General features: G+C 45.2%; 2 protein-coding genes and 1 long non-coding RNA gene across 3 annotated transcripts; 2 read left to right on the top strand and 1 right to left on the bottom strand.

The window, feature by feature from the left end:
• The first annotated feature begins 19,148 nt into the window (after positions 1-19,148).
• LOC141022431 (uncharacterized) lies at positions 19,149-19,960 on the top strand. The gene is made up of 3 exons (XR_012183736.1): positions 19,149-19,394; positions 19,474-19,694; positions 19,774-19,960. It is a non-coding gene; the product is annotated as an uncharacterized lncRNA (long non-coding RNA).
• Positions 19,961-29,083: 9,123 nt separating this feature from the next.
• LOC109768184 (uncharacterized) lies at positions 29,084-30,221 on the top strand. Its single transcript, XM_020326921.4, has one exon. It carries the CDS (start codon positions 29,143-29,145, stop codon positions 29,731-29,733), a length of 591 nt encoding a protein of 196 aa, XP_020182510.1. The 5' UTR covers positions 29,084-29,142; the 3' UTR covers positions 29,734-30,221.
• A 784-nt stretch (positions 30,222-31,005) lies between these two features.
• LOC109768183 (GTPase LSG1-2) lies at positions 31,006-35,032 on the bottom strand. The gene is made up of 7 exons (XM_020326920.4): positions 34,666-35,032; positions 34,478-34,567; positions 34,294-34,380; positions 33,518-33,611; positions 33,063-33,119; positions 32,377-32,456; positions 31,006-32,285 (listed from the first exon to the last, which is right to left on the bottom strand). Exons 1-7 carry the CDS (start codon positions 34,950-34,952, stop codon positions 31,154-31,156), a joined length of 1,827 nt encoding a protein of 608 aa, XP_020182509.1. The 5' UTR covers positions 34,953-35,032; the 3' UTR covers positions 31,006-31,153.
• Positions 35,033-72,089: the final 37,057 nt, after the last annotated feature.

Raw genomic sequence — 72,089 nt, 5'->3', positions numbered from 1 at the left:
CGACGCAGGGCTTCGCCTAAGCACTGCTACGATATTATCTACGTGTAATATGGTGGAGGGGGGCACCGCACACGGCTAAAAGATCGTTGATCAATTGTGTGTTTAGAGGTGCCCCCCTGCCCCCGTATATAAAGGTGCAAGGGGGGGTTCGGCCGGCCTAAGGGAGAGGCGCGCCAGGAGGAGTCCTACTCCTACCGGGAGTAGGACTCCCCCCCCGTTTCCATGTTGGACTAGGAGAGAAAGGGGGAAGAGGTGGAGGGGAGGAAGGAAGGGGGGCGCCGCCCCTCTCCTTGTCCTATTCGGACTGGGGGGGAGGGGCGCGCAGCCCTGCCCTGGCCTCCTCTCCTCTCTTCCACCTAGGCCCACTAAGGTCCATTAAGTTACCGGGGGGTTCCGGTAACCTCCCGGTACTCCGGAAAAATCCCGATTTCACCCGGAACACTTCCGATGTCCAAACATAGGCTTCCAATATATCAATCTTTATGTCTCGACCATTTAGAGACTCCTCGTCATGTCCGTGATCACATCCGGGACTCCGAACAACCTTCGGTACATCAAAACATATAAACTCATAATATAACTGTCATCGTAACGTTAAGCATGCGGACCCTACGGGTTCGAGAACTATGTAGACATGACCGAGACACCTCTCCGGTCAATAACCAATAGCGGAACCTGGATGCTCATATTGGTTCCCACATATTCTACGAAGATCTTTATCGGTCAGACCGCATAACAACATACGTTGTTCCCTTTGTCATCGGTATGTTACTTGCCCGAGATTCGATCGCCGGTATCTCGATACCTAGTTCAATCTCGTTACCGGCAAGTCTCTTTACTCGTTCCGTAATACATCATCCCGCAACTAACTCGTTAGTTACAATGCTTGCAAGGCTTATAGTGATGTGTATTACTGAGTGGGCCCAGAGATACCTCTCCGACAATCGGAGTGACAAATCCTAATCTTGAAATACGCCAACCCAACAAGTACCTTTGGAGACACCTGTAGAGCACCTTTATAATCACCCAGTTACGTTGTGACGTTTGGTAGCACACAAAGTGTTCCTCCGGTAAACGGGAGTTGCATAATCTCATAGTCATAGGAACGTGTATAAGTCATGAAGAAAGCAATAGCAACATACTAAACGATCGAGTGCTAAGCTAACGGAATGGGTCAAGTCAATCACATCATTCTCCTAATGATGTGATCCCGTTAATCAAATGACAACTCATGTCTATGGCTAGGAAACATAACCATCTTTGATCAACGAGCTAGTCAAGTAGAGGCATACTAGTGACACTCTGTTTGTATATGTATTCACACATGTATCAAGTTTCCGGTTGATACAGTTCTAGCATGAATAATAAACATTTATCATGATATAAGGAAAATAAATAATAACTTTATTATTGCCTCTAGGGCATATTTCCTTCAGTCTCCCACTTGCACTAGAGTCAATAATCTAGTTCACATCGCCATGTGATTTAACATCAATAGTTCACATCACCATGTGATTAACATCCATAGTTCACATCGTCATGTGACCAACACCCAAAGGGTTTACTAGAGTCAGTAATCTAGTTCACATCGCTATGTGATTAACACCCAAAGAGTACTAAGGTGTGATCATGTTTTGCTTGTGAGATAATTTTAGACAACGGGTCTGTCACATTCAGATCCGTAAGTATTTTGCAAATTTCTATGTCTACAATGCTCTGCACGGAGCTACTCTAGCTAATTGCTCCCACTTTCAATATGTATCTAGACCGAGACTTAGAGTCATCTAGATTAGTGTCAAAACTTGCATCGACGTAACCCTTTACGACGAACCTTTTGTCACTTCCATAATCGAGAAACATATCCTTATTCCACTAAGGATAATTTTGACCGCTGTCCAGTGTTCTACTCCTAGATCACTATTGTACTCCCTTGCCAAAATCAGTGTAGGGTATACAATGACCTGGTACACAGCATGGCATACTTTATAGAACCTATGGCCGAGGCATAGGGAATGACTTTCATTCTCTTTCTATCTTCTGCCGTGGTCGGGCTTTGAGTCTTACTCAATTTCACACCTTGTAACACAGGAAAGAAACTCTTTCTTTGACTGTTCCATTTTGAACCACTTCAAAATCTTGTTAAGGTATGTACTCATTGAAAAACTTATCAAGCGTCTTGATCTATCTCTATAGATCTTGATGCTCAATATGTAAGCAGCTTCACCGAGGTCTTTCTTTGAAAAACTCCTTTCAAACACTCCTTTATGCTTTGCAGAATAATTCTACATTATTTCTGATCAACAATATGTCATTCACATATACTTATCAGAAATGCTGTAGTGCTCCCACTCACTTTCTTGTAAATACAGGCTTCTCCGCAAGTCTGTATAAAACTATATCCTTTGATCAACTTATCAAAGCGTATATTCCAACTCCGAGATGCTTGCACCTGTCCACAGATGGATCGCTGGAGCTTGCATATTTTGTTAGCACCTTTAGGATTGACAAAACCTTCTGGTTGCATCATATACAACTCTTCTTTAATAAATCCATTAAGGAATGCAGTTTTGTTTATCCATTTGCCAGATTTCATAAAATGCGGCAATTGCTAACATGATTCAGAAAGACTTAAGCATAGATACGAGTGAGAAACTCTCATCGTAGTCAACACCTTAAACCTGTTGAAAACCTTTTGCGACAATTCTAGCTTTGTAGATAGTAACACTACTATCAGCGTCCGTCTTCCTCTTGAAGATCCATTTAATCTCAATGGCTCGCCGATCATTGGGCAAGTCAATCAAAGTCCATACTTTGTTCTCATACATGGATCTCATCTCAGATTTCATGGCCTCAAGCCATTTTGCGGAATCTGGGCTCACCATCGCTTCTTCATAGTTCGTAGGTTCGTCATGGTCTAGTAACATAACCTCCAGAACAGGATTACCGTACCACTCTGGTGCGGATCTTACTCTGGTTGACCTACGAGGTTCAGTAATAACTTGATCTGAAGTTCCATGATCATCATCATTAACTTCCTCACTAATTGGTATAGGCGTCACAGAAACTGGTTTCTGCGATGAACTACTTTCCAATAAGGGAGCAGGTACAATTACCTCATCAAGTTCTACTTTCCTCCCACTCACTTCTTTCGAGAGAAACTCTTTCTCTAGAAAGGATTCATACTTAGCAACGAATGTCTTGCCTTCGGATCTGTGATAGAAGGTGTACCCAACTGTCTCCTTTGGGTATCCTATGAAGACACATTTCTCCAATTTGGGTTTGAGCTTATCGGGATGAAACTTTTTCACATAAGCATCGCAACCCCAAACTTTAAGAAATGACAACTTTGGTTTCTTGCCAAACCACAGTTCATAAGATGTCGTCTCAACGGATTTAGATGGTACCCTATTTAACGTGAATGTAGCTGTCTCTAATGCATAACCCCAAAACGATAGTGGTAGATCGGTAAGAGACATCATATATTGCACCATATCTAATAAAGTACGGTTACGATGTTCGGACACACCATTACACTGTGGTGTTCCAGGTGGCGTGAGTAGTGAAACTATTTCACACTGTTTTTACTGAAGGCCAAACTCGTAACTCAAATACTCTTCTCCACGATCAGATCGTAGAAACTTTATTTTCTTGTTACGATGATTTTCCACTTCACTCTGAAATTATATGAACTTTTCAAATGTTTCAGACTTCTGTTTCATTAAGTAGATATACCCATATCTGCTCAAATCATCTGTGAAGGTCAGAAATTAATGATACCTGCTACGAGCCTCAATATTCATCGGACCACATACATCTGTATGTATGACTTCCAACAAATCTGTTGCTCTCTACATAGTTCCGGAGAACGGCGTTTTAGTCATCTTGCCCATGAGGCATGGTTCGCAAGCATCAAGTGATTCATAATCAAGTGATTCCAAAATCCCATCAGTATGGAGTTTCTTCATGCGCTTTACACCAATATGACCTAAACGGCAGTGCCACAAATAAGTTGCACTATCACTATTAACTTTGCATCTTTTGGCTTCATTATTATGAATATGTGTATCACTACGATCGAGATCCAACAAACCATTTTATTGGGTGTATGACCATAGAAGGTTTTATTCATGTAAACAGAACAACAATTATTCTCTAATTTAAATGAATAACCGTATTGCAACAAACATGATCAAATCATATTCATGCTCAACGCAAACACCAAATAACACTTATTTAGTTTCAACACTAATCCCGAAAGTATAGGGAGTGTGCGATGATGATCATATCAATCTTGGAACTACTTTCAACACACATCGTCACCTCGCCTTTTACTAGTCTCTGTTTATTCTGCAACTCCCGTTTTGAGTTACTACTCTTAGCAAATGAACCAGTATCAAATGCCGAGGGGTTGCTATAAACACTAGTAAAGTACACATTAATAACATGTATATCCAATATACCTTTGTTCACTTTGCCACCCTTCTTATCCACCAAATACTTGGGGTAGTTCCGCTTCCAGTGACCAGTCCCTTTGCAGTAGAAGCACTTAGTCTCAGGCTTAGGACCAGACTTAGGCTTCTTCACTTGAGCAGCAACTTGCTTGCCATTCTTCTTGAAGTTCCCCTTCTTCCCTTTGCCCTTTTCTTGAAACTAGTGGTCTCGTCAACCATCAACACTTGATTTTTTTCTTGATTTCTACCTTCGTCGATTTCAGCATCACGAAGAGCTCGGGAATTACTTTCGTCATCCCTTGCATACTATAGTTCATCACGAAGTTCTACTATCTTGGTGATGGTGACTAGAGAATTCTGTCAATCACTATTTTATCTGGAAGATTAACTCCCACTTGATTCAAGCGATTGTAGTACCCAGACAATCTGAGCACATGCTCACTGCTTGAGCTATTCTCCTCCATCTTTTAGCTATAGAACTTGTTGGAGACTTCATATCTCTCAACTCGGATATTTGCTTGAAATATTAACTTCAACTCCTGGAACATGTCATATGGTCCATGACGTTCAAAACGTCTTTGAAGTCCCGATTCTAAGCCGTTAAGCATGGTGCACTAAACTATCAAGTAGTCATCATATTGAGCTAGCCAAACGTTCATAACGTCTGCATCTGCTCCTGCAATAGGTCTGTCACCTAGCGGTGCATCAAGGACATAATTCTTCTGTGCAGCAATGAGGATAATCCTCAGATCACGGATCCAATCCGCATCATTGCTACTAACATCTTTCAACATAATTTTTCTCTAGGAACATATCAAAATAAACATAGGGAAGCAACAACGCGAGCTATTGATCTACAACATAATTTGCAAAATACTATCAGGACTAAGTTCATGATAAATTTAAGTTCAATTAATCATATTACTTAAGAACTCCCACTTAGATAGACATCCCTCTAATCATCTAAGTGATTACGTGATCCAAATTAACTAAACCATAACCGATCATCACGTGAAATGGAGTAGCTTTCAATGGTGAACATCACTATGTTGATCATATCTACTATATGATTCACGCTCGACCTTTCGGTCTCAGTGTTCCGAGGCCATATCTACATATGCTAGGCTCGTCAAGTTTAACCTGAGTATTCTGCGTGTGCAACTGTTTTGCACCCGTTGTATTTGAACGTAGAGCCTATCACACCCGATCATCACGTGGTGTCTCAGCACGAAGAACTTTCGCAACGGTGCATACTCAGGGAGAACACTTTTATCTTGAAATTTTAGTGAGAGATCATCTTATAATGCTACCGTCAATCAAAGCAAGATAAGATCCATAAAAGATAAACATCACATGCAATCAATATAAGTGATATGATATGGCCATCATCATCTTGTGCTTGTGATCTCCATCTCCGAAGCACCGTCATGATCACCATCGTCACCGGCGCGACACCTTGATCTCCATCGTAGCATCGTTGCCGTCTCGCCAACTATTGCTTTTACGACTATCGCTACCGCTTAGTTATAAAGTAAAACAATTACATGGCGATTGCATTGCATACAATAAAGCGACAACCATATGGCTCCTGCCAGTTGCCGATAACTTGGTTACAAAACATGATCATCTCATACAATAAAATATAGCATCATGTCTTGACCATATCACATCACAACATGCCCTGCAAAAACAAGTTAGACGTCCTCTACTTTGTTGTTGCAATTTTACGTGGCTGCTACGGGCTTAGCAAGAACCGTTCTTACCTACGCATCAAAACCACAATGATAGTTTGTGTTTTAACCTTCGCAAGGACCGGGCGTAGCCACACTCGGTTCAACTAAAGTGAGAGAGACAGACACTCGCCAGTCACCTTTAAGCAACGAGTGCTCGCAACGGTGAAACCAGTCTCGCGTAAGCGTACGCGTAATGTCGGTCCGGGCCGCTTCATCTCACAATACCGCCGAACCAAAATATGACATGCTGGTAAGCAGTATGACTTATATCGCCCACAACTCACTTGTGTTCTACTCGTGCATATAACATCAACGCATAAAATCAGGCTCTGATACCACTGTTGGGGAACGTCGTAATTTCAAAAAAATTCCTACGCACACGCAAGATCATGGTGATGCATAGCAACGAGAGGGGAGAGTGTTGTCCACGTACCCTCGTAGACCGAAAGCGGAAGCGTTAACACAACGCGGTTGATGTAGTCGTACGACTTCACGATCCGACCGATCAAGTACCGAACGCACGACACCTTCGAGTTCAGCACACGTTCCGCTCGATGACGTCCCCCGAACTCCGATCCAGCCGAGTGTTGAGGGAGAGTTTCGTCAGCACGACGGCATGGTGACGATGATGATGTTCTATCGACGCAGGGCTTCGCCTAAGCACTGCTACGATATTATCGACGTGTAATATGGTGGAGGGGGGCACCGCACACGGCTAAAAGATCGTTGATCAATTGTGTGTTTAGAGGTGCCCCCCTGCCCCCGTATATAAAGGTGCAAGGGGGGTTCGGCCGGCCTAAGGGAGAGGTGCGCCAGGAGGAGTCCTATTCCTACCGGGAGTAGGACTCCCCCCTTTTCCATGTTGGACTAGGAGAGAAAGGGGGAAGAGGTGGAGGGGAGGAAGGAAGGGGGGGCGCCGCCCCTCTCCTTGTCCTATTCGGACTGGGGGGAGGGGCGCGCGGCCCTGCCCTGGCCTCCTCTCCTCTCTTCCACCTAGGCCCACTAAGGCCCATTAAGTTACCGGGGGGTTCCGGTAACCTCCCGATACTCCGGAAAAATCCCGATTTCACCCGGAACACTTCCGATGTCCAAACATAGGCTTCCAATATATCAATATTTATGTCTCGACCATTTCGAGACTCCTCGTCATGTCCGTGATCACATCCGGGACTCCGAACAACCTTCGGTACATCAAAACATATAAACTCATAATATAACTGTCATCGTAACGTTAAGCGTGCGGACCCTACGGGTTCGAGAACTATGTAGACATGACCGAGACACCTCTCCGGTCAATAACCAATAGCGGAACCTGGATGCTCATATTGGTTCCCACATATTCTACGAAGATCTTTATCGGTCGGACCACATAACAACATATGTTGTTCCCTTTGTCATCGGTATGTTACTTGCCCGAGATTCGATCGCCGGTATCTCGATACCTAGTTCAATCTCGTTACCGGCAAGTCTCTTTACTCGTTCCGTAATACATCATCCCGCAACTAACTCATTAGTTACAATGCTTGCAAGGCTTATAGTGATGTGTATTACTGAGTGGGCCCAGAGATACCTCTCCGACAATCGGAGTGACAAATCCTAATCTTGAAATACGCCAACCCAACAAGTACCTTTGGAGACACCTGTAGAGCACCTTTATAATCACCCAGTTACGTTGTGACGTTTGGTAGCACACAAAGTGTTCCTCCGGTAAACGGGAGTTGCATAATCTCATAGTCATAGGAACATGTATAAGTCATGAAGAAAGCAATAGCAACATACTAAACGATCGAGTGCTAAGCTAATGGAATGGGTCAAGTCAATCACATCATTCTCCTAATGATGTGATCCCGTTAATCAAATGACAACTCATGTCTATGGCTAGGAAACATAACCATCTTTGATCAACGAGCTAGTCAAGTAGAGGCATACTAGTGACACTCTGTTTGTCTATGTATTCACACATGTATCAAGTTTCCGGTTGATACAGTTCTAGCATGAATAATAAACATTTATCATGATATAAGGAAATAAATAATAACTTTATTATTGCCTCTAGGGCATATTTCCTTCACATTAAGCATAGCAAAGTCATAGCAACATCAATCTAAGAACATAGTGGATACTAGGGACCAAGCCATAACAAAACTAACTCGATTACATGATGAATCTCATCCAACTCCTCACTGACCAGCGAGCCTATGAAGGAATTACTCACTCCCGGTAGGGAGCATCATGGAATTGGCGATGGAGAAGGGTTGGTGCTGACGAAGAACGAAGATCCCCCTCTCCGGAGCCCCAAACGGACTCTAGATCTGCCCTCCCGAGGAAGAATAGGGCTTGGCGGCGGCTCCGTATCGTGGATTGCGATAATTCTTTCTTTCTGATTTTTTCTGGAAAAATAGGAATTTATAGCATCGGTTTCAGGGTCTGCGGGGCCACCAGGTGGGGACAACCCATCTGGGCGCGCTAGGAGAGGGGGCGCGCCCTGGTGGGTTGTGCCCACCCACGGGCCCCTCTCTGGCACGTCTTGACTCCAGAAATTCTTATATATTATATAAAAATTCCTCGCAAAGTTTTGTTCCATTCCGAGAACTTTTTATTTCTGCACAAAAACAACACCATGGTAGTTCTGCTAAAAACAACGTCAGTCCGGGGTTAGTTCATTCAAATCATGCATATTAGAGTCCAAAACAAGAGGAAAAGCGTGAGAAAAAGTAGATATGTTGGAGACGTATCAGTAGGTTGAGGGTTAGCTAATTTTCCGGACGAGGTGAAGATACCCCGAACAAACCCCTTAAAGGATTGTTTTCGATAGTAACAAGTGACAATAAATTTCAGCACACTATATGAATGTTTCCTTACCAAACTCCACTTACCAAAGGCGCTTCACTCCCCGGCAACGGCGCCAGAAAATAGCCTTGATGACCCACAAGTATAGGGGATCAATTGTAGCTCTTTTCGATAAGTAAGAGTGTCGAACCCAACGAGGAGCAGAAGGAAATGACAAGTAGTTTTCAGTAAGGTAATGTCTGCAAGTGCTGAAATTATAAGTATCGGAGTAGTTTGATAGCAAGATAATTTGTAACGAGCAAGTAACGATAGTAGTAACAAATATGCAGCAAGGTAGCCCAATCCTTTTGAGGCAAAGGGCAGGCCAAAACGGTCTCTTATGATAAGCAAAGCGTTCTTGAGGGTACACGGGAATTTCATCTAGTCACTTTCATCATGTTGTTTCGATTTGTGTTCGCTACTTTGATAATTTGATATGTGGGTGGACCGGTGCTTAGGTGCTGTTATTACTTGAACAAACCTCCTACTTATGATTAACCCTCCCGCAAGCATCCGCAACTACGAGAAAATTATTAAGAATAAATTCTAACCATAGCATTAAACTTTTGGATCCAATCGGTCCCTTACGGAATAGTGCATAAACTGGGGTTTAAGTTTCTGTCACTCTCGCAACCCATCATATAATTGCTACTCCACAATGCATTCCCTTAAGTCCCAAATATGGTGAAGTGTCATGTAGTCGACGTTCACATGACACCACTAAGGGAATCACAACATCCATACTATCAAAATATCGAACACATATCAAATTCACATGATTACTTGCAACATGATTTCTCCCGTGACCTCAAGAACAAAAGTAACTACTCACAAATGATAAACATGCTCATGATCATAGGAGTATTAAATAGCATATTGGATCTGAACATATAATCTTCCACCAAATAAACCATATAGTAATCAACACTACTAGTCACCCACAAGCACCAATCTATAGTTCCGTAACAAGATTGAACACAAGAGATGAACTAGGGTTTGGGATGAGATGGTGTTGTTGAAGATGTTGATGGAGATTGCCCTCCCCAAGATGTGAGAGTTGTTGGTGATGATGATGATGATGATTTCCCCCTCCGGGAGGGAAGTTCCCCCGGCGGTATCGCTCCACCGGAGGGCAAAAGTGCTCCTGCCCAAGTTCCGCCTCGAGACGACAGCGCTCCATCCCGAAAGTCTCCTCCTTATTTTTTTAGGTCAGAATGACTTATATACCAGAAGATGGGCACCGGAGGGGGCCGAGGAGGGCACAACCCACCAGGGCGCACCTGGGCTGCCTGGCGCGCCCAGGTGGGTTGTGTCCACCTGGTGGGCCCCCTCTGGTAGTTATTTGCTCCAATAATTCTTATATATTCCATAAAAATCCCCGTCAAGTTTCAGCTTGTTTGGAGTTGTGCAGAATAGGTGGCCTGACGTAGCTTTTCCAGGTCCAGATTTCCAGTTGCTGGAATTCTCCCTCTTGGTGTGTACCTTGCAAATTATGAGAGAAAAGGCAGTAGAATTACTCCAAAGAGCATTATTATAGATAAAAACATTATAAATAACAGTAAGAAAACATGATGCAAAATGGACGTATCAGCTTCCAACTAGCAAAATTAGTACCATCAAAGTAAGGACCTCTACGTTGGTAATTTCCCTTGCTAGACGCCATACTCTCCTAGGTTGTGAAACCAAGGCTATGATCACCAAAGCTATGAAAATGAAGGCAAATGGAGAACAAAGCTCTGATACCACTTGTAGGATCGAAAGTATGTCTAGAGGGGGGTGATTAGACTACTTGACCAAATAAAAATCTGGCCTTTTCCTAATTTTATGTTTTGGCAGATTTTAGCAACTTAACACAAGTCAAGCAATCAACCTACACATGCAATTCTAAGAGTATAGCAGCGGAATGTAAATCATTGCATATGAAGGTAAAAGGGAGGAGTTTGGAGGAGGCAAACGCAATGTAGACACGGAGATTTTTGGCGTGGTCCTGATAGGTCGTGCTATCGTACATCCACGTTGATGGAGACTTCAACCCACGAAGGGTAACGGTTGCGCGAGTCCACGGAGGGCTCCACCCACGAAGGTTCCACGAAGAAGCAACCTTGTCTATCCCACCATAGCCATCGCCCACGAAGGACTTGCCTCACTTGGGTAGATCTTCACGAGGTAGGTGATCTCCTTGCCCTTACAAACTGCTTGGTTCAACTCCACAATCTTGACGGAAGCTCCCAAGTGACACCTAACCAATCTAGGAGACACCACTCTCCAAAAGGTAATAGATGGTGTGTTGATGATGAACTCCTTGCTCTTGTGCTTCAAATGATAGTCTCCCCAACACTCAACTCTCTCACACAGATTTGGATATGGTGGAAAGATGATTTGAGTGGAAAGCAACTTGGGGAAGGCTAGAGATCAAGATTCTTGTGGTTGGATTGGAATGTCTTGGTCTCAACACATGAGTAGGTGGTTTTCTCTCAAAAAATGAGTAGTGGAAGTGTAGGCACGTTCTGATGGCTCTCTCTTGAATGGAGAAGGGGGTGGAGGGGTATTTATAGCTTCCGCACAAAATCTAACCGTTACACACAATTTACCAAACTCGGTGGGACCGAATCGTGAAACTCGGTGAGATCGACCTGGTTCAAAATGTGAACGTTAGGCTTTTTGGTGGGACCGACATGATCAACTCGGTGGGACCGATGTGCTAGGGTTAGGGCGAAACTTCATCTCGGTGAGACCGACACATGAACTCGGTGAGGCTGATTTCAGTTATAAGCAACAAACACAGACTTGGTCAGGCAAACTCGGTGGGACCGATCGCTCATTTCGGTGAGACCGAAATGTTACGAAAAGGAAATAGAGAGTTTGCATTGCCAACTTGGTGGGACCGATCGCTCATCTCGGTTAGACCTAAACATTACGAAGGGAAACAGAGAGTTTGCAATCCCATCTCGGTGAGACCGAGATCCCTATCGGTGAGACCGAACTAATTAGGGTTTCTAGATATGGCTATGTTAAGTGAACTCGGTGGCGCTGGATAGATCAAATCGGTGGGGCCGAGTTTGACTTTAGTTTTAGGACATATGTGGAAATGAGAAAATGGTTGAGGGCTTTTGGAGCATATCACTAAGCATTTTGAGCAAGCAAGCCATTAGGCAACACCTCATCCCCTTTTAATAGTATTGGCTTTTCCTATGGACTCAATGTGATCTTGGATCACTAAAATGAAAATGTAGAGTCTTGAGCTTTTGCCAATATGTGTCCTTAGCATTTTGAGGGGTCCACATCTCTAGTCCATGCCATACCACTCATTGAACTTTCTGAAACATTAATCTTGAATGGATATTAGTTCAATGAGCTATATGTTGTTATGAATTACCAAAACCACCCGGGGATTAGTTGCACTTTCAAAAACTGTCACAACACATTCCCAGGAACTAAAATGACAGATTATGGACCTTTTTTTGGTTTGCATGGTTAAAAATAAGTAATCTTGACTCGAGATGTCATGACATATTAAACCATATATGAATTGAAAACACGTGACTATGTAGTAGAAGCTATTTGGTTGCCCACAGTGAAAAACACATAAACTCTTCTATAGCATTAGGTGTATGACATAGTTTTGCCATACATACAAAGGTCATGTCACGTGATGTTAGACTCGATGGGATGTTTCATTGGAATTGCATGCGAAAGAAACTATGGTGGTTTCAAATCTTACAAACAAAACAAACTCTATAGAAAAAATTCCTAGGGAACTGGTTTCTCCTAAATTCCTACATAATTGCATACTCCTCCGTAACTTAATATAAGACGTCTTTTGACACTATATTATAAGTTATAGAGGGAGTACTTCTTTTTTGGCATGCAAGTGACTGAGAGTTGGCTTGACTCTACAACTTGTTTCTTGGTTTCACTAGGCCTCCTGGCTGATGACTCTAGGTCTAGGAGATTGTACTAGGTTTGTTGAATATAAGGGCATCTCCAACACGGACACCCAAACCGCCCGTATACGTTCGAGCACAGCTGTCTGGGCCATACAAGCCATTCAATGCCGACCCCCATTAGTTTGCGGAGCGGTCCGGGCCGTAATTTTTGTTGGGAAACGTAGCATGCAATTTCAAAAAAATTCCTACGCTCACGCAAGATCTATCTAGGAGATGTATAGCAATGAGAGGGGGAGAGTGTGTCTACGTACCCTCGTAGACCGAAAGCGGAAGCATTTGACAACGTGTATGATGTAGTCGAACTTCTTCTAACTCCGACCGATCAAGCACCGAACGTACGGCACCTCCGAGTTCTGCACACGTTTAGCGCGATGACATCTCGCCTTCTTGATCCAGCAAGGTGTCGAGGAAGTAGATGAGTTCCGTTAGTACGACGGCATGGTGACAGTGATGGTCAAGTGATCCGCACAGGGCTTCGCCTAAGCACTATGAAGATATGACCGGAGGCGTAAACTGTGGAGGGGGGCGTCACACACGGCTAACAATTGTTGGTCTATGTTCTAGGCGCCCCCTCCCCACGTATATATAGGTGGGAGGGGGAGGGGAGCAGCCTTGGGGCGCCCCAAGTAGGAGGAATCCTACTTGGGGGCCTATTCCAATTCGCCCCCTCCTACCATATTTGCCGGAAGGGAAAAGGAAGAGAGGGGAGAGGAAAGGAAGGGGGAGGCTGACCCCCCTTTCCTTCTCCCACTTGGCTGGCGGCCTAGGAGGGGTGCGCCAGCCCCTTGTGGGCTGGTGTGCCCCTTCCCCTTTGGCCCATGTGGCCCATTAACCTCCCGGGGTGTCCGGTAACCCCTCCGGTACTCCGATAAATATCCGACACTTCAAAACACTTCCGGTGTCCGAATACTATCATCCTATATATCAATCTTTACCTTCGACCATTTCGAGACTCCTCGTCATGTCCGTGATCTGATCCGGGACTCCGAACAACATTCGGTCACCAAATCACATACCTCATATAATACTAAATCGTCATCGAACATTAAGCTTGCAGACCCTACGGGTTCGAGAACTATGTAGACATGACCGAGACACCTCTCCGATCAATAACCAACAACAGAATCTGGATGCTCAAATTGGTTCCTACATATTCTACGAAGATCTTTATCGGTCGAACCGTAATGACAACATACGTTATTCCCTTTGTCATCGGTATGTTACTTTCCCGAGATACAATCGTCGGTATCTTCATACCTAGTTCAATCTCGTTACCGGCAAGTCTCTTTACTCGTTCTGTAATACATCATCCCGCAACTAACTCAATAGTCACTTTGCTTGCAAGGCTTCTTATGATGTGTATTACCGAGAGGGCCCAGAGATACCTCTCCGATACTCGGAGTGACAAATCCTAATCTCGATCTATGCCAACCCAACAAACACCTTCGGAGATACCTGTGGAGCATCTTTATAATCACCCAGTTACGTTGTGACATTTGATAGCACACAAGGTATTCCTCTGGTATACGGGAGTTGCATAATCTCATAGTCGAAGGAATATGTATTTGACATGAAGAAAGCAATAGCAATAAAACCGAACGATCAATATGCTAAGCTAACGGATGGGTCTTGTCCATCACATTATTCTCCTAATGATGTGATCCCGTTATCAAATGACAACTCATGTCCATGGTTAGGAAACCTTAACCATCTTTGATCAACGAGCTAGTCAAGTAGAGGCTCACTAGGGACATAGTGTTTGTCTATGTATTCACACATGTATTTAGGTTTCCGATCAATACAATTCTAGCATGAATAATAAACCTTTATCATGAATAAGGAAATATAAAATAACAACTTTATTATTGCCTCTAGGGCATATTTCCTTCAATTTTCCCACAAACCGGAACAAACGAGGGGGGATTTGCGGGAGTCCGAACATGAGCCACATCGGACTCCGATACCCCCGGCCCACCCAAAACTGAGGCGGAGCATGTGCTTTTGTAGCTGGTCGCACTGTTTTCACGGCGAAATCCCCCACTCTCCTCTTTCATCCTGCCGCTCTCCACCTAGTTTCCGCCCATATTTGCTCCTGTCGACGCATGGACTCGCAGATGCTGCTGGAGACGGCGCCGACGGAGGATCCGGCAAAGCAAAGTCAAAGGTTGCGTCGCTCAAGAAGCAGAAGGGTGGCGGAGCCAGAGGTGGAGGCAGCGGTCGTGGTGGCCGTGGTGGAGGTGATGGATGCGGAGCCTACCTGCCGTCGCCGACCATGCAGATACCGCTATAGCCGGAGCATTACAAGGCTCCGTACTACTACAGCTCAAAGCAGCTCGGAGGGCAGTCCCCGGCATCCGCCGGCGGGCAAGTACCCTTCATCGTCTACGTCAACGGGGCGCCGTTGCTTTTCTCAGAGTGTTCATCGTCGCTGCTTATCCGAAGGCGGACGCGGGCTTGGAGCAGCTCGGTACCCGCACGCTGTTTGCTGGTATGCTTAAAGCGGGCGAGCCGGTGTACGACGATGCAGACAAGGAGATGTTTGAGTTCATCCATGACAAAGGCGGCGAAGGAGGTTTATACAAGGACATGCAGGTGGATGACTCGGAGCCCACCCAGTCCGGCTTGTACACCCAGTCAGGCTAGCAGCAGGGCTAAACCCGGTCCAACACATACACCCAGTTGGGCTCGCAGCAGGGCTAAACCCAGTCGGGCACGTACACCTAGCCAGGCACGCATCAGGTGTACACCCAGTACGGCATGTACACCCTGCCGGGCATAGACGCACAACAGCAAGATTGGACACCGGATAGCAGGAGCAGGAGGACGACGACGATGACGATGTTCCGAATGACTTTGCGGCCGTTCCAATGAAGAGGGGTAGGGGAGAAAGCTTCAACATGCGGGAGGACGAGTTGTTGTGCGATGCATGGTTGGCCACTAGCCTTGATCCTACCCATGGCACGGAGCAAAAGGGGGGAGATGTTTTATAGATCATTTGTGTCTGAGTATGCATTGTTTTGTAGTTCAATTGGGCGGATATGAATTGTTGACAATGTTTTATGTTGTAGCCTTCTCGTGTGTGTAGTGTTTTCTTGAAGTTGGAGAAGAAAAACTTCACCGTCATGCATTGTTGGTTAAAGTTGAATTGACAACCCGAGTGGAAACTATACATTGCCAAGACCGTCGCCCATGGCACCGAGAAAGAAACCGGTGATGCAACCGACCCAACAAAAGGAACGCCAAGAAGGTTAGAAGAGGGTTCCGAGGAAAGAAGTGAAAAGAGAAGAGGACGAAGCAAGAAGAGACGACAACCAAGATGACGGAAGGGTCAAGGAGGAGAAGGGGCGCACTATGTGATCGGACGGATTTGAATTTTATATTTACCGTACCGACGAACATTTAGGGCTTGTTCGGTTAATCCTCTCCCCAAGAGGATTGGAGGGGATTGGCAAGGATTGGTTTGTATTTTGACTTACAAGAGGTTTAAATCCCCCTCAAACCCCTTCAATCCACTCGGATTCACACGCAACCGAATAAGGCCTTAAGGGATAGTTTTGGATGACCGACCCTCGCATCCGTGTCTATGATCGACTAAGGTGTCGGTTTGACGGGTCGACGTTCGAGATGACTTACAAGCTCACAAATACGCAGGAAAAGAAATGTAGGTGTTGCGCTGATACGGCGCTCTCGATGGGGGGAAGGTTGGACTTGACACCGTACGACCGACGTTTTTTCGAAGATGATTGCCATCAGCGTGGCCACAGGTTATTGCTCTGCTGCTCTCCTTGGTGGGCCCCCTCACGCTCATCCACTGCTGAAGTGGACTTGGTCGACGCTCTGGTTATTTCAGTCCTCACTTAAATAAACCTGTAATAAACTTAGTACTCTAGCAAAAGCTGCACTTTGCTCGTACTGTACTTGTTAATTAGGAACAGCCTGGACAGAGAAACAGTCCCATGGAAAGCCTGGCACCTTTAACAACTACTCCCTCTGTAAACTAATATAAGAGTGTTTAGATTACTAAAGTAATGATCTAAACGCTCTTATATTAGTTTACGAAGGGAGTACTTGCCACATAACGAGTGACGCGCCAGCTGAGAATCTCTCGACGTGCACTGTGCACCAGCCATCTCTCCATATCGCTACAGTACCCAACTTCACCTGTTGCCACCCTTCATGTGCTACGTGTGTCTCTTTACTGTCCTCGAACACAAGTAGTACTGCCGTTTTCGTGGTCTAGAAGCCGAAAGAAGGAAAAACAGCGCACAACTCCACACTGCAAACGAGACACAACTCCAAGCAGCACGGAGGCGTCCGGAAATTGACCTTGGAACGTTCCCAGACACACGTGTCCCCATGCTGGCTCTGCACTTTCCCGGTGGATCTTTTTTAGGCTAAAAATCTGTGGCGCCGCATATACTACTCCTTGCTCGCCGTCGGTCGTTGTTTACGGCAAATTTGACAATTTTGACCTCGAAACAAAATAAATTCACAGAATGAACTGGGTGCGAAACTATTTCACACCCCTAACCCTTTTGTGTAGCGCCCGTCACGCCGGCGCCACACCCTACGGTGCAGCGCCTAGCTCCGGGGCGTTGCATCTCTGTCCACCGTGGCAGCCCACGGGCCCGCACCCAGCAGTGCAACGCCTCCGAGTTAGGCGTTGCACCTGTAATGTGCAGCGCCTAGCCGCTAGGCGCTACACGTGTAATGTGCAGCGCCTAGCGGCTAGGCGCTGCACTGTGACTTATCTGCAAACGCGCCAGCCCTCTCCTCCCCCACCCTCCCCATTGACAGTTACAGAAAAACAGGGCGGCGGCCATCTGCACTCCTCCTCTCAATCCCCTCTCCCAAATCCTTCCGATCCGATGATTTGGTCCGTGCATTTCTTCACCAATCCATCGTAGAAGGTACTCTCCTCCGATCCCCTTCTTTCTATCCATAGAAAATATTATATTTTGAAGATTTGGGGAACCCTTGTTTGAATCTTGCATGTATTAGATTTGGGCAACTTTTGTTTGAATCTTGCATATATTAGATTTGGGGAACCCTTGTTAGATTAGAATGTGGTTTGGATAGATAGGTTGACATGTTATTTATATAGTTAGGATACATAGATTGACATGTTATTTCTATGGAGAAGTTATTTGTAAGAAGTAGGCCTAGTTTAGTTTATTTGTACTAAAATTATACTCGTATTGAGAAAAATGCTTTGGATACATATGCTTTGAATCTTGCATGTAGCAGGCCTACTTTAGTTTTTTTGAATTGAAAAGATAATCGTGTTGACAAGAATGCTTTGTTGAAATTGTTAGGATGGTTTGGCTTCTCGATGATCATTGGGACAAACAACACCGGTCGTACGCTATGTCGGTGCAGCAGCGGGTAATACTGAAAGTGGCCGGTGTTATGAATTTCGTATGTTTTTTCAAACACAAATGCCCCATATGTAATGTTATGATTTGTTTGTTTGTAGGAGCTTGCACCTCTGAAGCTTCGGTGTCACGGGATCAGCCTTGGAGGGATGCGCTATGATGAGCGGTACACACCTTATGTTAGGGAGGCAGGACTTCTCCCTTTCATTGAGTTGTCCGCCGGTCGACGCCACCCAACAATGCTGCAGCACTCACCGCGCTTATTGATCATTGGAGGCCGGAGACACACACTTTCCATCTTTGGACCGGGGAGATGAGCGTGACGCTGCAGGATATTGCTATGATCACCGGTCTTCCTATCGATGGCAATCCTTTATGTATGAACACCGATTCTGAAGGGTGGCGCGCGCAGATGCAAGCCCTTATCGGTATGGTTCCTCCGGAGCCTCGGGAGCCAGAAAGGGAACATAAGAAGAAGGAAAGAGTCGCAGCGGGCGCTACTTTCACGTGGATATCATCGAACTTCGCTCATTGCCCCGATGATGCTAATGAGGACATGGTGAAGACATATGCTCGTGTCTACATGTGGTACGTGATATCGAGGACAATGTTTGCTGATGGCACAGGCAAGAATGCTCCATGGATGTGGCTGAAGGCGTTGACCGTCTTCGATAGCAAATGGAGTTGGGGTTCGTCGACACTAGCTTACTTGTATCGACAGGTATGAAGTTGTTTCCTTTTCACTTCATTGATACATTATCAATGCGCTCTTGCGGCAAATTTGACCATGTTCTTTTTTAGGTGCAGTTGGACGATGCCAGTTCTAGGCACACTGGAGGTATTGGTGGTTGTCTGCTCGCACTTTCCATATGGAGCTGGGAGCGTTTGCCGGTTGGACGACCTAAGACCGTGAAGTACGAGGATTGGGACGATAAAGACGACCCACTATGGCTCCCCACTTGGGCTTACAAGTGGGATGTGTTAAATGAGACGACGGATGATCCCTCGGTAATGTACAAGTTGTACAAGAGCGAGCTGGACGCGATCACGCCTGAGCAGGTGAACCGACCTTGCATAAGTGATTATCATGCTTGTATCTTCACTCGATATCAATTTTGCATTCAATCCCATTATGCAGGTGGAATGGGAGCCGTATGGAAAAGGAGAGAGTTTTGGTAACCCTATAGAGTTCAGGCTTAATCCGATGTGCATTAGGGATAGGGATCTCTAGCATATGCGGTGCCCACTGATATGCAACTGGGCGGTTGAGCTTCACCTGCCACATCGGGTGTTCCGCCAGTTTGGTTTGTTCCAGCCACACCCGCCGGAGTGGGAGGACACGGACAAGTTGCTACACGCGTAAGATATAATTAACCTTGAGCACTTAGCAGCTTCTCGACGGTTTCGATGATGCTAATATTCTGTTTCTAACTTGCAGGTTGGATAGGAAAAAGCAGGGGAAGATCAAGGATTGGGCCAGCCATCACAGGAAGTATGTCGTGCAGTTCGCTCTTAGTGTGGAGCAAGCAAGGGCTGGAAAATGAGCCCAGCTTCGTGAGCACTGCCCGATCGCGTTCAACAACTATCTCGCATGGTTTCTTGCAAGTACCCGCGTGGAGGTATGCCAGCTGGCGTATGCTGAGGACATTCTGGAAGAACCCACCGTTTTTGATGAGGTAGCCCAGCACCAGTACAACGCATTAGTCAGGAAAGGCAACTCGGTGATCCCTTCAGCTCCAATGATGAACTTTGTGGTTAGCCCTTTTTGCTTTTCCATTCGCACTTTTCACATCTTCGCTTGCCTAACACTTTGATACCGTTTCTGTTCATAGCGTGCCCAGATCAAGAAAGCAGCTGACGAGACCGAGACTATTCTGGAAACAACCCCGGCTGGCAAAAGCGATGGGGAAGGTGCACTTCGAGAATTCATTAAGGTTCACATCTCCGTCAAACTAGCACTTAACATTTGTTGGTACGTTCCATGTCTCATTCACTTGTACATGTTGCAGCGCCAGGGCCAAAATTTAAGGCGGCTATCAAACCTTTTCGGTTGTCGTGACCCCGAGTATGTATCACCAGAACGGTCTAGGTCGGCGACAACATCAGATCCTGCTTCGGGGCAGAGCCATGGTGAACCTTTCGAGGATGAGGATGTGGGTGTGGTCACCCAAGAGGTATGTCATGACGATATATATTCATTTGTTGATGCATTGCTAACTATATCCTCACACACGGTCTTTCCATATCTTTTGTTGATGCATAGGTTGCTGATGATATGACCTTGGGGACGTACTAGGCTCGGTCTGCATACGAGTTAAAGCCTAGGAGGGGAATCAACAAGTACACCCCTGAAGACTTCACCCAAAGAGGCAAAAGGACGGTCGGCACCTCGCGGATGGTGGCTTTGGATGACTATTTGGATGACGATGTCGAACCGGAGGCGGAGCCGGAGCCGGAGCGGGTTCCTCTTCCTAGGAAGGTGAAGAAGATAAGCGTCAAGAGGGGGGGAGGAGCCAGCAAGCGTGGAAAGCACTAGTCATCTTAGTTTTTTTATAATGTTGAACTTCGAGTGCAATTTGTTATGTCGTTGAACTTGGAGTGGTCGTACCTTTTATGTCGTTGAACTTGTAGTGGTGGTACCTTTTATGTCGTTGAACTTGGAACTTATTGTGATGGTCCTTTCTAAGAAATGATGTCTGTGGTGAACCCTTTTTGAACCTGAATGTTTGTTATACGAATTGTTGAATTGTGGCTGCAAATGACCCAGTAGAGGGGGGGAGGAGGCACAGTAGGTAGGCCTCAAGTTTGAGGCAAAAAAATTGCTAAGTGTTTGTGCAGCGCCTAGCTTGGAGGCGCCACACTCTACAGTGCAACGCCTGCGAGCTAGGCGTTGCACTGTAGAGTGCGGCGCCTCCAAGCTAGGCGCTGCACAGGTCTGTAACTTGCCATACTTCTGTTGTTCTCTGGATAGCTACAGACATATGCAGCGCCTAGCTTGGAGGCGCCGCACTCTACAGTGCAACGCCTAACCCGCAGGCGCTGCACTATAGAGTGTGGCGCCTCCGGGCTAGGCGCTGCATATGTCTGTAACTAGGCATACCTTCTGTTGCTCTCTGGATAGCTACAGACATATGCAGCGCCTAGCTTGGAGGCGCCGCACTCTACAGTGCAACGCCTAGCACGCAGGCGGCTGCACTATAGAGTGTGGCGCCTCCAAGCTAGGCGCTGCATATGTCTGTAACTAGCCATACCTTCTGTTGCTCTCTGGATAGCTACAGACATATGCAGCGCCTAGCCTGGAGGCGCCGCACTCTACAGTGCAACGCCTAGCACGCAGGCGCTGCACTATAGAGTGTGGCGCCTCCAAGCTAGGCGCTGCATATGTCTGTAACTAGCCATACTTCGGTTGTTCTCTGGATAGCTACAGACATATGCAGCGCCTAGCTTGGAGGCGCCACACTCTATAGCGCAGCGCCTGCGTGCTAGGCGTTGCACTGTAGAGTGCGGCGCCTCCAAGCTAGGCGCTGCATATGTCTGTAACTAGCCATACTTCTGTTGTTCTCTGGATAGCTACAGACATATGCAGCGCCTAGCTTGGAGGCGCCGCACTCTACAGTGCAACGCCTAGCTCGCAGGCGCTGCACTATAGAGTGCGGCGCCTCCAAGCTATGCGCTGCATATGTCTGTAGCTATCCAGAGAGCAACAGAAGGTATGCCTCCAGTTTCAGGCAAAAAATTTGCTAAGTGTTTGTGCAGCGCCTAGCATGGAGGCGCCGCACTATACAGTGCAGCGCCTAGCCCCCAGGCGCTGCACTGTACAGTGTGGCGCCTCCTAGCTAGGCGCTGCACTGGTCTGTAGCTAGCAGGAACAACAGAAGGTACTCTACAATTTGAGGCACTTGGACTTGGACTTAGTGACTTTTTTAGCTATCCAGAGAGCCACAGCAGCTAGGCGCCACATGGTAGATTGCAGCGCCCAAGTACTTCACGACACATAGTAGTTCATAAGACATAGTACTTCACGACACATAGTAGTTCTTACAACCAAATCAAGGAGGAGACATAGTAGTTCACCGCACATAGTAGTTCTTACAACCAAATCGAGGAGGAGACATAGTAGTTCAAGGCACATAGTAGTTCACAACCAAATCGAAGAGGAGACATAGCTCTATTGCGTAGAGCAAGGCCCCTTTCCCTTCTTCTTCTTCCTCTCTTCTTCCTCTTCCTCCTCCCTTTTTCTTATGAGGTGAGCCTCCTTAACCACCCTCTCCATGAATATCTGATTGTCCCTCTCTTCTTTTTCAGCTGCAATTGCGCAAAGCTTCATGGTTCTTTCTTCAAAATCCTGTTGACGCTTCTTCTGTGCCTCCTCAACTTGCCTCATCAACGCTTGCTCCCTAGCGCGCATCGCATTTGCCGCACTCTGTTTTCGCTTCCTCTCCTTCTCAAGCTCCTCTTCCTTCTTCTTCTTTAGCTTGGCTGCATCCTCCTCTCTAAGCTTCTTCGCCGCCTTCTCCCACCATCCGGCCATCTCATATTCGCCATCCTCCTTCATCGTTGGTTTGTTGGGTTGGGAAGCCGCCATAACTACAATGAGTGGAACATAATGGTTAGTAAGGACAATAAGAACAAATGGAAGCACATATGAAAAAGAAGAACATATGGAAAAACAAGAACATATGATACATTATAGTTAGTGAGGAACATACGGAAACGGTCCATCTAGGTATCCAAACATTCCTCTATAACGAACTTGCGCTTGTCCATCACCACGGCCAAGTCCACCACCAAGGCCAAGACCATCACCAAGGCCGAGACCATCACCACGGCCATTACCACCACGTCGAGCTCTTCCACCACCACGGCCGAGACCACCACCACCACCTCTACCACCACCACGGCCTCTTGTAAGTCCAAGTTGCCGACCTCTTGGTTGGCTAGGCACTTGTTGGCTACCACTTGGTTGCCTTGGCACTTGTTGGCTACCACTAGGTTGGCAAACACTTGGTTGGCTAGGCACTTGTTGGCTACCACTTGGTTGCCTTGGCACTTGTTGGCTACCACTAGGTTGGCTACCACTAGGTTGGCTACCACTTGGTTGGCTTCGCACTTGTTGGCTACCACTAGGTTGGCTACCACTAGGTTGGCGACCACTAGGTTGGCTACCACTTGGTTGGCTCCCTTGTGTAGCTCCATGTTGGCTTGTGCTTGCATCATTTTTCTTGGACCTTTTCCTTGGTTTCGTACATTTTCTTTTGTTGTGGCCATGACCTTTGCACTCCCCACAACGGGAGCTCTCACGAGGCTCTTGGAATTGGTCGTTTCCCGCTTCGCGGCGCCCACCATGGCCCCATCCGTCCATGTCGCCTCTAAGACGCTTTGTCTTACGTCTACCCCGTTTAACAACCTTCAACTCCGGATCCGGCCATAGTTGAACTCCATGATACTCCGGCCATTGTGATTGGTCAAAGTATGGGTGAAAGCGGGGAGCCCATGTTTTCTTGACCGTCATGATTGAGAACTCGGACTCCCTCACGCTGCGTGGGTGATTGATGTCCACATTCCTAACGCGTCCGGCGGCATACAAATGTGAGCATGGGAGATGAAGCAACAATGGCCTCCCGCAAGTGCAATCACATTGTGTTAACGACACCTTGAAAGCCCGACCTCCATGTTGCCGGCCATCGTTTGTGGTTCCTCCTGGCTCTTTCACTTCGTACTTCCACTCCTCATTATCATATAATATAGCTTCTTCTGAGTCTGCCTTCCGTGATTGAAATAGCAACCATTCATGAACTTTGGGTGGGAACTTGTACTTGTACTTCCGTGGGTTCTCACCCGGTATCTGTGCATCGGTTTCCATCGAGTACTTTACAAAGTACGCATTCATCTTGTCAAATGTGTATTGAACTATTGCCGTCACGGGTAATCCACGTGCACCTTTGAGCACCCTATTGAAGCATTCGGCCATATTGCTTGTCATTTGACCGTATCTCCGGCCATCTTCATCAAAAGCACGTGCCCACTTGTTTCGGTATTGAATGTGCCTATTGAGAAACTCTTGACCCCCGGGATCAAGTTTTTTGTGTGCGAGCATTGTTGTACAAAGTGGCGAAGCGCTTATCGGAGAAAGCGAGACAACAATCTTGAAGATCATCGGCCAACTCCTTAAGGCCACATGCCATATAGAAGTTCGAACAAAAGTGCCTCATGCACCATCGATGGTGCAACGGAGCATGCCCGGGAATGTCAATCTCCACGGCGTTAAGAATTCCTTGATTCCGATCCGATATGACACAAATTTCCCTTTGAGCGGGTAACACCTTCGTCCTCAAAAGATGCAGAAACCACTCCCAGTTGTCATTGTTTTCCACCTCAACCAAAGCAAATGCCAATGGCAACACCCGGTTATTGGCATCACTTGCTATCGCAACCAACAAGGTGCCCTTGTATTGTCCGGTCAAGAACGTGCCATCAATTGCGATGACCGGCCTACAATGTTCGAAAGCCCTCACACATTGCTCGAACGCCCAAAAAGCACGGCCAAATACTCTGACTTTCCTTCCTTCATGAACCGTTGTTTGGTGCCCATGAGGCTCGACCACATGAACCATGCCCGGGTTTGTCGCGGCCATGGCTAACAACAACCTAGGGATTCGGTTGTATGCTTCCTCCCATGTACCATACAACATCTAAAATGCAGCTTGCTTCGCCTTCCATGCCTTGCTGTATTTCACCTTGTAATGAAAGATGGCTTTCACAAGGTCAATGACATGTTGGACGCTCATTGTTGGAAGTGTGGATATTGATTTCGAGAGCCTGTAAGCGATGAACTCGGACGTGAGTTGTTTGTGGTCTTGGGACACAATCTTGCCATCCACCCTTTTGCCTTGGCACATGTGAGTTGGCACACAACTCACTACATGCCAAGTAGGACCTCCTTTCCATGGTCTTGCACGCACAATCCACGGACAACCGCCACGGCGTCTTGCCACTCCTTGTTGGACCTCCTTTCCACGACCTCTACCACCACCACGGCCTCTTGTAAGTCCAAGTTGGACCTCCTTTTCATCTTCACATGCACATGCAACCGTGTAGCGCACATTGACGTCCGAGTGCACCACCTTGTGTGGACGATAATGCGTAACCGAGTAGTTGTCGAGCCACATCTTCAAATCCAACAAGCTGTCGAACTTAGAACCTTTAGCAATCCGGTTCTTGTCGTCTACCAAATCACGGTGAGAGCTTGGCCTAACCCCAAGAGCTACACATTGGCCACCATCTACCACGGCTTCATCCGCGAGACTAACATCCTTGAACAATGTAGTCCGATGATCCCGACCAAATACCTTCTCGAAAGCTTCGGCCTCCTTCACCGTGAACCCCTCCGCATCAACTTGTTCATCGGGACCATCGTCATCCGAGTCCGATGCATATGCACGGGAAAAAGGGATGGAATGGTCCATTGTCTCTTGCAAATGATATTTGTCGAGATCACCCACATTGTTGTCATGGAGATCAACTTCATTGTCATCGTCCGCATACTCATCATTGTCCTCTTGCAAAGATTCATCTTGGTTGTTTCTACACGGGCTCAATGTTGGCCTCACTTCTTGGGTCAAAAGAGGTTCAACAATTTCATCTTGCTTCAAGGGTGGGGGGCTACTAGCAACCAAAGGGGAGGGGTTCCGGTTCAAGTCCAAATGCAAACTTGACTCAACCTTCTTCGTTGCAAATAACTCAAGAGCCTTGTCTAGTGATTCGGCCACCGTCTCCTTGTATGCAACCCAACGTTGCTCCGAGTTGACACGCATTGTCTTCCAACGGATGTGCATTCCAAAACCAACATTATGCCTTTCCTCCAACTCAATGATATCACTAGGGTCCATCCAATTCAAATCTTTCCTAACTTGTTGCAAGAGCTCCGCATAGCTAGGACTACTATCAAACACAATGTCTAGCTCATCCGGGTCCGGTTCTTTATTGCCTTTCAAAAAGGCGTCTTTGTCCCCATGATGAACAAACACACATGTTCTTCCCATCCCTATAAGCATTCAAAGAACACAAGGTAACATTGCTTCCATGAGTACTAATCCATGGATTAACACCGAATACAAACCCTAATATATATATGAAACAACAACCCTAACCCTAACCATAACCCTAACCCTAACCATAACCATAACCCTAACCATAACCCTAGCCCTAAACCTAACCCTAGCACCAACATAAGAACACCCATAAGAATAACCCTAGCATACTAACAAAGCCTAATCATAGAAATTGGCAAACAAACATCTCACATCTCCATGCAAATCTCTAGATCCAAACAAAACTAGGGTTTCCCCAAACTACCAACAAATGAGCAATGGGAGAACTTTACTTCGATCAAAACAAGGGGATCGGAGATTATTACCTTGAGGGAGGGTTTGACTTCGAAATCCACGGACAAATTCTTCAAATTTGCAAGATTTGGAAGAAGATTTGAGAGGGGGGAGAGTGGGAGAGGGGGCAAAGCTCGGGGAGAGAGTGAGAGAGTGTGTGGTGGGGGGGGGGGTGGGGAGGGGGGCCCAGCCAAGTGGCTGGATAAGTCACAGTGCAGCGCCTAGCCGCTAGCGCTAGGCGCTGCACATTACAGGTGCAGCGCCTAGCTCGGAGGCGTTGCACTGCTGGGTGCGGGCCCGTGGGCTGCCACGGTGGACAGAGGTGCAACGCCCCGGAGCTAGGCGCTGCACCGTAGGGTGTGGCGCCGGCGTGGCGGGCGCTACACAAAAGGGTTAGGGGTGTGAAATAGTTTCGCACCCAGTTCATTCTGTGAATTTATTTCGTTTCGAGGTCAAAATTGTCAAATTTCACGTTGTTTACAGATACAGCTACCTGCCTCTGCCTGACGGTGGAAAAAGTCAGGTCAGCCGGCGAGCGGCCGTAGCATCACAATCAGCCGCCGCTATAGAAGAATAACCCCTCCTCCTGATTCCTGAAGTTCCTAAAATACGAGCAGACCAGTTCTACGTCTGGTACTTCCTCAGCTTCAAAGTATTTCAAGTTCTAGGTTTGTCTCAAGTCAACTTCACGGATGTATATTAGCTATTTTTCTTATAAGTTGACCAAACTTTTAAAGCGTGACTTAGAACAAACATACAACTTCAACTATTTTACTTTCGCAAAAAAAAACTTCAACTATTTTGGAACGGATGGAGTACTTCCCACTTCGACTCTTCCGTCGATGTCACATTCTCCCCCTTTGTGTACTGAAAGAAGGCATCAACACCTGACTCCTCCTTCTAAGAAGAACATCAGATCAACCGCAAAAAAAAAGAACATCAGACTCTTCTAACACGGCGCATGGTATTTAATTGTTGTTTGGGTAAAAGCAACAGCCGTGAAAAGCACAATGTAATTTTCATTTAGGAAGAGAGCTTTATTTAGATCATAAAATAGTGTTACTATAATGCCGAGGAGACCAACTGTTCTAGTGCAGAAAACACTAGACATGGATCCACTAAGAGAGACCACTGGAACAATATGTATGGTACATCGATGCCATAGTGGTAAAAAATTCCTCGTACATTTTGTTCTTTCGTTGTCTCTTCTCAACACTGCTGAAGATATCTCCCGACAACCATGGACAATTGCGTTTGGAGTCATCGGGGCAAAAAAAACCTTAGCCCAGTCTCAACGAGTGGCTAACTCTTCCATAGCTTAGATGTACACATAGCACCGCAATATCCAACCCATGCATTTGAGGTGACTCACATGTTGATGGATGAGGCGAGACCAGTCCTTCCATCACCACTCACGCCTCTTCTAAGTCTTGGTCAGTTGTCTTCGTGTTGTGCTACTAGATGTCTTGTATCCCGTGGTCACATCGCAACTGATACAAAGCCACATCTGACCTACCCTCTAGATGAAGTTAGGACATGTTTCTACTATGGTGTCGATAACACCAATCCTGACTATAACCCTCATTTTGAACCCTTAATTGTAACTGTGGCTGGAGTGGCGACATCAACATTTAGTTGTAGCATTGCTGCAAACAAAAAAAACACCTAGGGAACTATAGAACATAATCGACATGAGCCACCCAACCACATAAAAGTACAAGAGGACCATTTTTATTTCTGATGTTATGGAAAAAAGACACGCTGCATGTGTTATTGGACCCTGATAAGTGCCACATGTGTGGCACGAACACATGGCAACTCCAAACGTTTTTATGGCAAGTTTAGTGATGTGCGAATGGCAATTTTAGTTGTCAAGCATGACAACTTTCTTTTCGAATGACAAGTTTCAATATTTTTTGGATTTTTTTTCTTTTCGGATAACAATTTTACTTGTAAAAAACGCCAAGATGGGATTTCTTCAAGCCACACGTGTCACTTATCATTTGGATATATTTTTTGTTATTTCTGATGTTCCTTCTACTGTCATGATAAAACAAATGAATAGATCGGAATTTCCCTATAAAAAAAAGATTGGAAGTTTTTTCTGAAAATAAAAAATGGAATGAAAAAAGGCCGTCCCTCTTCGCCACGGACGGAGATGTACTCCTGTCGTCAACGCCGGCAAGCACGATGCCGAAAGAGGAGAACTAGTCCACCACGCACAAAAGTACATATTCTCAAAAAAAAAACCACAAAAGTACATTGTAACGCCGGTACGCCCGGGCCGGGCTGTTCCTCTACCCGTGCTCGCGAAGCCCATTAGTTTAGGCCCACCTCGAATAGGGTTTAAGCTTCCCCGGTCGAGCAGCTTCCACGAAGCCCCCGTCCGATTCAACAGGCAAAACCCCCCTCACGCTCACGCGATGGGAGTCGCCGCCTCCGCCGCCCCCCCTCCCCCGGAGGCCGCCGCGCCCGCCGATCCACCATCCAAAGAAGATGCCCAGCATGCCGCCGCCGCCGCCGCCGCAGCAGCAGCAGCTGCGCCCGCCGATTCACCGGCAAAGGAAGAGGTCCAGTCCGCCGCCGCCGCCGCTCCCGGCGGCGGGGCGGACGCGGCGGGGGAGACGGTGGTCCTGGACGCCGCCGCGGAGGGCGGCGAGGAGGAGGAAGGGGAGTGCGGGTTTTGCGTGTACATGAAGGGCGGCGGGTGCAAGGAGGAGTTCGTGGGGTGGGAGAAGTGCGTGGAGCAGGCGGAGGCGGAGGGCAGCGACGTCGTCGAGCGCTGCCACGACGCCACCGCCGCGCTGCGCAGGTGCATGGACAAGTTCCCGGACTACTACGAGCCCATCCTCCGCGCCGAGCGCGCCATGGCCGAGGATCTCGAGGCCTTCAAGGCCAGCGAAGCCTCCGAGCCCTCCCCCGCCTCGCCGCCGCCCCCGGCGGCCGAGGAGGAACAGGGCGACGATAAGAAGCAGGCGGAGGCGGTGGTGGCGAAGGAGGATCTCGCGGCCTGATCCCGCCGCCTAGGCGTGGGATCTTGCGATTTTTTGGTGAGATTTGAGGCATCCTAGATGTGAATTATTTTGTTTTACCTGGACGTGATCTGCAAGGTGGGAGAGGGCGGCCTCTCCAAGAAAAGTTCGATTCTTTTGGTGGGAATTATACACTTGTTCACGAGTTCTAGCTCGTGAACTAATATGGAGAAGTGATCTTGTGCTGTAATAATAATCCAATGCATCGATACTGATTTGACACGATTAGCTCTCGTGCTGATCTTAATTCTTCAAATTTGTAACGCTGATCATGCGTAGCAAACAATTGACAAGAAAGTTCGTCCAGTAATCAGTTCGCCAATCAGTAACTGAGTGAGCACTAATCTCCGTCGTTAGATGCTGGTTTTGTTCATGGTGCTGGAGAGATTTGCCACTCTTATTTGGCTGGTATTAGACATTTGTCAGTGAATTTTGAGCAATTTAATGTAACCTGCCGTTTAGTGTCTGAATCAGCAGTGCTGAGGCTGTCCATACAGAGTTCTGTTCGGTATATGTTGGTTCCAGCCGGCCTCATTTTGCCTTGCAACAGCAAGAATTTCCTGACACAGTTATAAACATGGGATTCTCATAGAATGATTTGCTTGGTTATACATCGCCATTTGGTTATACATTGCCATTTCATCGACACTGCTGGTGTTACCCTGTGCATCTTGTTGGCCTTGTTTGCCCCAAATCTTTGGCTACTTTTGCAAATTTACAGTTGAATTTGAGAATTGCAGCCTGTTTAAAGTACATTTGAATTGAAAGTTTCTGCTGCGTTTCTGTATTCTTGGGGGCAGCTTGTAAGGTTCATTCAGTAGTGGAATAAAGATGTTTTGGCAGTTCAATTTAAACTTTAAAAACGTTTTATATTTAGAAACAGAGGTACTCCCTCTGATCCATATTACTTGTCACTCACTTAATATAACTTTTATATTAATTGAGTAGTACCAGTTCTGCGTTTCTGAACGCTATTTTACTTTTAAACGCTGAATTTGTCGCAGTTGCTGAACATGCAACGTGTTGTGACCTGTTTTGTTCATCGACAAGTTGGACGCAGTCCCGTTACAGCCGGCCTCATTTTGCCTTGCACGGCAAGAATTTCTTCCTCCTTTTTTCGCCTCACTTGAACGATGCAAATTGCTCACATTGCTGAAAATAAAATAATCATCCTGGCTTTCATACCAGCCAGTGTACTGCTAGAAAAACCGGCACAGAGAATATTACTGCAACAGAGAAAATGGCAAACGCAAGTTGAAGCAAAATAGAGAAATGTTTTTGGAATGATAGGTTTAGTTTCGGCAACATTTTCCATCCAAACATCATGGGTACTTGTAATGTGAGGGAGAGTTACAGGGAAGGGGCTCGGGTGCGGCACACAAGTCATCAAAAAACTGAAGCACTAACCTACGACGCTAGTGCTACTGGCAGCAAGATTAACGGCGGGTTTCTGGAACACCCGTATAACCCCCGACCCATCAGCACCATCGTTTCCAACCCTCCATGATCGATCCTTCTTCCTCTGGGGTTTCCGGTGGTGCTTGTGGGATGCTTCTTTCTTCTTCTTCTTTGTGGAACCCTTGGTCATTTGGCCATGCATGTCAAAAGATGCAAGGTCGTTTAGGGCATGACTGATGTTAGGTTCAGCTCGATTGATTTCCTCATCATCTTCATCAGAAGCATCGTCGTCTGATTGATCAGCTGCTGCAGTGCTTGAGCCTTCTATGTCACTGTTGTCCTCTCCATCAGTTTCATCATCTATCTCACCAGGAGGAAGCTCAAAGTGTGGAATCTTTCCATCAATGTAATCCTTAAGTATCTGCCGAGCAGCCCTGGTCTCATCAGGCAGCCCAGCATGGCTGACATGCCCCCGAGATGTGCAGTACGCCATCAACAACTCAGCGGCGGTTGGTGGTCGAGATGCTTCCTCATATGCCTTAGGCTTTGGTAGGGTGATCTTGTAAACCTGTTCCAGGATATTTCTCGGCACACGATTTGCTACCACTTGAATTGCTCCCCTGTGCTTTGTCATTCTATCAATTGGCAAGACACCACACGCCACCATCTCATGCCTCGAGCTTGAAAAGGAAGGGAAGACCAGACCAGGGCAATCGCAGAGCATGAGCTCCTCTGAGATTATCAGCGTCTGGAAATGCTTGGTCTTGCCAGGTGTAGATGTTACACCGGTCTTCTTCTCACCTACCAGAGCATTGATGGTTGAACTCTTCCCAACATTTGGATAACCAACAAATCCAACAACCACACGCTTGGGTCGCACCAAGGCAGATTCAGAACTAGATTCAGGTTTCTCTCCAACAGCGGATGTTCCCTTTTGGCTCACAATATACTCCGCTTCGCCCTGCAACCTCACCAGGAGTTCTTCCCGGCCATATATCTTTGTATCAAGATCTGTATCTGATTCTTCCATGGTTTGGCTGCTCAATTTTTTCCCTTCTAATACTGCAGTAGCAGCTTTAGCAGACCAGAATAAATAGAGAATATCATGTTGCTTAAAGTAGTCTGCCCATTTCCGCCTGCATTTTTTCCAAATTGAGAAAACGTCATGCATCACAGCAGACACCAAAGAAACTTGGAAATCAAATGCACCCCCAGAGAGCTACTAACCTGACACTCAGTGGTAAAAGATCGGCCTTGTTTACAAGAAGCAGTGTTCTCTTGTGCTCATCAATTTCCTGTGCATATTCCTTGATACGTAGGAAAAGATACATATCAGAAGACAGCAGAAAACTGCTAAAATCCACAATACAATAAAACAAACAGTTCTACTCCCTCCGTTCCTCAATGTAAGTCTTTGTAGAGATTTCAATGTGGACTACATACAGATGTATATAGACATACTTTAGAGTGTAGACTCACTCATTTTGCTCCGTATGTAGTCCGTAGTGGAATCTCTAGAAAGACTTATATTTAGGAACGGAGGGAGTATAATACAGGGGAAACTATTTCTTCTCTGTTGGCTCACACCTCACAGCTAGTCTCAAATACCACACCAACATTTCAAACACCTCACATATCAGAAGACAGTAAAGAATGAAGCACTGATTACGATGTGAATCCTAAAACTGCAGTTTTAAGTTTCAAGAGAACCAACATTTCAGGGAGAACTGGATTTTAATGCTTCGACAAGACCAGAGAACAAATAATGCAACAACTAGCAGTAGCAACAAGTTAAACTCATGGTGCTGGTCATCTAACATCAATGGGAATTTATTAATAATGTAACATAGATAACCATGTAAGTTAAACCTAATAGAAGTTTAAAAAAAATACTGAGTCTAAATTCTAAGTACCTCAAGATCAGGGCAACGGTAGAACAAGGGATTTCGAGAGTCGACGACCATAACGAGCTTCAAAAAAGAAGGAAACCAGTCAGTACTTTCACATAATTTCCTGGAACGTTAGCTCATTCTAGGGAAAGGAAGAAGGGCTGATCACAGTCACAAAGGCTCCAATACTACCGAGACAATAAGGTACAATAGTTCAACTTAATAACAGATAAGAACACATAATGTATGCATCACATCAATTCGAATGGGGATATATTAAAACTAGATACAAGGTTGCCAATGATGAGTAGGTGTGCACATGCACTCTTGCCCAGGAAAACGACAAGATGCTGAAAAAGATGGAACATTGTACTGGACCTACTGGTAATGTCCAACTGACTGAAAAGTGATATAAATGGCAAATGAATTCATAGTTAATGTTCATATAAACCTTAGTTGTACCATAGAGATATACTAACCAAATCGCTGCGTTCAAGTACTCTCCACAGTTGTCTCCAGATATCAAGATTCTTCTCAAAAGGCGTAAAGACAAGTTCTTCATTCTCTTGCAATCTGCAGAACACCTCTTTTATAATGGACTTGTATACAACAAACAACATACTAACAAACTTAAAATTCACTTAGATGGACTACATGCTCAGACGTTCAAAAGAGTACTCAGTAACATGTACATTGCTTCCACTCAAGCTAAAGAAACCAATTAAAAACTTGTCTCTGCTCATATATTGTTCGATTCAAATACTTAAACTAGTACTTGTAGCACTTTGCATCTTTTCAATGCCCAGAAAGAACGAACCAGCTTCCGAATTTATCACGAATATTCCAAACAAGTCCAAGTATGATTTTTAACAGAAGATTCAAAAAATACCCAAGTTTATGGTTGTAGTTGCAGAAAACCTGAGGGTTTATCGCTACAACACATGACATGGGTTTTACATTGACGCACCAACATAGTTTGAGAAACAAACAACACCCTAGCCAATTACTCCTGAAGTATTTTGTAGACAAGTAATGTTGTTCAAATTGTCAAAGTGCCAAGGTGGGGAGTTACTTAGGTCGGTTTACCGAAATGATATGAATACAAATCCGGAGATTTTCGACAACCAGGCCATAAACCTGATGTTTCATGAAATATACTCGATAAACATTACTCCAAGGAGGCCCAGTGTGCAAAGGAACAATGTATGTTTTGAACAACGGCACTGCTAGAAACAAAGCAGAGAAGTGCACCAACCTGGCGAGGTTCCTCCGCCACTCCAGGAAGGCCCGCTTCTCGTTGGTGTCGAGCTCCTCGGTCGTCATCTGGGCAGTCCACGGGGGCCTGAAAACATCCCGATTCCGTTCAACCATGCACGGCTCATCCTACTCCAGACTACCAAAGAAAAAAAAAGAAACGACGGTGCCGAGCGAGCACTCACCGGCGGGGCACCCTGAGGCTGTCGGCGTGCAGGGCCTCCTGCTCCTCCCGCAGAAGCCGCCTCTCCTCCTCCGTATCCCCCGTCCCATCCCTGAAACACAATTAACCGCAGCCCCGTCTCAGAGGCAATTCGTCGAACACCTGCGGGAGCCAAAACAGAACCGCCCGGAGGGGACGACGGGCGCTTACAGATCGATGAGGCCGGAGCCGAGCGCGGCGGTCAGGGCGGCGGCGCCCTCCGCGTCGTCGCCGTGGAGGAGTTCCTCCTCGGCGGCTCGCTGGAGGACGGCGTCGATGTCGCTGACCTCGATGACGGACTCGAGCGGCAGCGCCTGCTGCGCGCGGCGGGAGATGACGAGCTGCTGGCCCCTCGCCTTGGCGGCCAAGGCCTGCTTATTGCGCTGCCGGACAAGAGCGCGCCCCAGCCCCTCGCCGCGGTCTTTCTTCCCGCCGCCGCCGCCGCCGCCGCCTGCCATCTCTAGCAGGGAAGGTCACGAGAGAGAGGAAGGCAGAAGAGAAAGAGGGTACGTTGCTGTTGCGCTTCGGCGGCGCGAGGGGGTTGGAGTCGAGCCTGGCGTCCGAGCCCGTGAGCTTTGCAGGCCGTGCTGGAAAACGGCCCAGCTTCTTTTGCTTTTCTTCTGTTTGGAAACGGAAACGGCCCAACTCAAAACTTGGCCCGCTCCAATATTTTTAAACACGTATGCTAAAAAAACAATATTTTTTAACACTAATCTACTTCAATATAATGTCGAAATCACTAATTAGAGGGGTACCTCAGGAAAGCCAACCATCGAACGTGTCAGACTATGATTCAGTTGCCGTACTACTCCTCTTTGTTCTGTTTCATGTTTTTGGCGGTTTCGTTCTTGTGTCTGAGTCCGAAGAAGACGGTGGATGTTGATCCAGTACCCCTTGTAAAGATCACTCTCATCTTTTCTCGTGGTGACAAGTGGCGCATTGCATGTGCGATACTTGTCGAAACCTGAGAATTTTGTGCTTCTTTCATACACTCGTTGTTTCAAAACATTTTATCTCTTGAACCATGTGTCCGTAATCATGAACCGTTTTCAGGATTATGTTTCTCGCCTCGAGACTTTAAAACTAGAATTCATGTTAATAGGCTTGGACAAACTTTTTTTTCTAAAAGAAGGAAAAAAACCAAAAAATCGAAAACAAAAACGAAAAAAAATTGGAACTTCCAAAAAAAAATAAACCGAAAGCGCTTTTCACTTTTGGGGGAATTACAACCGTGTTTTTTCACTCTTGGGGAGAAGCACACATGCTTTTTTTATTTTTATTTTCAGGAAGCACAACTATGTTTCACACGGAATAACAGATCCGCCCTTCACTTTTCCGGAAGCATAATTGTGCTTCACCGTAAAACACAACTGTGCTTTTCACTTTCAGGGAAGCACAATTGTACTTCGCCGTGAAGTACACTATATTTTTTTCACATGATATGCTTCACATGCTTGACACGATGAAAACAAACAAGCAAATAAATTTAAAAGAAAACTAGGAAAAAACAACATGTGCAAAAAAGGTTCCCGCGGTGCGAACAACGCGCGACACATGGTGGCGGTTGGGCGTAGCACACGTCTACCCCTCGCGTGCCTACTGGGCGGCTCATCTAACCAGTACCCCCATTAGTCGCCAATAATGTGCACACTTTTTTTGAACTTGCAATGGGCTATTCACGGGAGCAAATAGTTAATGGGTTCCCCATGCATGGGTGCATTGTCATATTATACATCCCAGTACCGCCAGTGTCATGAACCAACTTGTGGTTGGATGGTTAGGAGGATAGTGGTATCCCTAGTCCATCAGGGTTCAAATCCTAGACTTACAATGGTGCTCCTGTTTTCCTGAATTTATTTATTTGTACAACCTTCATAGGGATGAGTGTATGTGCTTACGTCAAAGCACATTTGCTCCCTTGATGGATGTAACACCCCGGATGTAACTTGCCATATTTGTAACTCCGACTCTTGCCATTTTCGGCTATGTGTTATGATTTTCCCTCCGTGGTCGGGTTTTGTCTTTCGTTTTGCATTTTGTCATGTCATGCATTTTCATATCATGTCATCATATGCATTGCATTCGCATACATGTTCGTCTCATGCATCCGAGCATTTTCCCCGTTGTCCGTTTTCCAATCCGGCGCTCCTATCTCCTCCGGTGCACCCCTCTTGTTTTCTTTCGTGTGCGTGTGTCAAACTTTCTCGAAATGGACCGAGGCTTGTCAAGTGGTCTTAATATACCCACACGATCGTGTGGGCAAAAACCGCACCTCATTTGGAGCCTCCTAGCTCCCTCTACCTATAAATATGTGGGCATCCCGAAAAACGAAATCGCAGACGAAACCCTAGAAACTCCCTCCGCGCCGCGCCGGACGCGTCCGCTCCGGCCAGACGAAGCCGCCGCCGCCGCCCGGCCAACCAGGGCGCGCCACGTCGCCTCCTCCCTCTCCCCACGCCGCCGGCCCGCCGGGCCCAGGCGGGGCCCGCCCGGCCCGCCGCCGCCGCCGCCCGAGGCGCTCGCCCGCGCCAGTACCCGGTCGCCTCCTCCTCGTCGCGGCTCCCGCTGCCCGTCGCCGGTGCCCCGCCGCCGCGCTCGCGTCGCCGCACTCCGCCGCCCGCCGGCACGCCGCCCCTCCTCCTCCGGCGACCGCGCCCTCCTCCACTCCGGTAAGACTCCGGCCGCCCCGACCGCGACGACCCCCGGCCGGATCTGGATCGCCCGTGCCCGTACGCGTTGACTTTCCTCGACCTCTCTAGTTTCTCTAAGTCCTAAAATTCTACATCAAGTGCCTATGTTCGTGATGCCGTAACTCCGCGCATGTAGCTCCGATTCGTGCGTGTAATATGTCAAATTGTTCGCCTCGTGATGCTCTTCATTTTGTTCAATTGCACCATGTTCATTAGAGGTCATCTTGATGCCCAAATCTCTGTTGGAAGAGGGCTAGTTGCCGTTATTCTCTGGTTCTTATCAGAACTTGGAGATTTGTCATTTTTGTATTATTTAATCTGTGCATCTTTTGGGCATGAGCTCTACATGTGTTTTATTATATGCCATGCCATCTTTTCAGTGGTGTAGTCCATGTATTTTTGTGATCTCTATGGTGACTAGCACAAGCATGCAAAGTAGGCCCCGTAATATCTCTGATTTCAAGGACTTAGTGATTTCTCTAAGTCCTTGTCTGCTGTAATTTTGTTGCCATGTAAACTTGATGCTACAGAGAGATCCATGCATATTTTGGAGATGTTCAGTAAGGATGTTTTGTAGATATTGTTGTAATTGATCCATTCCTGCAATTGTTTGCAATTATGGAGTGCCATAGCATGACTCAATCTTGCTCTACTTTTGCTATAAATATTTCTGGCAGATTCTTAACGTGATATGCAATTTTGCCAAGCTTATTATAGTTGATCCATACATGTTATGCTTTTGTTCTTGCCATGGATAGATTCATAAACATGCCATCTTGCTGTAGGTGTGCTTGGTTTGTCATGCATTGCTCTGTAGTGAGTGCATCAAGCTCACAAAGAGGCCTACATATTATTATTTCTGCCATGCTCTGTTTTCTGCTAAGTCTGAAACCTGATAACGAAACTTGCTATGTTTACATGCTTGCCATCATATCCTATGGTCCTTTTTGGCTTATGGTCAGTAAGAGACTTTTGTCATATGCTTTTAGTAGAACACTGCCATACCTTGTTTTGCTATGTTAAGTTCCTGTAGCATGTTGATTTTGTGCTCTGAACATTGCTACCTGATGCTGTTTTCTGCCATGTCCAGTTTTTCACTAAGTCTGTGAACCTGTAATCTTTTGCACTTTTGCCATGCTTGTTTGAGCTTGTTATGTTGTGAACTAGCCGTAGCTCAGTGTTCATCTTTTGTCAAGCATCTCCTGTAGATTACTGCCATGTGCTTTGTTGCTATGTTGGAGTGCTGTAGCATTGTTGTTTGTAGCTTTTAAGAGCTATCTTGTTGTTAATCGCAGATTCGTGTCATTCTTGTTTTGCTTGCCATTTGCAAACCGTGCATCCGATTCCGGTGATCTTTATATCGATTTAGACCGAAATCATCTCATCTTTCCAGTGGCATGCTTGGTTTGCCAAGTTACTGCCATGTTCATCATTTCCCCTCCGGAGCACGCATACGCATCGCATATCATATCTTGCATTTCATACATGTTTTGCATCATGTTGCTTGTGCATTTCTCGTGATTGATTGTGGTTCCGTTTGTTTGTGTTCTTGTCTTGGGTAGAGCCGGGAGACGAGTTCGTGAACGAGGAACCTGTCGAGTACTCTTACGAGGATCAAGCTTTTGACAACTCTGAGAACCTTGCAGGCAAGATGACCACCCCTCGAAATCACTTCTATCTTTGCTTTGCTAGTTGCTCGCTCTATTGACATGCTCCGCTACCTATCACTTGCTTTATCATGTCTCCCATTTTAGCCATGTCAGCCCCTAACCATCCTTTCCTAGCAAACCATTGATTGGCTAAGTTACCGCTTTTGCTCAGCCCCTCTTATAGCGTTGCTAGTTGCAGGTGAAGTTGAAGTTTGTTCCATGTCGGAACATGGATATGTTGGGATATCACAATATCTCTTATTTAATTAATGCATCTAAATATTTGGTAAAGGGTGGAAGGCTCGGCCTTATGCCTGGTGTTTTGTTCCACTCTTGCCGCCCTAGTTACTGATATACCGGGATTATGTTCCTTGATTTTGCGTTCCTTACACGGTCGGCTGATTTATGGGACCCCTTGACAGTTCGCCTTGAATAAAACTCCTCCTGCAAGGCCCAACCTTGGTTTTACCATTTGCAACCTATGCCTTTTTTCCCCGGGTTTTCTAGAGTCCGAGGGTCATCTTATTTTAACCCCCCCCGGGCCAGTGCTCCTTCGAGTGTTGGTCCGAACTGAGCAGACTGCGGGGCCCCCTTCTGGAAACTCGAGGTCTGGTTTTACTCGTAGGATGTCTCATCCGGTGTGCCCTGAGAACGAGATATGTGCAGCTCCTATCGGGATTTGTCGGCACATTCGGGTGGCTTTGCTGGTCTTGTTTTACCATTGTCGAAATGTCTTGTAAACCGGGATTCCGAGACTGATCGGGTTTTTCCGGGAGAAGGTTTATCCTTCGTTGACCGTGAGAGCTTATGATGGGCTAAGTTGGGACACCCCTGCAGGGTAATATCTTTCGGAAGTCGTGCCCGCGGTTATGAGGCAGATGGGAATTTGTTAATGTCCGGTTGTAGATAACTTGTCACTTGACCCAATTAAAATACATCAACTGCGTGTGTAGCCGTGATGGTCTCTTCTCGGCGGAGTCCAGGAAGTGAACACGGTCTGTGTTATGTATGACGTAAGTAGGTGTTCAGGATCACTTCTTGGTCATTGCTAGATGACGTCCGTTCCGTTGCTTCTCTTCTCGCTCTCATTTGCGTAAGTTAGCCACCATATATGCTTTCGCCGCTGCAGCTCCACCTTATTACACCTCCCTTTCCTATAAGCTTAAATAGTCTTGATCTCGCGGGTGTGAGATTGCTGAGACCCCGTGACTCACAGATTCTACCAAAACAGATGCAGGTGCCGACGATGCCAGTGCAGATGATGGCGTCGATCTCAAGTGGGAGTTCGATGAGGAACGCCGTCGTTACTATGTGTCTTTTCCTGATGATCAGTAGTGGAGCCCAGTTGGGACGATCGGGGATCTAGCATTTGGGGTTGTCTTATTTTCATCTGGATTTTGACCGTAGTCGGTCTATATGATTGTATTTTGGATGATGTATGATATTTATTTATGTATTGTGTGAAGTGGCGATTGTAAGCCAACTCTTTATCCCATTCTTGTTCATTACATGGGATTGTGTGAAGATGACCCTTCTTGCGACAAAACCACTATGCGGTTATGCCTCTAAGTCGTGCCTCGACACGTGGGAGATATAGCCGCATCGTGGGCGTTACAATGGATTTTGGTAATTCATGCCAACATACATATTGTTGGAGTAATGTTTGTTGGAAATATGCCCTAGAGGCAATAATAAAATGGTTATTATTATATTTCCTTGTTCATGATAATTGTCTATTGTTCATGCTATAATTGTGTTATCCAGAAATCGTAATACATGTGTGAATACATAGACCACAACATGTCCCTAGTGAGCCTCTAGTTGACTAGCTCGTTGATCAACAGATAGTCATGGTTTCCTGACTATGGACGTTGGATGTCATTGATAACGGGATCACATCATTAGGAGAATGTTGTGATGGACAAGACCCAATACTAAGCATAGCACAAAGATCGTGTAGTTCGTTTGCTAGAGCTTTTCCAATGTCAAGTATCATTTCCTTAGACCATGAGGTCGTGTAACTCCCGGATGCCGTAGGAGTGCTTTGGGTGTACCAAACGTCACAACATAACTGGGTGACTATAAAGGTACACTACAGGTATCTCTGAAAGTGTCTGTTGGGTTGACACGGATCGAGACTGGGATTTGTCACTCCGTATGACGGAGAGGTATCTCTGGGCCCACTCGGTAATGCATCATCATAATGAGCTCAAAGCGACCAAGTGGTTGGTCACGGGATCATGCATTACGGTACGAGTAAAGTGACTTGCCGGTAACGAGATTGAACGAGGTATTGGGATACCGACGATCGAATCTCGGGCAAGTAACGTACCGATTGACAAAGGGAATTGTATACGGGATTGATTGAATCCTCGACATCGTGGTTCATCCGATGAGATCATCGTGGAACATGTGGGAGCCAACATGGGTATCCAGATCCCGCTGTTGGTTATTGACCGGAGAGTCCTCTCGGTCATGTCTGCATGTCTCCCGAACCCGTAGGGTCTACACACTTAAGGTTGGGTGACGCTAGGGTTGTAGAGATATTAGTATGCGGTAACCCGAAAGTTGTTCGGAGTCCCGGATGAGATCCCGGACGTCACGAGGAGTTCCGGAATGGTCCAGAGGTGAAGAATTATATATAGGAACTCCAGTTTCGGCCACCGGGAAAGTTTCGGGGGTCACCGGTATTGTACCGGGACCACCGGAAGGGTCCCGGGGGTCCACCCGGTGGGGCCACCTATCCCGGAGGGCCCCATGGACTGAAGTAGGAGGGGAACCAGCCCCTGGTGGGCTGGTGCCCCCCCTTGGGCCTCCCCGGCGCCTAGGGTTGGAAACCCTAGGGGTGGGGGCGCCCCACAATTGGCTTGGGGGGGAAGCCACCCCTTGGCCGCCGCCCCCCTTGGAGATTGCATCTCCCAGGGCCGGCGCCCCCCTAGGGTCCCTATATATAGTGGGGGGAGGGAGGGCAGTCGCACCACAGCCCCTGGCGCCTCCCTCTCCCTCCCGTGACACCTCTCCCTCCCGCTTGCGCTTGGCGAAGCCCTGCCGGGATCCCGCTACTTCCACCACCACGCCGTCGTGCTGCTGGATCTCCATCAACCTCTCCTTCCCCCTTGCTGGATCAAGAAGGAGGAGACGTCGCTGCTCCGTACGTGTGTTGAACGCGGAGGTGCCGTCCGTTCGGCGCTCGGTCATCGGTGATTTGGATCACGACGAGTACGACTCCATCAACCCCGTTCACTTGAGCGCTTCCGCTCGCGATCTACAAGGGTATGTAGATGCACTCCTCTCTCTCGTTGCTAGATAACTCCATAGATTGATCTTGGTGAAGCGTAGAAAATTTTAAAATTCTACTACAATCCCCAACAGTGGCATCATGAGCTAGGTCTATGCGTAGTTACTATGCACGAGTAGAACACAAGATTGTTGTGGGCGTAGATCATGTCAATTTACTTGCTGCTACTAGTCTTATCTTGATTCGGCGGCATCGTGGGATGAAGCGGCCCGGACCGACCTTACACGTACGCTTACGTGAGACTGGTTCCACCGACTGACATGCACTAGTTGCATAAGGTGGCTGGCGGGTGTCTGTCTCTCCCACTTTAGTCGGATCGGATTCGATGAAAAGGGTCCTTATGAAGGGTAAATAGTAATTGGCATATCACGTTGTGGTTTTACGTAGGTAAGAAACGTTCTTGCTAGAAACCTATAGAAGCCACCTAAAAACATGCAACAACAATTAGAGGACGTCTAACTTGTTTTTGCAGCAAGTGTCTTGTGATGTGATATGGCCAGAAGATGTGATGAATGATATATGTGATGTATGAGATTGATCATGTTCTTGTAATAGGAATCACGACTTGCATGTCGATGAGTATGACAACCGGCAGGAGCCATAGGAGTTGTATTTATTTTTTGTATGACCTGCGTGCCATTGAATAACGCCATGTAAATTACTTTACTTTATTGCTAAACACGTTAGCCGTAGAAGTAGAAGTAATCGTTGGCGTGACAACTTCATGAAGACACGATGGTGGAGATCATGATGATGGAGATTATGGTGTCATGCCGGTGACGAAGATGATCATGGCGCCCCGAAGATGGAGATCAAAGGAGCAATATGATATTGGCCATATCATGTCACTATTTGATTGCATGTGATGTTTATCATGTTTTACTTCTTATTTGCTTAGTACGACGGTAGTAAGTAAGATGATCCCTTATAATAATTTCAAGAAAGTGTTCCCCCTAACTGTGCACCGTTGCGAAGGTTCGTTGTTTCGAAGCACCACGTGATGATCGGGTGTGATAGATTCTAACGTTCGAATACAACGGGTGTAAGCCAGATTTACACACGCAATACACTTAGGTTAACTTGACGAGCCTAGCATGTACAGACATGGCCTCGGAACACGGAAGACCGAAAGGTCGAGCATGAGTCGTATAGAAGATACGATCAACATGAAGATGTTCACCGATGTTGACTAGTCCGTCTCACGTGATGATCGGACACGGCCTAGTTGACTCGGATCATGTTTCACTTAGATGACTAGAGGGATGTCTATCTGAGTGGGAGTTCATTGAATAATTTGATTAGATGAACTTAATTATCATGAACTTAGTCTAAAATCTTTACAATATGTCTTGTAGATCAAATGGCCCACGTTGCCCTCAACTTCAACGCGTTCCTAGAGAAAACTAAGCTGAAAGATGATGGCAGCAACTATACGGACTGGGTCCGGAACCTGAGGATCATCCTCATAGCTGCCAAGAAAGATTATGTCCTAGAAGCACTGCTAGGTGACGCACCCATCCCAGAGAACCAAGACGTTATGAACGCTTGGCAGCAGCGTGCAGATGATTACTCCCTCGTTCAGTGCGGCATGCTTTACAGCTTAGAACCGGGGCTCCAAAAGCGTTTTGAGCAACACGGAGCATATGAGATGTTCGAAGAGCTGAAAATGGTTTTCCAAGCTCATGCCCGGGTCGAGAGATATGAAGTCTCCGACAAGTTCTTTAGTTGTAAGATGGAGGAAAATAGTTCTGTCAGTGAGCACATACTCAAAATGTCTGGGTTACACAACCGCTTGACTCAGCTGGGAGTCAATCTCCCGGATGACGCGGTCATTGACAGAATCCTTCAGTCGCTTCCACCGAGCTACAAGAGCTTTGTGATGAACTTCAATATGCAGGGGATGGAAAAGACCATTCCTGAGGTATATTCAATGCTGAAATCAGCGGAGGTGGAGATCAGAAAGGAACATCAAGTGTTGATGGTGAATAAAACCACTAAGTTCAAGAAAGGCAAGGGTAAGAAGAACTTCAAGAAGGACGGCAAGGGAGTTGCCGCGCCCGGTAAGCCAGTTGCCGGGAAGAAGCCAAAGAATGGACCCAAGCCTGAGACTGAGTGCTTTTATTGCAAGGGAAGTGGTCACTGGAAGCGGAACTGCCCCAAATACTTTGCGGACAAGAAGGCCGGCAACACCAAAGGTATATGTGATATACATGTAATTGATGTGTACCTTACCAGTACTCGTAGTAGCTCCTGGGTATTTGATACCGGTGCGGTTGCTCATATTTGTAACTCAAAGCAGGAGCTGCGGAATAAGCGGAGACTGGCGAAGGACGAGGTGACGATGCGCGTCGGGAATGGTTCCAAGGTCGATGTGATCGCCGTCGGCACGCTACCTCTACATTTACCTACGGGATTAGTTTTAAACCTCAATAATTGTTATTTAGTGCCAGCTTTGAGCATGAACATTGTATCTGGATCTCGTTTAATGCGAGATGGCTACTCATTTAAATCCGAGAATAATGGTTGTTCTATTTATATGAGAGATATGTTTTATGGTCATGCCCCGTTGGTTAATGGTTTATTCTTAATGAATCTCGAGCGCGATGTTACACATATTCATAGTGTGAATACCAAAAGATGTAAAGTTGATAACGATAGTCCCACATACTTGTGGCACTGCCGCCTTGGTCACATTGGTGTCAAGCGCATGAAGAAGCTCCATGCTGATGGACTTTTAGAGTCTCTCGATTATGAATCATTTGACACATGCGAACCATGCCTCATGGGCAAAATGACCAAGACTCCGTTCTCCGGAACAATGGAGCGAGCAACCAACTTATTGGAAATCATACATACTGATGTGTGCGGTCCAATGAGTGTTGAGGCTCGCGGTGGCTATCGTTATGTTCTCACTCTCACTGATGACTTGAGTAGATATGGGTATGTCTACTTGATGAAACATAAGTCTGAGACCTTTGAAAAGTTCAAGGAATTTCAGAATGAAGTGGAGAATCAACGTGACCGAAAGATAAAGTTCTTACGATAAGATCATGGGGGAGAATATTTAAGTCACGAATTTGGTACGCACTTAAGGAAATGTGGAATTGTTTCACAACTCACGCCGCCTGGAACACCTCAGCGTAACGGTGTGTCCGAACGTCGTAATCGCACTCTATTGGATATGGTGCGATCTATGATGTCTCTTACCGATCTACCGCTCTCATTTTGGGGCTATGCTTTAGAGACTGCCGCATTCACTTTAAATAGGGCACCGTCTAAATCCGTTGAGACGACACCGTATGAATTATGGTTTGGGAAGAAACCTAAGTTGTCGTTTCTAAAAGTTTGGGGATGTGATGCTTATGTCAAGAAACTTCAACCTGAAAAGCTCGAACCCAAGTCGGAGAAATGCGTCTTCATAGGATACCCTAAGGAAACAATTGGGTATACCTTCTACCTCAGATCCGGAGGCAAGATCTTTGTTGCCAAGAACGGGTCCTTCCTGGAGAAAGAGTTTCTCTCGAAAGAAATAAGTGGGAGGAAAGTGGAACTTGATGAAGTACTACCTCTTGAAGCGGAAAGTAGCGCAGCTCAGGAAAATGTTCCTGTGGTGCATGCACCGACTAGAGAGGAAGTTAATGATGATGATGATCAAGGTACTTCAGATCAAGCTCCTACTGAACTTCGTAGGTCCACAAGGACACGTTCCGCGCCAGAGTGGTACGGCAACCCTGTCCTGGAAATCATGTTGTTAGACAACGGTGAACCTTCTAACTATGAAGAAGCAATGGCGGGCCCAGATTCTGACAAATGGCTAGAAGCCATGAAATCCGAGATAGGATCCATGTATGAAAACGAAGTATGGACTTTGACTGACTTGCCCGATGATCGGCGAGCCATAGAAAATAAATGGATCTTTAAGAAGAAGACAGACGCGGATGGTAATGTGACCATCTATAAGGCTCGACTTGTCGCTAAGGGTTATCGAAAAGTTCAAGGGGTTGACTACGATGAGACTTTCTCACCCGTAGCGAAGCTGAAGTCCGTCCGAATCATGTTAGCAATTGCCGCATTCTATGATTATGAGATATGGCAAATGGACGTCAAAACGGCATTCCTTAACGGCTTTCTTAAGGAAGAATTGTATATGATGCAGCCGGAAGGTTTTGTCGATCCTAAGAATGCTAACAAAGTATGCAAGCTCCAACGCTCAATCTATGGGCTGGTGCAAGCATCTCGGAGTTGGGACATTCGATTTGATGAGATGATCAAAGCGTTTGGGTTTACACAGACTTATGGAGAAGCCTGTGTTTACAAGAAAGTGAGTGGGAGCTCTGTAGCATTTCTCATATTATATGTGGATGACATACTGTTGATGGGAAATGATATAGAATTCTTGGAAAGTATAAAGGCCTACTTGAATAAATGTTTTTCAATGAAGGACCTTGGAGAAGCTGCTTACATATTAGGCATCAAGATCTATAGAGATAGATCGAGACGCCTCATAGGTCTTTCAAAAAGCACATACCTTGACAAGATATTGAAGAAGTTCAATATGGATCAGTCCAAGAAGGGGTTCTTGCCTGTATTGCAAGGTGTGAGATTGAGCACGGCTCAATGCCCGACCACGGCAGAAGATCGAGAAAAGATGAGTGCCGTCCCCTATGCCTCGGCCATAGGGTCTATTATGTATGCCATGCTGTGTACCAGACCTGATGTAAACCTTGCCGTAAGTTTGGTAGGAAGGTACCAAAGTAATCCCGGCATGGAACACTGGACAGCGGTCAAGAATATCCTGAAGTACCTAAAAAGGACTAAGGATATGTTTCTCGTTTATGGAGGTGACGAAGAGCTCGTCGTAAAGGGTTACGTTGACGCTAGCTTCGACACAGATCTGGATGACACTAAGTCACAAACCGGATACGTGTATATTTTGAATGGTGGGGCAGTAAGCAGATGCAACTGCAAGCAAAGCGTCGTGGCGGGATCTACATGTGAAGCGGAGTACATGGCGGCCTCAGAGGCAGCACAAGAAGCAATCTGGATAAAGGAGTTCATTACCGACCTAGGGGTGATTCCCAATGCGTCGGGCCCGATGACTCTCTTCTATGACAACACTGGAGCTATTGCCCTTGCCAAGGAGCCCAGGTTTCACAGGAAGACCAGGCATATCAAGCGTCGCTTCAACTCCAATCGTGAAAATGTTCAAAATGGAGACATAGATATTTGTAAAGTACATACGGACCTGAATGTAGCAGATCCGTTGACTAAACCTCTCCCTAGAGCAAAACATGATCAACACCAGAACTCTATGGGTGTTCGATTCATCACAATGTAACTAGATTATTGACTCTAGTGCAAGTGGGAGACTGTTGGAAATATGCCCTAGAGGCAATAATAAAATGGTTATTATTATATTTCCTTGTTCATGATAATTGTCTATTGTTCATGCTATAATTGTGTTATCCGGAAATCGTAATACATGTGTGAATACATAGACCACAACATGTCCCTAGTGAGCCTCTAGTTGACTAGCTCGTTGATCAACAGATAGTCATGGTTTCCTGACTATGGACGTTGGATGTCATTGATAACGGGGTCACATCATTAGGAGAATGATGTGATGGACAAGACCCAATCCTAAGCATAGCACAAAGATCGTGTAGTTCGTTTGCTAGAGCTTTTCCAATGTCAAGTATCATTTCCTTAGACCATGAGGTCGTGTAACTCCCGGATGCCGTAGGAGTGCTTTGGTGTACCAAACGTCACAACATAACTGGGTGACTATAAAGGTACACTACAGGTATATCTGAAAGTGTCTGTTGGGTTGACACGGATCGAGACTGGGATTTGTCACTCCGTATGACGGAGAGGTATCTCTGGGCCCACTCGGTAATGCATCATCATAATGAGCTCAAAGTGACCAAGTGGTTGGTCACGGGATCATGCATTACGGTACGAGTAAAGTGACTTGCTGGTAACGAGATTGAACGAGGTATTGGGATACCGACGATCGAATCTTGGGCAAGTAACGTACCGATTGACAAAGGCAATTTTATACGGGATTGATTGAATACTCGACATCGTGGTTCATCCGATGAGATCATCGTGGAACATGTGGGACCCAACATGGGTATCCAGATCCCGCTGTTGGTTATTGACCGGAGAGTCGTCTCGGTCATGTCTGCATGTCTCCCGAACCCGTAGGGTCTACACACTTAAGGTTGGGTGACGCTAGGGTTGTAGAGATATTAGTATGCGGTAACCTGAAAGTTGTTCGGAGTCCCGGATGAGATCCCGGACGTCACGAGGAGTTCCGGAATGGTCCCGAGGTGAAGAATTATATATAGGAACTCCAGTTTCGGCCACCGGGAAAGTTTCGGGGGTCACCGGTATTGTACCGGGACCACCGGAAGGGTCCCGGGGGTCCATCGGGTGGGGCCACCTATCCCGGAGGGCCCCATGGGCTGAAGTAGGAGGGGAACCAGCCCCTGGTGGGCTGGTGCGCCCCCCCTTGGGCCTCCCCTACGCCTAGGGTTGGAAACCCTAGGGGTGGGGGCGCCCCCCACTTGGCTTGGGGGGGAAGCCACCCCTTGGCCGCCGCCCCCCTTGGAGATTGCATCTCCCAGGGCCGCCGCCCCCCCTAGGGTCCCTATATATAGTGGGGGGAGGGAGGGCAGCCGCACCACAGCCCCTGGCGCCTCCCTCTCCCTCCCGTGACACCTCTCCCTCCCGCTTGCGCTTGGGGAAGCCCTGCCGGGATCCCGCTACTTCCACCACCACGCCGTCGTGCTGCTGGATCTCCATCAACCTCTCCTTCCCCCTTGCTGGATCAAGAAGGAGGAGACGTCGCTGCTCCGTACGTGTGTTGAACGCGGAGGTGCCGTCCGTTCGGCGCTCGGTCATCGGTGATTTGGATCACGACGAGTACGACTCCATCAACCCCGTTCACTTGAACGCTTCCGCTCGTGATCTACAAGGGTATGTAGATGCACTCCTCTCTCTCTTTGCTAGATAACTCCATAGATTGATCTTGGTGAAGCGTAGAAAATTTTAAAATTCTGCTACGATCCCCAACAATGTTTTCCTCAAGTATATTCCAAGAAAATTTCAACTTTGGCAAGTAAGTGGATGGGGATGTGGACCCCTAAATATACTAAGGACATATGTTGGCAAAACTCCAGGACTCTATATTTTTGGTTAAGTGATCCAAGATCACATTGAGTCTATAGGAAAGTCAAAACTATTAACAGGGGATGAGGTTTTGATCATGGACTATCTTGCTCAAAGTGCTTAGAGATATTACTCCAAAAGCCTCAGCCACACCCTCACATTCTTAGAGAGTAGGTGGGGGTGGAAGGGTATCTATAGCCTTCACCCAAAATCCGACCGTTACACACTTTTGACTCAATTAGGTGACACTGAAGCAAAGACTCGATGACACCGACCTGTGTAAAAGATATGAACGTTGGGCTTTTCGGTGGGACCGAAGTGGAAATCTCGGATAGACCGAAATGCGATGACCTAGGCAAGACTTCGTTTCGGTAGTTCCGATTAGTTCAACTCGGTGATTCCAAAGTGAACGAATTGGCTTACAGAAACTTGGTCACTTCAACTCGGTGAGACCGACCGCAATCTTGGTGAGACCGAAATTCTAGGGTTTGGCTGTGGCAGTGTATAGGATCAACTCGGTGGGTTCGCAGTGAATGCTTTTGATGGGACCGAGGTGAATATTTAGGGTTTGGACATATATGACTTGTAGAAATTGGTTGCGGGTTTGAAGCAATATCACCAAGCACTTGAGCAATTGAGTCATGATCAAAACCTCACCCCCTTTTAATAATATTGGCTTTCCTATGGACTCAATGTGATCTTGGACCACTTAACCAAAAATGTAGAATCTTGAACTTTGCCAATCCATGTCCTTATCATTTTGAAGGGGTCCACATCCTCATGTCCTTGCCATGCCAATGCTGAACTTTTCTGAAGTATACTAGATAAAAGCATTAGTCCAACAACATGTATGTTGACATGAATTACCAAAACCACCAAGGGAGCAAGTGTGCTTTCAGAGCCGATCACACTGAAGGAAATATGCCCTAGAGGAAATAATAAAGTTGTTATTTTATATTTCCTTATTCATGATAAAGGTTTATTATTCATGCTAGAATTGTATTGATCGGAAACCTAAATACATGTGTGAATATATAAACATACACCGTGTCCCTAGTGAGCCTCTACTTGACTAGCTCGTTGATCAAAGATGGTTAAGGTTTCCTAACCATGGACATGAGTTGTCATTTGATAACGGGATGACATCATTAAGAGAATGATGTGATGGACAAGACCCATCCGTTAGCTTAGCATTACGATCGTTAAGTTTTATTGCTATTGCTTTCTTCATGTCAAATACATATTCCTTCAACTATGAGATTATGCAACTCCCGGATACCGGAGGAATGCCTTGTGTGCTATCAAACATCACAACATAACTGGGTGATTATAAGATGCTCTACAGGTATCTCTGAAGGTGTTTGTTGAGTTGGCATAAATCAAGATTAGGATTTGTCACTCCGAGTATCGGAGAGGTATCTCTGGGCCCTCTCGGTAATACACATCATAAGCTTGCAAGCAAATGACTAAGGAGTTAGTCATGAGGTGATGTATTACGGAACGAGTAAAGAGACTTGCCGGTAACGAGATTGAACTAGGTATGAAGATACCGACGATCAAATCTCGGGCAAGTAACATACCGATAGACAAAGGGGATAACGTATGTTGTCATAACGGTTCGACCGATAAAGATCTTTGTAGAATATGTAGGAGCCAATATTGGCATCCGGGTTTCGCTATTGGTTATTGATCGGAGAGGTGTCTCGATCATATCTATATAGTCTTCAGTTGAAGACATTCATTTTTAGGGGTCGACTTTCTTTGTAAATATCAAACTCCTCATAGACTTATAGACCTGTGTACACTCACAAACGCATTAGTCCCTTAACCTATAAGTCTTCAATGCACCAAAATCACTAAGGGGCACTAGATGCACTTACAATCTCCCCCTTTTTGGTGATTGATGACAATATAGGTTAAGTTTTCAACGGGGATAAACATATGAAGTGTAAATACTGATATTGAGGAATTTGATTGCAAGATATAGAAGAACTCCCCCTGAAGATGTGCACAAGTGAGGATTTTGCTTTTGAGTAGCAATGCACATTGTAGAGTAGAATCATGGAGATCTCCCCCTATATCTTGTAATTCATACACACATTTAACGTATGATATGAAGAATTTGAAATGCATGATGAAATATGGTGACTGATGTAATTCAGCATGCGTGCATTAACATATATGAGGAAATATCATGCCAAAAAACAGAGCAAAAGTATCAGACCACCATCGGACTTAAGTTTACAACTCGATCCATCAAATCTTCAGAAGAACGAGAGTTGTAACTTAGCAAAAAAACACCCATATATAGATACCCGCGTGAAGACTAACTCAAATTTCTCCCCCTTTGTCATCGAATGACCAAAAGGGACGAAACATGAGGACTAACGCCCCTGAAGAATATCATCATGAGGTTGATGGAGGAGCGCCAACGTTGTTGGGGTCGTTCGTTGGAGTAGGGCCTGCCGCAGTGTCATCCAAGTCTTCATGTTCATCAGTCTCGCGCGATGAAGACTATGAGCTGGCCACCAAGTGAGGAACTTTGACCTTCTTGAATTTCTTCGAAGGTGGCTGAGACCAGTCAAAGTCCTGCTTGAAGCCCATCTGCTTGAGATCTTCTTCACCATAGAGATGAGACAGAACAACCCAGGTGCGATCAAATACTTCATGCAGATAGTAATGGTTCTTCTTCACACTATTTTGCGTGATCGTCATGTTATGAAGAATTGAACCAAACTGACGCATGACCCATTTGTGGTTGCGATCGACCTTCTGATGAAGACTGAGAAGCTCACGATCAGTCATCACCCTTGGAGCAGTGCCTTCAGGATTTGGCTTTGAAGCATTTGCGGCAGTGTCATGAGTGGCAGAGTCATCATTGGTGGAGTAGGATGCTGCTTTGCGAAATTGTCCATCCAATGGACGAGTGCCTTCATCAATAATAGCGGCCTTGCCCTTCTCATCAGCTGAGGAAATAGTCCGTTTGAGGACTTCAATTGGGGGCAAAATAGCTGCCATGATTGAGACTGTCAGCCTTGTAGTTGATTGAAGACATTGATCTGATGAATCTCATGATCCAGGGAGCATAAGGCTTCAATTCAAACGGTGAAAGAGCGACATTGGCCAAAGTCCTCATAAAGAAATCATGGTAGTTGATAGGCACACCATGTATGATGTTGAAAAGCAGATTCTTCATGATGCCAACAACCTCTTCTTCATTAGAGTCGTGGCCTTTGATTGGACTGAGGGTCTTGGTCAATATCCTGTAAACTATCCTTGGCACACAGAGCAATTCCTTGACGAGGAATTTGGTCCTAGGAGCTTGGCCAGGCTTCAAAGGCTTCATCAACACTTGCATGAAATGATCAAATAATTCAATGTCATGGTAGATGAGCCTTGCACCTTCAAGGGGAGGACTGACTGGGAGGGCATGAAGTAATTCAGAGGCCGGAGCTTTGTAGTGAGTGTTTTCAGTCATCCAGTCCAACACCCATGAGTTCACATCTTTAGTGTTGCCTGTGATGTGCAACGTAGCATAGAAATGAAGAATGAGTTCTTCATTCCAGTCGCAGATGTCGGTGCAGAAGTTGAGCAGCCCAGCATCATGAAGAACACTGAGGACTGGGGTGAAGCAGGGCAGCGACTCCATATCCACATGAGGAATGTGCTCATGGTCAAAGATCTTGTCCTTATCAAATAGCAGTGAAGAATAGAAGTTCATCTGACTCGCTGTCCAAAAGCGCTTGCGTCGAAGACGAGCAGAGTCATAGGGATTGAAGTCAGTGAAGAAAATGTGCTCATTGAAGAAATCTTCAGCTTTGAACTTTTGTTTCTTAGAGAAGGGATTCTTTGGCTTGGGCTGAGGAGTGTCAGTCAGAGTCTTCACAGCCGCTTGAATCACAGTCTTAGGAGCCACGGGCTGAGGAATTTCAGTTGCAATGTCATCAGTAGCAGCCTGGGTCTCCATTTCTTCAGCAGTATTTACATCAGCACTAGTGGCTGCAACTTCTTTAGGGATGGTAAGAAGAGAAGCTTGAGGTTCTTTAGAGCCCGTCTGAATTTCTTCAGTTTGGACAGGGGACTAAGGAATCTGCTGCAGAGGGGTGAACATTGGTGAATTGGGGTGATGACTTTCCCAGTAGTCATCATTCAGAATTGGAGTGGTGCACCCAATGTCCACGTCTTCATCTTCTTCATCAATTTCCTCAATACCTGCCTCTTCAGCAGTGAACTGAGGCATGGGCGAGGATACCAGAGGGGTTGAAGGGAAGTTATCCACTTCAATTTCTTCATCCAACTGCTCTGTTGAAGTAGCGGAAGGATCTTCTTCATCAGATTCATTGGGAATCTCATATTCTTCACCAAAAGGTACAATCTCCTTTGATGGCATGCTTGAAACAGGAATAGCATCGATAGGATTTTCATACGAGCTTGTCAAAGTCTTCGCCTTCTTGGGAGCTGAGGACTCTGAGGAAGCAGATGCTTTCCTTTTCTTCACAGCTGCTCGCTCTGCAGCCTTGGTTTTCTTCGCTTCTGATGCAGAAGGAAGGTTGATGCTTGTTGTTGGTGCAGGAGGAGCAGAGGAAATTGGTTCAGTTTCTTCAGGCGCAACTGATGCAGTTGCCCTGGCATTTTTAGTGTCTTCAGGCGCAACAATAGATGCTTCAGCTGGCCTAAATTGATCCTCAGGTGCAACACTAGTGGTTGCCCTGGCAGTTTCTTCAGCGGCTGGAATATCTGCATCAGCCCTGGTGCTCTCATTTTCTTCAGCAGCCTGATTTTCATCAGCAGTGCTGGCATGTTCTTCAGTTTGCCAAGCAGAAGCCTCAGCCTGAGGAGATTCATGTTGTGTTGGGGCAGCAATTCAACCATCTTGACGAATCTGACCTTGGCTCCCAGCCAATCTACTCGGTAGGCGTCAAATTCATCACTAAGGGTTTTGATCTCAGCTTGTATGGTCACAAGTTCATCAGTTGTCATTTTGACAATGTTCTTCTTTAGGAAACGCTCTTTCTTGTACTGAGATTTCTTCAGTTGCCTGGCCTTTTGAAACTTCTATTTTTCCTCGCCTATGAAGGCTGTCAACATGTGACTTTGGCCAGGTGTGAGATTGAAGTCAGGCGTAGGAGTGTTGGGGTCCTTGTGCCAGAGATCAATGAAATCGAGGATCAACTTGGGATCCAACAGAAGAGGCACATCTGTGCCTTTGGCTCTAGCGGCCCTTTGCTGTCTGTCTCTGATGATTTCAGCGAGTTCTTCATCATCAGCTTCGTCTTCACTAGATGGCACATGAAAGGCAACCTGCTTCTTGTGAGGACTTGGTCTAGTGCCTCGTCCAGCAGTGGCCTTGGTCTTCAGCAGAGTTGGGCCTATTGAGGACTGCAGAGGAGCAGAAGAACTTGCAGATGCTCCTGAAGCAATTGAGATGCCTGTGGTTCTTTCGCAAGAGGCGAGATGCACACATGCCGAGGATTTTGTAGGAGCAGCTGAAGATTTTGCAATAGGAGGAGCTGGAGCTGCTTGAGGAATATGCTTGGAGGGCATTGAAGAGGTTGGTCGTGAGGGCATTTCTGAGGAATTTGGCTTGCGAGCTGGCCTCTTTGGCATAGCCTTCTTGGGCTTGCTAGCAGAGGCCTCAGCAGCGGCAGCAGCAGAATCTTCGTTGAATTTCTTCACTGCTTCTTTAGCCACTTTGGCCAACTTAGCTTGTCGCTTGGCCCATTCACCAGGATAGTCCTCACCACGCTTGAGGCTAGTGGGATCAGCTTTTTGGCCAGGTGCCAATGGAGGTCTTGGGTAAGGAGGGTGTACTGCGAATTTCTTCATGTACTTAGGAGTGACATATCCGTACTCCCTCCATTCCCGTGCCCATCTTCTCTCGATCCTCTGTATGCGCACCTTGCGCTCATTCTTTGTCTCCTTGCCATGAATTGCCTCATTAGGTGTGCAGTATCCTGCATAGATATCCTCAGGGATCTTGAAAGCAGTATTCACTTCCAGTTTCTTGCCTCCCTTCTGAGATTTTTTGCCGTCAGCCATTGTCTTCAGCTGAGGAATTTGAACAACAGAATTCTCTAAAGAGGTATGTAACTTGTCTTCGAGGAACGCTGCAAATGAGTTAAGTTGATGATAATCTAGCGATTCAGCAGCGCACATGAGTACCTGTGAACAGAGTATAGATGCGAAGAATTTGGAGAGGTCATATGCGTTCTCAGAAGTTTTTGCAAAATGAACAAGTTTGAGGAATTTGACCAGAGGTGTCTTGAGGAATTTCACTAAGCGTTCTTTGACTTAGGTTCCAGAGTTGTATAGATTGAAAAATCCACACAATTGAGGAATCTTGAAGAAAAAGTTGCTTAGAGAAACAGATCAAGAACAGATGCTTGTGAGGTGTTTACATCTGTGGAAGTTGAAGAATAAACACCTTTTGAAGATTTCGTGGAAATCATCAGAATCAACAAGGGCAGTAAAAATCAATTTTATTTACCCTTGACGAAGAACACGACGAACTGGTAGTTGTAGATTGGAAGTTCGTCCGTTCAGATCTTCCGCGCCCTAACTTGGCGGAGGAATACAGCTACGGCGATGGCGGAGTGAGGATTTCCGCAGCCGACGCGAGTACGACGGCGACGAGGTCGAGGCAGTGAAGATCTTCCTCACCGGCGACGATGGAAGTAGCGGTGATACCTCTCCAACGTATCTATAATTTTTTATTGTTCCATGCTATATTATATTCTGTTTTGGATGTTTATTGGGCTTTATTATACACTTTTATATTAATTTTGGGACTAACCTATTAACCGGAGGCCCAGCCCAAATTGCTGTTTTTTTGCCTATTTCAGTGTTTCGAAGGAAAAGAATACCAAACGGAGTCCAAACGGAATGAAACCTTCGGGAACGTGATTTTCGGAACAAACGTGATCCAGAGAACTTGGAGTCTACGTAAAGAAATCAACGAGGAAGGCACGAGGCAGGGGGGCGCGCCTACCCCCTGGGCACGCCCTCCACCCTCGTGGGCCCCTCGTTGCTCCACCGACATACTTCTTCCTCCTATATATACCTACGTACTCCCAAACGATCAGAGACGGAGCCAAAACCCTATTTCCACCACCGCAATCTTCTCTACCCGTGAGATCCCATCTTGGGGCCTTTTCCGGCGCTCCGCCGGAGGGGGCATCGATCACGGAGGGCTTCTACATCAACACCATAGCCTCTCCGATGATGTGTGAGTAGTTTACCTCAGACCTTCGGGTCCATAGTTATTAGCTAGATGGCTTCTTCTCTCTCTTTGGATCTCAATACAAAGTTCTCCTCGATTCTCTTGGAGATCTATTCGGTGTAATCTTCTTTTGCGGTGTGTTTGTTGAGATCCGATGAATTGTGGGTTTATGGTCAAGTTTATCTATGAACAATATTTGAATCTCCTCTAAATTCTTTTATGTATGATTCAATATCTTTGCAAGTCTCTTCGAATTATCAGTTTGGTTTGGCCTACTAGATTGATCTTTCTTGCAATGGGAGAAGTGCTTAGCTTTGGGTTCAATCTTGCGGTGTCCTTTCCCAGTGACAGCAGGGGCAGCAAGGCACGTATTGTATTGTTAACATCGAGGATAAAAAGATGGGGTTTATATCATATTGCATGAGTTTATCCCTCTACATCATGTCATCTTACTTAAAGCATTACTCTGTTCTTATGAACTTAATACTCTAGATGCATGCTGGATAGCGGTCGATGTGTGGAGTAATAGTAGTAGATGCAGAATCATTTCTGTCTACTTGTCGCGGACGTGATGCCTATATACATGATCATACCTAGATATTCTCATAACTATGCTCAATTCTATCAATTGCTCGACAGTAATTCGTTTACCCACCGTAATACTTATGCTCTTGAGAGAAGCCACTAGTGAAACCTATGGCCCCCGGGTCTATTTTCCATCATATTAATTTCCCAACAACTAGCTATTTCTGGCACCGTTTATTTTGCTTTCTTTTACTTTTTGTTCTTTATCATAAAAATACCAAAAATATTATCTTATCATATCTATCAGATCTTACTCTCGTAAGTGACCGTGAAGAGATTGACAACCCCTTTATCGCGTTGGTTGCGAGGTTCTTATTTGTTTGTGTAGGTGCGTGGGACTCGCGCGTGGTCTCCTACTGGATTGATACCTTGGTTCTCAAAAACTGAGGGAAATACTTACACTACTTTACTGCATCACCCTTTCCTCTTCAAGGGAAAACCAATGCAGTGCTCAAGAGGTAGCAAGCGGCGGCGCTAGGTCAGAGAGCTCGAGCGAGGGGAGTGAGGTCGAGCGGGGTAAATGAAGTCTAAGGAGGGTGAGGGGTATATGTAGCCGAGGTGAAAACCGCTCGCCCGAGGAAAATGGACGAACGTGCCCTTACCCTTCTTATCCTAGCGACATGTGTCACCCACGTATAGTGAGGTGGAGATCGTGGGTAGATAAGTCTTATCGTGGGAAGTGGAACGGTTTGTGCGACAAAAGACAAAAATTCAGATAAGAATATTTTAAAGTTTCGTTCGCAAATTCTTCAGCTGACAAGGACACCGTGAAGATTTTGAACGGGTTTCAAATAGAACGCACATGAAGAATTTGTGAATAGAGTAGGTTGAGTTTAGCATAGAGGGGAACGGGTCCGGTCACATTCACTTAGCAGAAAAGGCAACTTGAAGAATTTCCCATAAGTGAATTCTGTAGTCAATGAAGAACAAGGTCGGAAAGAGTGAAGACAAAGCAAAGTTGAAGAATTTAAACAACAGAGGAATTTCAAAAAAAACAAGGAAAAACTCAAATTGAAGAATTTCAACTTTTGTTGGTGGCGTGACCCACCGTATAAGAAAGATGATTTCAGACGCCGCATACAATTGTCGCAGGGCTCTGAGAATCAAATTCTTCGTTAATTTCTTCACACTTAGAGGGTTAGTCTTCATTGATTGAAGAAAAACGTTACTTCGTGTGTTGCACATCTAAGTCATCAATTTTTGCATAAGTGTTAGGATGTGTGTCCTTTTCAAAGGACATTCAAAGATTCTAAGATATTTAGCTCACACTGCAACTTGCTAAATCTCTTCTCATCCAAGGGCTTTGTGAAGATATCGACTAGTGGTTCTTCAGTCTTCACGTGCTCGATAGAGATGTCGCCCTTCAACACATGATCACGAAGAAAATGATGACGAATCTGGATGTGCTTTGTCTTCGAGTGCTGAACTGGGTTATGAGCAATCTTGATGGCACTCTCATTGTCACAGTAGAGAGGCACATTCTTCACATTGATGCCATAGTCCTTGAGGGTTTTCTTCATCCATAGCAGTTGAGCACAGGACGAACCAGCAACAATGTACTCAGCTTCAGCAGTAGAGAGTGATACGTAGTTCTGTTTCTTCGAGGACCAACATACCAAGGAACGCCCGAGGAAATGGCATGTGCCTGATGTTGACTTGCGGTCCACACGATCACCAGCATAGTCAGAGTCTGAATTATCCAATGAGATCAAAAGCCGAGCCCTTGGGATACCATAATCCAAGTGTTGGAGTGTGAGCTAGATATCGAAGAATATGCTTCACAGCCTTATGGTGTGATTCCTTCGATGTAGCTTGAAAACGGGCCCACATGCAAACATTAAGCATAATATCTGGCCTAGATGCACATAGATACAATAAAGAACCAATCATGGAGCGGTATACCTTTTGATCGAAGTCAATACCATTTTCATCAGTGCATAGATGGCCATTTGTGGGCATAGGGATTTTGACGCCTTTGCAATCTTGCATGCCGAATTTCCTCAACACATCCTTGAGGTATTTCTCCTGAGATATGAAGATGCCATTGCGCTGTTGACGTATTTGAAGACCTAAGAAGAATTTCAATTCTCCCATCATAGACATTTGATATTCTTCACTCATCATATAGGCAAATTCATCACTGTAATGTTGGTCAGTACAGCCAAAGATGATATCATCAACATATATTTGGCACACGAATAGTTCATCATCATAGGTTTTGGTGAAAAGAGTTGGGTCAAGTGAACCGGGTTTGAAGCCTTTCTTCATGAGGAATTCCTTCAAGGTATCATACCACGCACGAGGGGCCTGCTTGAGGCCATAGAGGGCCTTATTGAGTCTGAAGACTTTGTCAGGATGCTTTGGATCTTCAAAACCTGGGGGTTGAGCAACATATACTTCTTCCTCAAGCTTACCATTGAGGAATGCACTTTTCACATCCATTTGATATAAGATGATATTATGATGGTTAGCATAAGCAAGCAATATGCAAATAGCCTCAAGTCTAGCAACATGTGCAAAAGTTTCATCGAAATCAATTCCTTCAACCTGTGTGTAGCCTTGAGCTACAAGCCATGCCTTATTCCTCACCACAAGTCCATTTTCATCTTGCTTGTTGCGGTAGATCCATTTGGTGATGATGATATTGTGCTTGCGAGGGTCTGGTCGCTTGACAAGTTCCTAGACATTGTTGAGCTCGAACTGGTGTAATTCATCTTGCTTCGCTTGAATCCACTCAGCTCTAGAAATGCCTCATCTACTTTGGTGGGCTCTGTGATAGAGACAAAAGCAAAGTGCCCACAAAAGTTAGACAGATGTGAAGCTTTTGAGCGTGTGAGAGGACCTGGTGCATTGATGTCGCTGATGATTTTCTCAATCTGCACTTCATTAGCAATGCGAGGGTGAGCGGGTTGACGATGTTGAGTCAGGTCAGCGTTTTCTTCAGAGCCATTTTCCTCAGGTGCACCAGCATGATGTTCTTCACGTTTTGGACTGACTTCTTCAGCAGATTCTTCAGTAGGAATGACATCCTCAGTAGCCTTGAACTTGATGGATTCCTCAGGTGACTTTTCATCTAGCACAGGAGGTAGGTGCTCTCTTTGTGAGCCATTAGTTTCATCAAACCGCACATCTACAGTTTCAACAACCTTGTGATGAAAGGTGTTGAAGACTCTGTAGGTGTGCGAGTCCTTTCCGTAACCAAGCATAAAACCTTCATGTGCTTTCGGTGCAAATTTAGAATTGTGACGAGGATCTCTAATCCAACATTTAACACCGAAGACTTTGAAATAACTCACATTGGGTTTCTTGTCAGTGAGGAGTTCATATGAGGTCTTTTTGAAGAATTTGTGAAGATACACCCTGTTGATGATGTGGCACGCAGTATCAATTGCCTCAGGCCAAAAATGACGAGGCGTCTTGCATTCGTCAAGCATGGTGCGAGCCATCTCAACAAGAGTCCTGTTCTTGCGCCTCACAACGCCATTCTGCTGAGTATAAGGAGCAGATAACTCATGAGTAATACCAAGTTCATCAAGATAGTTATCAAGACCAATATTCTTGAACTCGGTCCCATTGTCACTTCTGATGTGCTTGATCTTCACACCAAAGTTGGTTGAAGCCTGATACGTCACCAACGTATCTATAATTTTTGATTGTTCCATGCTATTATATTATCTGTTTTGGATGTTTAATGGGCTTTATTATGCACTTTTATATTATTTTTGGGACTAACCTATTAACCAAAGGCCTAGTGCAAATTGCTGTTTTTTTTGCCTATTTCAGTGTTTAGCAGAAAAGGAATATCAAACGGAATCCAAACGGAATGAAACCTTTGCGAGGATCGTTTTTGGAACAAACGCAATCCAGGAGACTTGGAGTGGACGTCAAGGAAGCAGCGAGGAAGCCACGAGGCAGGAGGGCGCCCCCTAGGGGGTTGGGCGCGCCCCCCACCATCATGGGCCCCTCGCAGCTCCACCGACCTACTTCTTTCGCCTATATATACTCTTATACCCTGAAACCTTCGGGGAGAGCCACGAAACCTATTTTCCACCGCCGCAACCTTCTGTACCCGTGAGATCCCATCTTGGGGCCTTTTACGGCGCTCCCCCAGAGGGGGAATCGATCACGGAGGGCTTCTACATCAACACCATAGCCTGTCCGATGATGTGTGCGTAGTTTACCACAGACCTTCGGGTCCATAGTTATTAGCTAGATGGCTTCTTCTCTCTCTTTGGATCTCAATACAAAGTTCTCGTCGATTCTCTTGGAGATCCATTCAATGTAATTCTTTTTGCGGTGTGTTTGTCGAGATCCGATGAATTGTGGGTTTATGATCAAGATTATCTATGAACAATATTTGATTCTTCTCTGAATTCTTATATGCATGATTTGATATCTTTGCAAGTCTCTTCGAATTATCGGTTTAGTTTGGCCTACTAGATTGATCTTTCTTGCAATGGGAGAAGTGCTTAGCTTTGGGTTCAATCTTGCGGTGTCCTTTCCCAGTGACAACAGGGGAAGCAAGGCACGTATTGTATTGTTGCCATCGAGGATAAAAAGATGGGGTTTATATCATATTGCTTGAGTTTATCCCTCTACATCATGTCATCTTGCCTAATGCGTTACTCTGTTCTTATGAACTTAATAGCGGTTGATGTGTGGAGTAATAGTAGTAGATGCAGAATCGTTTCGGTCTACTTGACACGGACGTGATGCCTATATACATGATCATGCCTAGATATTCTTATAACTATGTGCTTTTCTATCAATTGCTCAACAGTAATTTGTTCACGCACCATAGAATTTGCTATCTTGAGAGAAGCCACTAGTGAAACCTATGGCCCCCGGGTCTATTTTCCATCATATTAATCTCCCGCCAACGTGCTATTTCTGTCGCCGTTTATTTTGCAATCTTTACTTTCCAATCTATACAACAAAAATACCAAAAATATTTATCTTATTATCTTTCTCAGATCTCACTTTGCAAGTGGCCGTGAAGGGATTGACAACCCCTTTATCGCGTTGGTTGCAAGGTTCTTATTTGTTTGTGCAGGTATTAGGGATTTGCGTGTAGTCTCCTACTGGATTGGTACCTTGGTTCTCAAAAACTAAGGGAAATACTTACGCTACTTTGCTGCATCACCCTTTCCTCTTCAAGGGAAAACCAATGCATGCTCAAGAGGTAGCAAAGCCCTTGAGGAAAATCGTTTGAAGACTTCTTGCACTTCACGTTTGTAAGTGATGATATGCACCCATGTATAACGAGAATAATCATCAACAATAACAAAGCCATATAAAGATGCTTCATTGGTGAATGCAGCATAATGATTAGGGCCAAAGAGATCCATGTGAAGCAATTCAAATGGACGAGTGGTAGTCATGATGGTCTTTGAGGGATGCTTGGCCTTGGTCATCTTTCCAGCTTCACAAGCTCCACACAGGTGATCCTTGAGGAATTTGACATCCTCGATGCCAATGACATGCTTCTTCTTCGCGAGAGTGTGCAAGTCCTCATGCCAGCATGACCAAGTCATCGATGCCATAGCCAGCCTTCTGAAGCTTTTGCAAGTAGACATGTAGCAAGTTGTGGTCCTATAGAGAAATCAACAATATACAAGTCTCCTCTCCTAAAGCCTTCGAAGACTTTGGAATGGTCAGCTTCCATGATCACAACACAACGATACTTGCCAAAGACAACAACCATATCAAGATCACAAAGCATTGAGACAGACATGAGGTTGAATCCTAAGGACTCGACAAGCATGACTTTGTCCATGTGTCGATCCTTTGAGATCGCAACGTTACCTAGACCCAGTACCTTGCTTTTGCCTTTGTTAGCGTAGGTGATATGCTTCAGATGCGATGGAGATAAATCAGTGTTCATCAATAAGTTCCTATCACCAGTCATGTGATTTGTACATCCACTGTCGAGGACCCACTCAGTGGCTTTGGGTTGATCATCCTGCATATGAATTAATGCAACTTACGAACTCATTTACTTCATCAGTGAAGAATATGACATCAAATTCATCAGATCAATTTCATCAAGCAATAGAACAGATATAGCAGCATGAGGACGTGAGAAATGAAAATTCATTTCTTCATGATTAGCTTGTGTCCTTTCAAGCATATTCAGGTCTCCAGCAAATTCTTCAGACGTTTAAGTTCGTCTGGAGACCTGACCCTACATAAGAGATTAGTTCTTTTTCTTCACCACCCACATTTGTAGGGGTGGCAAAGAGTTCATCATTCTGCGAGCTCCATATGAGAAAGGTGACATAGACGCCAGTCCACTTCGTTTCACATAAGAGGGTTTAGCGTAAGCATATGAATAAGCAGAGAAATTCTTCGAGGACTTATGAACATAATGATTTAAAGAATAATGCACATATTCATAGCCCTTAGATCTTTCCTGCGAAACGGAAGTGTTAGCACGATGATGTTCATATGAGGACTTTGATCCATGTGAGGAATGTGGTCCATATGAGGACTTGGATCCGTATGAAGAATTTGATCTGGGGTTCCTATTCTTCACAGGCGGTATTATGATGACATTCACCTGAAGACTTTCAAGGCACCTTTTGGAACCTAGATTTTCTTCATAGGTGGGCCATTCCTGCAGTTAGTGCCAACATGTCTAGCAAATACTTCACCATTCTGATTTTTGAACAGTTTATAGTTGGAGTCAAATGACTCATCAGAAGAATATGAAGATTCACATGTAAAGCTAGATAAGGTGGATGGATCTACGGGAGGTCCTTTTGCAGCAACCCATGAGGTTTTGGGATACTGCTCAGGTTTCCAGTAGGTCCCATCAGCATTGAGTTTCCTTTCAAAGGCAATACCCTCTTTCCTAGGGTTCCTGTTAAGGATCTGCTTTTTAAGCACATCCCAAAGTGCTTGATGCCCTTTGAGGCTTTTGTACATGCCTGTCACATACAATTCCTTCAGCCCTGCATTGTCAGTGATACTAGTAGCATCCTCAGATGAGGAATTTGTGATAGCAGAGACAGTTGAAGAATTTGCAGCAATAGAAGCATTTGAACTTTCAGGTGAAGAATTAGTAGATTCATGTTCAATGCATTTCAAACATGGTGGAATAAATTCTTCCTGAGCGGCACTGATCTGTTGAGCAAGCAATGAATCACGCTCCTTCTGAAGATCTTCATAACTCACTCTTATCTTCTCAAGATTTTGTTTTCTTTGAAGAAATTCATAAGAAAGCTTCTCATGATCAGATAAGAGAGTGTTATGATGACTTAGAAGGTTATCAAACTTGGACTGAAGTCTCTGAAGATTATCAGTCAAGGTTTGAGTGCGATCCATTTCTTCACCCAACATATCATCGCTCTTATCTAGCATGTTTTGAACTTTTTCCAAAGCTCTTTGTTGTTTAGTGGCAAGGGAAACAAGTTTGGTGTAGCTGGGTCCAAATTCGTCACCAGATTCATCATCACTAGACTCAGATAGGTAGCATTCAGTTACCTTGGCACCTTTTTCTATAAGGCATGGTGCAGAGGATGATGATTCTGGATCGAAAGTCATGGCCTTGAGAGATTCCTTGAAATCCTCAAACCAAGGATCATGACGAGTTCGATGACCTTCATAGACCTCAGAGAGTCGGTCCCAGATAAGCTTCGCGTGGCTGAGATGCATAATGTTCCTGAACTAATTTTGAGACAGACATGAGCAGATGATGTCCTTCGCCGTGAGGTTAAGCAGGGTGTACTTACGAATGTCATCAGCCTCCGCCATCTTGCATAGATCGGTAAGACTGATACGTCTGCAACGTATTTATAAGTTATGAAGTATTCATGCTGTTATTTTATCATTCTTGGATGTTTTACAATCATTTTATAGCAACTTTATATCATTTTTTGGGACTAACCTATTGACCCAGTGCCCAGTGCCAGTTGCTGTTTTTTGCTTGTTTTTTACATCGTAGGAAATCAATACCAAACAGAGTCCAAACGCAACGAAACTCCACGATGATTTTTTATGGACCAGAAGGAACCCAATGGGCCAGAGCTGCACCTGGGGGGTGCCCCGAGGGGGGCACAACCGACCAGGGTGCGCCAGGCCCCCTGGCTCTCCCAGGTGGGTTGTGCCCACCTCGGTGGCCTCCCGCACCCCTTCTTTGCACTATAAATTCCCAAATATTCCAAAACCCTTCGGGGTTAACCTAGATCAGAAGTTCCGCCGCCGCAGGCCTCTGTAGCCACCGAAAACCAATCTAGACCCGTTCCGGCACCCTGCCGGAGGGGGGAGTCATCTCCGGTGGCCATCTTCATCATCCCGGCGGCCACCACGATGAGGAGGGAGTAGTCCACCCTCGGGGCTGAGGGTTTGTACCAGTAGCTATGTGTTTAATCTCTCTCTCTCTCTCGTGATTTCTATCATGGGCTTTGTTAATATAGTCGGATCATATGATGTTTCTACCCTCTATACTCTTGTTATGATGGATTGAATCTGTACCCTTTGAAGTTTTGTCTTGTCGGATTGAATATTCAGAGATGAGAACACAAGATATGTGTCTTGCGGTATGAATACTTGAGGTGACAATTGGGGCATCTTATTGATTCACTTGATATACGTTGTGGCATTCAACTCGCGGATTCCAGCGGTGATATTGGGGTAATCTATGCATAGGGGTTGATGCATGTTTTTCTCCGATGGAAACTTCGGGGTCTCTTTGTAGTTCTTTGTGTGGATTGAGTATTATGAATATGAATTTGCTTTGGTGTTATCTTAGTACGAACTCTTGATTAGATCGATCGGAAAGAATAGCTTGCGTTATTCTAGTACGAACTCTAGGATAGATCGAACGAAAAGAATAGCTTTGAGTTGGTTTCGTATCCTACAAACAATTTCTATCTTTTGTTCTCTGCTAATAGGAACTCGGGAGTGATTCTTTATTACACTTTGAGGGATAATCATATGATCCAACTATGTTAGCACTGTTGAGATATTGCACTAGCGAAAGTACGGACCCTAGGCCTTGTTTTTAAGCATTGCAATATCATTTTTGTGCCCATTTACTATTTGCTACCTTGCTGATTTTATTTATTCAGATTATAAAAATATATTTCTACCCTCAATATTACACTTTTATCATCATCTCTTCGCCGAACTAGTGCACCTATACAATTTGCCATTGTATTGGGTGTGTTGGGGACACAAGAGATTTCTTGTATTTGGTTGCAGGATCGTTTGAGAGAGACCACCTTCATCCTACACCTCTCACGGATTGATAAACCTTAGGTCATCCACTTGAGGGAAAATTGCTACTGTCCTACAAAACTCTGCGCTTGGAGGCCCAACACGTGTCTACAAGAATAAAGTTGCGTAGTAGACATCAAGCTCTTTTCTGGCGCTGTTGCTGGGGAGGTGAGTGCTTGAAGGTATATTGATACGTCTCCAACATATCTATAATTTTTTATTGTTCCATGCTATTATATTATCTGTTTTAGATGTTTAATGGGCTTTACTAAGCACTTTTATATTATTTTTGGGACTAACCTATTAACCGAAGGCCTAGTGCAAATTGCTGTTTTTTTTTGCCTATTTCAGTGTTTCGCAGGAAAGGAATATCAAATGGAGTCCAAACGGAATGAAGCCTTCGGGAGAGTTATTTTTTGGAACAAACGTGATCCAGTGGACTTGGAGTGGACGTCAAGAAAGAAGCGAGGAGGCCACGAGGCAGGGAGGTGCACTTGCCCCCTAGGCGCGTCCCCACCCTCGTGGGCCCCTCACAGCTCCACCGACCTACTTCTTCCTCCTATATATACCCATGTACCCCGAAAACATCCAGGAGCACCACGAAATCCTATTTCCACCGCCGCAACCTTCTGTACCCATGAGATCCCATCTTGGGGCCTTTTCCGGCGCTCCGCCGGTGGGGGAATCGATCACGGAGGGCTTCTACATCAACACCATAGCCTCTCCGTTGTTGTGTGAGTAGTTTACCACAGACCTTCGGGTCCATAGTTATTAGCTAGATGGCTTCTTCTCTCTTTTTGGATCTCAATACAAAGTTCTCCTCGATCTTCTTGGAGATCTATTCGATGTAATTCTTTTTGCGGTGTGTTTGTCGAGATCCGATGAATTGCGGGTTTATGATCAAGATTATATAATAACAATATTTGAATCTCCTCTGAATTCTTTTATGTATGATTTAATATCTTTGCAAGTCTCTTCGAATTATCAGTTTGGTTTGGCCTACTAGATTGATCTTTCTTGCAATGGGAGAAGTGCTTAGCTTTGGGTTCAATCTTGCATTGCTCGATCCCACTGACAGAAAGGGAAACGACACGTATTGTACGGTTGCCATCGAGGATAAAAAGATGGGGTTTATATCATATTCCTCGAGTTTATCCCTCTACATCATGTCATCTTGCTTAATGCGTTACTCTGTTCTTATGAACTTAATACTCTAGATGCATGCTGGATAGCGGCGATGTGTGGAGTAATAGTAGTAGATGCAGAATCATTTCGGTCTACTTGTCGCGGACGTGATGCCTATATGCATGATCATGCCTAGATATTCTCATAACTATGCGCTTTTCTATCAATTGCTCGACAGTAATTTGTTCACCTACCGTAATACTGATGCTATGTTGAGAGAAGCCACTAGTGAAACCTATGGCCCCCGGGTCTATTTTCCATCATATTAATCTCCCGTCAATTTGCTATTTCTGGCGCCGTTTATTTTGCAATCTTTACTTTTCAATCTATACAACAAAAATGCCAAAAATATTTATCTTATTATCTCTATCAGATCTCAGTTTTGCAAGTGGCCGTGAAGGGATTGACAACCCCTTTATCGCGTTGGTTGCAAGGTTCTTATTTGTTTGGGCAGGTACGAGGGATTTGCGTGTAGTCTCCTACTGGATTGATACCTTGGTTTTCAAAAACTGAGGGAAATACTTACGCTATTTTGCTGCATCACCCTTTCCTCTTCAAGGGAAAAACCAACGCAGTGCTCAAGAGGTAGCAAGAAGGATTTCTGGCGCCGTTGCCGGGGAGTCTACGCACAAGTCAAGATACACCAAGTACCCATCACAAACTCTTATCCCTCACATTACAGTATTTGCCATTTGCCTCTCGTTTTCCTCTCCCCCACTTCACCTTTGCCGTTTTCTTCACCCTTCTTCTGTTCGTCTTTTCGTTTGCCTTGATGTCTTACTTGGCTCGTTTGCTCGTTTTGTTGGAATAGTTGTGTATTTATTGCTAAACATAGAACCTAAGATCTATGGATCCTCATCGGCTTGCCAATCTTTTTAAGAGATCCAATTACGATGAACCAATTTCTAGTGATTTGAGTGCACTAGATTATCTTTATGAGGTTTTGCTTGAAATTCGTGAATCTAAAAATTGTGGTGAAGAAATTTATGAAGAGATTCATGATAAATCCTTGAATAAAAAGCATGATTGCAATGATTTTACTATAAATTCTCTTGATGTCAATTGTGCTAATAATATGCAAAACCCTAAGCTTGGGGATGCTAGTTTTGCTATGTCCACTAGTTGTTGCAATGATCATGATTGGGGTGATTCTTCATATGATCTTGAAAATTTATTTAAGCCCCATGATGAATATGAGATTGATAATAATGTTTGCAATAGTATTGAAAGTGGGTTTGGAAGAGTGTCAAATTTAGATCCAACATATTTGGATTTTGATCAATCTTATGAAGTTTTTGATAAAAGTGGGTTTGGAGAGGTCATGACTTTAGTTTATGTTATTCCCACTATTTTGGAAGAGTGCCAACTTTACATGCATGTGGATCATCTAGGGAATATGTTATGTGATAGCAATATTGTTGAATTTGAATATGATCTTACATGTAATTATTATGAGAGAGGAAAATATGGTTGTAGAAGTTTTCATGTTACTAAATTACCTCTCTTCATGTTGAGATTGCTATCGTCACTTTCTTCTTCCTTGCATATGCTAGTTTTTGCTTGCCTTGAAAATTTGTTTGCTTATAATATGCCTATGCATAGGAAGTATGTTAGACTTAGATGTGTTTGTCACGTGTTTTATGATGCTCTCTTTGCGCTTCAATTCTTGTCTTTCATGTGAGCATCATTAAAATTATCCATGCCTAGCTAAAAGGCTTTAAAGAAAAGCGCTTGTTGGGAGACAACCCAATATTTTTACTTGCTGTTATTCAATAAATAATTGATCTAGCCTCTGGTTAGATGTGGTTTTATGTTTTAATTAGTGCTTGTGCCAAGTATAACCTATAGGATCTTCTTGGATGATAGTTATTTGATCTTGCTGAAAAAGTCAGAAACTTTCTGCTCACGAAAACAATTGTTAAAAATCACCAGAACGTGATAAAATACTGATTCCAATTGCAGTAGATCAATAAAAAAATTATCTAGGTCTTCCTATTTTGGTAGAAATTTTGAGTTATAGAAAGTTTGCGTTTGATACAGATTACTACAGACTGTTCTGTTTTTGACAGATTCTGTTTTTCATGTGTTGCTTGCTTATTTTGATGAATCTAGGGCTAGTATCGGAGGGTATGAACCATATAAAAGTTGGAATACAGTAGGTTTAACACCAATATAAATAAATAATGAGTTCATTACAGTACCTTTAAGTGGTGGTTTGTTTTCTTTCGCTAACGGAGCTCATGAGATTTTCTGTTGAGTTTTGTGTTGTGAAGTTTTCAAGTTTTGGGTAAAGATTTGATGGATTATGGAATAAGGAGTGGCAAGAGCCTAAGCTTGGGGATGCCCAAGGCACCCAAGGTACAATTAAAGGACAACCAAAAGCCTAAGCTTGGGGATGCCCCGGAAGGCATCCCCTCTTTCGTCTTCGTCTATCGGTAACTTTACTTGATGCTATATTTTTATTCACCACATGATATGTGTTTTGCTTGGAGCATCTTGTATGATTTGAGTATTTGCCTTTTAGTTTACCACAATCATCCTTGATGTACACACCTTTTGGGAGAGACACACATGAATTGGAATTTATTAGAATACTCTATGTGCTTCACTTATATCTTTTGAGCTAGATAATTTTGCTCTAGTGCTTCACTTATTTCTTTTTAGAGCACGGTGGTGGTTTTATTTTATAGAAATTATTGATCTCTCATGCTTCACTTATATTATTTTGAGAGTCTTTTAGAACATCATGGTAGTTTTCTTTGGCTATAAAATTAGTCCTAATATGATGAACATCCAAGATAGGTATAATAAAACCTATCCTATAAAGTGCATTGAATACTATGAGAAGTTTGATTCTTGATAATGGTTTTGAGATATGAAGATGGTGATATTAGAGTCATTCTAGTTGAGTAGTTGTGAATTTGAGAAATACTTGTGTTAAAGTTTGTGATTCCCGTAGCATGCACGTATGGTGAACCGTTATGTGATGAAGTCGGAGCATGATTTATTTATTGATTGTCTTCCTTATGAGTGGCGGTCGGGGACAAGCGATGGTCTTTTCCTACCAATCTATCCCCCTAGGAGCATGCGCGTAATACTTCGTTTCGATAACTAATAGATTTTTGCAATAAGTATGTGAGTTCTTTATGACTAATGTTGAGTCCATGGATTATACGCACTCTCACCCTTCCACCATTGCTAGCCTCTCTAATACCGCGCACCTTTCGCCAGTATCATACACCCACCATATACCTTCCTCAAAACAGCCACCATACCTGCCTATTATGGCATTTCCATAGCCATTCTGAGATATATTGCCATGCAACTTACCACCGTTCCGTTTATTATGACACGTTCCATCATTGTCATATTGCTTTGCATGATCATGTAGTTGACATCGTATTTCTGGCAAAGCCACCTTTATAATTCTTTCATAAATGTCACTCTTGATTCATTGTATCCCGGTACACCGCCGGAGACATTCACATAGAGTCATATTTTGTTCTAAGTATTGAGTTGTAATTCTTGAGTTGTAAGTAAATAAAAGTGTGATGATCATCATTATTAGAGCATTGTCCCAAGTGAGGAAAGGATGATGGAGACTATGATTCCCCCACAAGTCGGGATGAGACTCCGGACGAAAAGAAAAGAAAGAAAAAAGAGGCCATAAAAAAGAGAAAAAGGCCAAAAAATGAGAGAAAAAGAGAGAAGGGACAATGTTACTATCCTTTTACCACACTTGTGCTTCAAAGTAGCACCATGATCTTCATGATAGAGAGTCTCCTATGTTGTCAATTTCATATACTAGTGGGAATTTTACATTATAGAACTTGGCTTGTATATTCCAATGATGGGCTTCCTCAAAATGCCCTAGGTCTTCGTGAGCAAGCGAGTTGGATGCACCCCCACTTAGTTTCTTTTGTTGATCTTTCATACACTTATAGCTCTAGTGGATCCGTTGCATGGCAATCCCTACTCACTCACATTGATATCTATTGATGGGCATCTCCATAGCCCGTTAATACGCCTAGTTCATGTGAGACTATCTTCTCCTTTTTTTCTCCACAACCACCATTCTATTCCACATATAGTGCTATGTCCATGGCTCACGCTCATATATTGCGTGAAGATTGAAAAAGTTTGAGAACATCAAAAGTATGAAACAATTGCTTGGCTTGTCATCGGGGTTGTGCATGATTAAATACTTTGTGTGATGAAGATAGAGCATAGCCAGACTATATGATTTTGTAGGGATAACTTTCTTTGGCCATGTTATTTTGAGAAGTCATGATTGCTTTGTTAGTATGCTTGAAGTATTATTATTTTTATGTCAATATTAAACTTTTGTCTTGAATCTTTCGGATCTGAACATTCATGCCACAATAAAGAAAATTACATTGAGAAATATGCTAGGTAGAATTCCACATCAAAAATTTTGTTTTTATCATTTACCTACTCGAGGACGAGCAGGAATTAAGCTTGGGGATGCTTGATACGTCTCCAACGTATCTATAATTTTTGATTGTTCCATGATATTATATTATCTGTTTTAGATGTTTAATGGGCTTTACTAAGCA

Source organism: Aegilops tauschii, chromosome 5 (genome assembly GCF_002575655.3).
Source record: "Aegilops tauschii subsp. strangulata cultivar AL8/78 chromosome 5, Aet v6.0, whole genome shotgun sequence".
NCBI classification, from domain to species: Eukaryota; Viridiplantae; Streptophyta; class Magnoliopsida; order Poales; family Poaceae; genus Aegilops; species Aegilops tauschii.
This window is presented reverse-complemented; position numbering and strand designations above follow the sequence as displayed.

Bases quoted from the DNA above. Each gene is read 5' to 3' on its own strand.
- LOC109768184 (XM_020326921.4), top strand. From the start codon at position 29,143: ATGGGAGTCGCCGCCTCCGCCGCCCCCCCTCCCCCGGAGGCCGCCGCG.
- LOC109768183 (XM_020326920.4), bottom strand. From the start codon at position 34,952: ATGGCAGGCGGCGGCGGCGGCGGCGGCGGGAAGAAAGACCGCGGCGAG. The intron at 33,120-33,517 runs GTTAGTATATCT...TCTTTTTTGAAG, and splicing joins TACTTGAACGCAGCGATTTG to CTCGTTATGGTCGTCGACTC. The intron at 32,286-32,376 runs GTTAGTAGCTCT...GAAAAAATGCAG, and splicing joins CTTTTACCACTGAGTGTCAG to GCGGAAATGGGCAGACTACT.